The sequence below is a fragment of the Leuresthes tenuis genome, unplaced genomic scaffold (genome assembly GCF_036924035.1).
Source record: "Leuresthes tenuis unplaced genomic scaffold, fLeuTen1.0.hap1 SCAF_21, whole genome shotgun sequence".
In the NCBI taxonomy this organism is placed as follows: domain Eukaryota; kingdom Metazoa; phylum Chordata; class Actinopteri; order Atheriniformes; family Atherinopsidae; genus Leuresthes; species Leuresthes tenuis.
The window spans coordinates 14,659,406-14,731,494 of record NW_027325375.1 but is presented as its reverse complement, the minus strand read 5'-3'; the positions used below and the strand labels follow the sequence as shown (position 1 = coordinate 14,731,494).

At 42.2% G+C, this 72,089-nt stretch overlaps 9 non-coding genes and 1 pseudogene across 9 annotated transcripts; 6 read left to right on the top strand and 4 right to left on the bottom strand.

Moving 5' to 3' along the window:
- Positions 1-18,790: 18,790 nt before the first annotated feature.
- LOC140280565 (U2 spliceosomal RNA) lies at positions 18,791-18,967 on the bottom strand (annotated as a pseudogene).
- A 23,474-nt stretch (positions 18,968-42,441) lies between these two features.
- Positions 42,442-42,632, top strand: LOC140280458 (U2 spliceosomal RNA). The gene has a single exon (XR_011909424.1). It is a non-coding gene; the product is annotated as a U2 spliceosomal RNA (small nuclear RNA).
- A 410-nt stretch (positions 42,633-43,042) lies between these two features.
- LOC140280755 (U5 spliceosomal RNA) lies at positions 43,043-43,156 on the top strand. The gene has a single exon (XR_011909683.1). It is a non-coding gene; the product is annotated as a U5 spliceosomal RNA (small nuclear RNA).
- A 275-nt stretch (positions 43,157-43,431) lies between these two features.
- Positions 43,432-43,617, top strand: LOC140280550 (U2 spliceosomal RNA). The gene has a single exon (XR_011909503.1). It is a non-coding gene; the product is annotated as a U2 spliceosomal RNA (small nuclear RNA).
- A 2,644-nt stretch (positions 43,618-46,261) lies between these two features.
- LOC140280440 (U2 spliceosomal RNA) lies at positions 46,262-46,449 on the bottom strand. The gene has a single exon (XR_011909408.1). It is a non-coding gene; the product is annotated as a U2 spliceosomal RNA (small nuclear RNA).
- Positions 46,450-46,724: 275 nt separating this feature from the next.
- On the bottom strand, positions 46,725-46,839 carry LOC140280762 (U5 spliceosomal RNA). Its single transcript, XR_011909690.1, has one exon. It is a non-coding gene; the product is annotated as a U5 spliceosomal RNA (small nuclear RNA).
- Positions 46,840-47,249: 410 nt separating this feature from the next.
- LOC140280653 (U2 spliceosomal RNA) lies at positions 47,250-47,440 on the bottom strand. The gene has a single exon (XR_011909590.1). It is a non-coding gene; the product is annotated as a U2 spliceosomal RNA (small nuclear RNA).
- Positions 47,441-66,543: 19,103 nt separating this feature from the next.
- LOC140280684 (U2 spliceosomal RNA) lies at positions 66,544-66,734 on the top strand. The gene has a single exon (XR_011909618.1). It is a non-coding gene; the product is annotated as a U2 spliceosomal RNA (small nuclear RNA).
- A 410-nt stretch (positions 66,735-67,144) lies between these two features.
- LOC140280742 (U5 spliceosomal RNA) lies at positions 67,145-67,258 on the top strand. Its single transcript, XR_011909672.1, has one exon. It is a non-coding gene; the product is annotated as a U5 spliceosomal RNA (small nuclear RNA).
- A 275-nt stretch (positions 67,259-67,533) lies between these two features.
- LOC140280560 (U2 spliceosomal RNA) lies at positions 67,534-67,719 on the top strand. Its single transcript, XR_011909512.1, has one exon. It is a non-coding gene; the product is annotated as a U2 spliceosomal RNA (small nuclear RNA).
- Positions 67,720-72,089: the final 4,370 nt, after the last annotated feature.

Genomic DNA, 72,089 nt, shown 5'->3' with positions numbered 1-72,089 from the left:
GATTGGCTCTTTCTTTTACTGCAAAGTACAACGTTGTTTTTTTGTTTAAATCTATCGAGACATTGATAAATATGAAGGTAAAAGCCGTTTTAACATAGTTTGAGTGAAGGAATTGATTTTATAGATAAAATCCCAAATCATGCAGAACGTATGAAAAGAAGCTTATTCTCGGATTCCTGATCCTTCAGTTTTGCTCTTTCTTCTACTGCAAAATACAATGTTGTTCTTTGTTGAAGTCGATCTAGACATTGATAAATATGAAGGACAAAGCAGTGTTAACTTAGTTTGCGTGAAGAAATTCATTTTATACATAAAATCCGAAATCGTGCAGAACTCATGAAAATAAGCTTATTCTCGGATTCCTAAAACTTTTGATTTGCACTTTCTTTTACTGCAAAGTACAACGTTGTTTTTTGTTGAAATCTATCTAGACATTGATAAATACCAGCCGAAACTCTGCTGCCGCTTTTGATAATTTATGGTTTGGCATTCTTACCTTTTCTTACCCGCTTTTTACAAATTATGATCTTACATTCACACCTACTTGCAGTCGAACACCTTCTCATCCACTTATGATCATGTGCGGTTGGGCTTTCGCACCTTTTCTTACCCATTTTTCAGTAATTATGGGTGGACATTCAGACCTTCTTGCAGCCGAAAACCTCCGCTCCTCTTTTGATCATACATTGTCGGGCAATAGTACCTTTTCTTACCCGTTTGTGAGTAATTATGGCTGGACATTCACACCTTCTTGCAGCCGAACACAACCTCTCCCGCTTTTGATGATATATGGTCCGGCATTTTTACCTTTTCTAACACATTTTTCAGCAATTATGGTCGGACATTCACACCTACTCACAGACGAACACCTCCGCTCCCACATTTGATAGTGTATAGTCGGGCATTCTCACCCTTTCTCATCAGCTTTTTGCAAATTATGATCTGATATTCACACCTACTCGAAGTCGAACAGCTCTGCTCCCACTTTTGATTATGTTTGGTTGGATATTCGAACATTTTCTTAATGCTTTTTACAAACTTTGGTTGGACGTTCACACCGTCTTGCAGCCGAACACCTCCGCTTCCGCTTTTGATGGTGTATAGTCGGGCATTCGAGCCTTTTCTTACCCACCTATTACTTACTATGGTTGAACATTCAAACCTTCTTTTAGCCGAACACATCCGCTCCTGCTTTTGATGATGTATGATTTGGCATTCGCACCTTTTCTTACCCATTTTTCAGTAATTATTGGTCGGACATTCAGACCTTCTTGCACCTGAACACCTCTGCTCCCGCTTTTGATGGTGTATGTTCGGGCATTCGAACCTTTTCTTACCCGCTTTTTACAAACCAGGGTCGGACTTTCACACCTTTTAGTAGCCGAACAACTCCGCTCCCGCTATTGATTGTGTACAGTCGGGTATTTTAACCTTTTCTTACCCGCTTTTTACCAACTATGGTCGGACATTCACACCGTCTTACAGCGGAACACCTCCTCTCCCGCTTATGATCATGTACGGTTTGATATTCGAAAATTTACTTTCTTGTTTTAAAGCAATTATTGATGGACATTCAAACCTTCTTTTTGATGGTGTATAGTCGGGCTTTCGAGCCTTTTCTTCCCGCTTTTTACAAACCATGGTCGGACTTTCACACCTTCTTGTAGCCGAACAACTCCGCTCCCGCTATTGATTGTGTACAGTCGGGTATTTTAACCTTTTCTTACCCGCTTTTTACCAACTATGGTCGGACATTCACACCGTCTTACAGCGGAACACCTCTGCTCCCGCTTTTGATGGTGTATAGTCGGGCATTCGAACCTTTTCTTACCCGCTTTTTACAAACTATGGTGGGACATTCAAACCTTCTTGTATCCGAAAACCTCCGCTCTCTCTTTTGATCATACATTGTCGGACATTCGCACCTTTTCTTACCCGCTTTTTACAAACCATGGTCGGACTTTCACACCTTCTTGTAGCCGAACACATCCGCTCCCGCTATTGATTGTGTACAGTCGGGTATTTTAACCTTTTCTTACCCGCTTTTTACCAACTATGGTCGGACATTCACACCTTCGTACAGCGGAACAACTCCGCTCCCTCTTTTGATGGTGTATGTTCGGGTATTCAAACCTTTTCTTACCCGCTTTTTCCAAACTATGGTCGGCTATTCACAGCTTCCTCTCCACCATACTTGTATGGTTGGATATTCACACCCACTTGCATCCGAAGACCTCTGCCCCAAATTTTGTTGATATTTAGTCGGACATTCGCACCTTACCCGCTTTTGGCAAACTATGGCCTTCTTGCAGCCAAACACCTCTGATCTCGCTTTTGATGATGTAAGGTTTGGCATTCAGACCTTGCTTCACCTGCTTTTCACCAAATATAGTCGGACATTCACACCTTCTTGCAGCCGAACACTTCCGCTCCACCTTTTAGTGTTCTATCACACCTTTTTTTCACCGAATTTTATACATTATGGTCGGAAATTTTCAACCACTCTCATCCGAAGACCTCTCCTCCCACTTTCTTTAATATATTTGAACTTTAGTCGGACATTCAAACCTTCTTGCAGCTGAACCACCTCCGCTCCCTGTTTTGATCATATATGGTCTGGCAATACTACCTTTTCTTACCCGTTTGTGAGTAATTATGGCTGGACATTCACACCTACTTGCAGCCGAACACCACCTCTCTCGCTTTTGATGATGTATGGACCGGCATTCTTACCTTTTCTAACACATTTTTCAGCAATTATGGTCGGAGATTCACACCTACTCACAGCCGAACAACTCCGCTCCCGCATTTGATGGTGTATAGTCGGGCATTCTCACCCTTTCTCATCAGCTTTTTGCAAATTATGATCTGATATTCACACCTACTTGCAGTCGAACAGCTCTGCTCCCGCTTTTGATTATGTATGGTTGGATATTCAAACCTTTTCTTAACTGCTTTTTACATATTTTGGTTGGACGTTCACACCTTCTTGTAGCCGAACACATGCACTCCTGCTTTTGATGATGTATGGTTGGGCATTCGCACCTTTTTTTTACCCATTTTTCAGGTATTATTTCATTCACACCTTCTTACAGCTGAACACCTCCTCTCCCACTTATGATCATGTGTGGTTTGATTGTCGAAAATTTTCTTTCATGTTTTCTAGCAATTATTGATGGACATTTAGACCTTCTTGCAGCTGAACACCACCTCTCCCGATTTTGATTATGTATGGACCGGCATTTTTACCTTTTCTAACACATTTTTCAGCAATTATGGTTGGAGATTCACACCTACTCACAGCCGAACAACTCCGCTACCGCATTTGATGGTGTATAGTCGGGCATTCTCACCCTTTCTCATCAGCTTTTTGCAAATTATGATCTGACATTCACACCTACTTCCAGTCGAACAGCTCTGCTCCCGCTTTTGATTATGTTTGGTTAGATATTCGAACCTTTTCTTAACTGCTTTTTACAAACTTTGGTCGGACGTTCACAATATCTTGCAGCCGAACACCTCCGCTTCCGCTTTTGATGGTGTATATTCGGGCATACGAACCTTTTCTTACCCGCTTTTTACAAACCAAGGTCGGACTTTCACACCTTCTCTTAGCTGAACAACTCCGCTCCCTCTTTTGATTGTGTACAGTCGGGTAATTTAACCTTTTCTTACCCGCTTTTTACCATCTATGGTCGGACATTCACACCGTCTTACAGCGGAACACCTCCGCTCCCTCTTTTGATGATGTATGGTTAGGCATTCGCACCTTTTCTTACCCATTTTTCAGTAATTATGGGTAGACATTCACACCTTCTTGCAGCTGAACACCTCCTCTCCCGCTTATGATCATGTGCAGTTTGATATTCGAAAATTTTCTTTAATGTTTTCTAGCAATTATTGATGGACATTCAGACCGTCTTGCAGCTGAACACCTCCGCTCCCACTTTTGATGGTGTATAGTCGGGCTTTCGAGCCTTTTCTTCCCCGGTTTTTACAAATTATGGTTGGACATTCAGACCTTCTTGCAGCCGAAAACCTCCACTCCCTCTTTTGATCATACATTGTCGGGCATTCGCACCTTTTCTTACCCGCTTTTTACAAACCATGGTCGGACTTTCACACCTTTTAGTAGCCGAACAACTCCGCTCCCGCTATTGATTGTGTACAGTCGGGTATTTTAACCTTTTCTTACCCGCTTTTTACCAACTATGGTTGGACATTCACACCTTCTTACAGCAGAACACCTCCGCTCCCTGTTTTGATTATGTATGGTTTGACATTCGCACCTTCTCTCACCTGCCTTTTACTATGGTCGGCCATTCACAGCTTCCTCTCCACCATACTTGTATGGTGGGATATTCAAACCCACTTGCATCCGAAGACCTCCGCCCCCACTTTTGTTGTTATTTAGTCGGTCATTCGCACCTCACCCGCTTTTGGCAAACTATGGCCTTCTTGCAGCCAAACACCTCTGATCTCGCTTTTGATGATGTAAGGTTGGGCATTCAGACCTTGCTTCACCTGCTTTTAACCAAATATAGTCGGACATTCACACCCACTTGCATCCGAAGACCTCCGCCCCAAATTTTGTTGATATTTAGTCGGACATTCGCACCTTACCCGCTTTTGGCAAACTATGGCCTTCTTGCAGCCAAACACCTCTGATCTCGCTTTTGATGATGTAAGGTTGGGCATTCAGACCTTGCTTCACCTGCTTTTCACCAAATATAGTTGGACATTCACACCTTCTTGCAGCCGAACACTTCCGCTCCACCTTTTAGTGTTCTATCACACCTTTTTTTCACCGCATTTTATACATTATGGTTGGAAATTTTCAACCACTCTCATCCGAAGACCTCTCCTCCCGCTTTTGTTAATATATTTGAACTTTAGTCGGACATTCAAACCTTCTTGCAGCTGAACCACCTCCGCTCCCTGTTTTGATCATATATGGTCTGGCAATACTACCTTTTCTTACCCGTTTGTGAGTAATTATGGCTGGACATTCACACCTACTTGCAGCCGAACACAACCTCTCTCGCTTTTGATGATGTATGGACCGGCATTCTTACCTTTTCTAACACATTTTTCAGCAATTATGGTCGGAGATTCACACCTACTCACAGCCGAACAACTCCGCTCCCGCATTTGATGGTGTATAGTCGGGCATTCTCACCCTTTCTCATCAGCTTTTTGCAAATTATGATCTGATATTCACACCTACTCGAAGTCGAACAGCTCTGCTCCCGCTTTTGATGGTATATATTCGGGTATTCGAACCTTCTCTTACCCGCTTTTTACAAACCATGGTTGGACTTTCATACCTTCTTGTAGCTGAACAACTCCACTCCTGCTTTTGATGATTTATGGTTGGACATTCGAATCTTTTCCTACCCATTTTTCAGTAATTATATGTGGATATTCACATCTTCTTGCAGCTGAACACCTCCTCTCCCGCTAATGATCATGTAAGGTTTGATATTCGAAAATTTTCTTTCATGTTTTAAAGCAATTATTAATGGACATTCACACCTACTTGCAGCCGAACACCACCTCTCCCGCTTTTGATGATGTATGGACCGGCATTCTTACCTTTTCTAACACATTTTTCAGCAATTATGGTTGGAGAATCACACCTACTCACAGCCGAACAACTCCGCTACCGCATTTGATGGTGTATAGTCGGGATTTCTCACCCTTTCTCATCAGCTTTTTGCAAATTATTCTCTGACATTCACACCTAATTGCAGTCGAACAGCTCTGCTCCCGCTTTTGATTATGTTTGGTTAGATATTCGAACCTTTTCTTAACTGCTTTTTTACAAACTTTGGTCGGACGTTCACACCTTCTTGCAGCCGAACACCTACACTTCCGGTTTTGATAGTGTATATTCGGGCATACGAACCTTTTCTTACCCGCTTTTTACAAACCATGGTCGGACTTTCACACCTTCTCTTAGCTGAACAACTCCGCTCCCTCTTTTGATTGTGTACAGTCGGGTATTTTAACCTTTTCTTACCCGCTTTTTACCAACTATGATCGGACATTCACACCGTCTTACAGCGGAACACCTCCGCTCCCTCTTTTGATGGTGTATGTTCGGGCATTCGAACCTTTTCTTACCCGCTTTTTACAAACCAGGGTTTGACTTTCACACCTTTTAGTAGCCGAACAACTCCGCTCCCGCTATTGATTGTGTACAGTCGGGTATTTTAACCTTTTCTTACCCGCTTTTTACCAACTATGGTCGGACATTCACACCGTCTTACAGCGGAACACCTCCTCTCCCGCTTATGATCATGTACGGTTTGATATTCGAAAATTTACTTTCTTGTTTTAAAGCAATTATTGATGGACATTCAAACCTTCTTTTTGATGGTGTATATTCGGGCTTTCGAGCCTTTTCTTCCCGGTTTTTACAAACCATGGTCGGACTTTCACACCTTCTTGTAGCCGAACAACTCCGCTCCTGCTATTGATTGTGTACAGTCGGGTATTTTAACCTTTTCTTACCCGCTTTTTACCAACTATGGTCGGACATTCACACCGTCTTACAGCGGAACACCTCTGCTCCCGCTTTTGATGGTGTATAGTCGGGCATTCGAACCTTTTCTTACCCGCTTTTTACAAACTATGGTGGGACATTCAAACCTTCTTGTATCCGAAAACCTCCGCTCTCTCTTTTGATCATACATTGTCGGACATTCGCACCTTTTCTTACCCGCTTTTTACAAACCATGGTTGGACTTTCACACCTTCTTGTAGCCGAACACATCCGCTCCCGCTATTGATTGTGTACAGTCGGGTATTTTAACCTTTTCTTACCCGCTTTTTACCAACTATGGTCGGACATTCACACCTTCGTACAGCGGAACACCTCCGCTCCCTCTTTTGATGGTGTATGTTCGGGTATTCAAACCTTTTCTTACCCGCTTTTTCCAAACTATGGTCGGCTATTCACAGCTTCCTCTCCACCATACTTGTATGGTTGGATATTCACACCCACTTGCATCCGAAGACCTCTGCCCCAAATTTTTTTGATATTTAGTCGGACATTCGCACCTTACCCGCTTTTGGCAAACTATGGCCTTCTTGCAGCCAAACACCTCTGATCTCGCATTTGATGATGTAAGGTTTGGCATTCAGACCTTGCTTCACCTGCTTTTCACCAAATATAGTCGGACATTCACACCTTCTTGCAGCCGAACACTTCCGCTCCACCTTTTAGTGTTCTATCACACCTTTTTTTCACCGCATTTTATACATTATGGTCGGAAATTTTCAACCACTGTCATCCGAAGACCTCTCCTCCCGCTTTCTTTAATATATTTGAACTTTAGTCGGACATTCAAACCTTCTTGCAGCTGAACCACCTCCGCTCCCTGTTTTGATCATATATGTTCTGGCAATACTACCTTTTCTTACCCGTTTGTGAGTAATTATGGCTGGACATTCACACCTACTTGCAGCCGAACACAACCCCTCTCGCTTTTGATGATGTATGGACCGGCATTTTTACCTTTTCTAACACATTTTTCAGCAATTATGGTCGGAGATTCACACCTACTCACAGCCGAACAACTCCGCTCCCGCATTTGATGATGTATAGTCGGGCATTCTCACCCTTTCTCATCAGCTTTTTGCAAATTATGATCTGACATTCACACCTACTTGCAGTCGAAAAGCTCTGCTCCCGCTTTTGATTATGTTTGGTTGGATATTTGAACCTTTTCTTAACTACTTTTTACATATTTTGGTTGGACGTTCACACCTTCTTGTAGCCGAACACTTCCACTCCTGCTTTTGATGATGTATGGTTGGGCATTCACACCTTTTTTTTGCCCATTTTTCAGGAATTATGGGTGGACATTCACACCTTGCAGCTGAACACCTCCTATCCGACTTATGATCATGTGCGGTTTGATTTTCGAAAAGTTTCTTTCATGTTTTCTAGCAATTATTGATGGACATGTAGACCTTCTTGCAGCTGAACACCTCCGCTCCCGCTTTTGATCATACATTGTCAGGCATTCGCACCTTGTCTTACCCACTTTTTACAAACTTTAGTCGAACAGTCACACCTACTTGCAGCCGAACACAACCTCTCTCGCTTTTGATGATGTATGGACCGGCATTCTTACCTTTTCTAACACATTTTTCAGCAATTATGGTCGGAGATTCACACCTACTCACAGCCGAACAACTCCGCTCCCGCATTTGATGGTGTATAGTCGGGCATTCTCACCCTTTCTCATCAGCTTTTTGCAAATTATGATCTGACATTCACACCTACTTGCAGTCGAACAGCTCTGCTCCTGCTTTTGATTATGTTTGGTTGGATATTCGAACCTTTTCTTAACTGCTTTTTACAAACTTTGGTTGGACGTTCACACCTTCTTGTAGCCGAACACATGCACTCCTGCTTTTGATGATGTATGGTTGGGCATTCGCACCTTTTTTTTACCCATTTTTCAGGTATTATGGGTGGACATTCACACCTTCTTGCAGCTGAACACCTCCTCTCCCACTTATGATCATGTGTGGTTTGATTTTCGAAAATTTTCTTTCATGTTTTCTAGCAATTATTGATGGACATTTAGACCTTCTTGCAGCTGAACACCACCTCTCCCGATTTTGATGATGTATGGACCGGCATTTTTACCTTTTCTAACACATTTTTCAGCAATTATGGTCGGAGATTCACACCTACTCACAGCCGAACAACTCCGCTCCCGCATTTGATGGTGTATAGTCGGGCATTCTCACCCTTTCTCATCAGCTTTTTGCAAATTATGATCTGACATTCACACCTACTTGCAGTCGAACAGCTCTGCTCCTGCTTTTGATTATGTTTGGTTGGATATTCGAACCTTTTCTTAACTGCTTTTTACAAACTTTGGTCGGACGTTCACACCTTCTTGTAGCCGAACACATGCACTCCTGCTTTTGATGATGTATGGTTGGGCATTCGCACCTTTTTTTTACCCATTTTTCAGGTATTATGGGTGGACATTCACACCTTCTTGCAGCTGAACACCTCCTCTCCCACATATGATCATGTGTGGTTTGATTTTCGAAAATTTTCTTTCATGTTTTCTAGCAATTATTGATGGACATTTAGACCTTCTTGCAGCTGAACACCACCTCTCCCGATTTTGATGATGTATGGACCGGCATTTTTACCTTTTCTAACACATTTTTCAGCAATTATGGTTGGAGATTCACACCTACTCACAGCCGAACAACTAGGCTACCGCATTTGATGGTGTATAGTCGGGCATTCTCACCCTTTCTCATCAGCTTTTTGCAAATTATGATCTGACATTCACACCTACTTGCAGTCGAACAGCTCTGCTCCTGCTTTTGATTATGTTTGGTTGGATATTCGAACCTTTTCTTAACTGCTTTTTACAAACTTTGGTTGGACGTTCACACCTTCTTGTAGCCGAACACATGCACTCCTGCTTTTGATGATGTATGGTTGGGCATTCACACCTTTTTTTTACCCATTTTTCAGGTATTATGGGTGGACATTCACACCTTCTTGCAGCTGAACACCTCCTCTCCCACTTATGATCATGTGTGGTTTGATTTTCGAAAATTTTCTTTCATGTTTTCTAGCAATTATTGATGGACATTTAGACCTTCTTGCAGCTGAACACCACCTCTCCCGATTTTGATGATGTATGGACCGGCATTTTTACCTTTTCTAACACATTTTTCAGCAATTATGGTCGGAGATTCACACCTACTCACAGCCGAACAACTCCGCTCCCGCATTTGATGGTGTATAGTCGGGCATTCTCACCCTTTCTCATCAGCTTTTTGCAAATTATGATCTGACATTCACACCTACTTGCAGTCGAACAGCTCTGCTCCTGCTTTTGATTATGTTTGGTTGGATATTCGAACCTTTTCTTAACTGCTTTTTACAAACTTTGGTTGGACGTTCACACCTTCTTGTAGCCGAACACATGCACTCCTGCTTTTGATGATGTATGGTTGGGCATTCGCACCTTTTTTTTACCCATTTTTCAGGTATCATGGGTGGACATTCACACCTTCTTGCAGCTGAACACCTCCTCTCCCACTTATGATCATGTGTGGTTTGATTTTTGAAAATTTTCTTTCATGTTTTCTAGCAATTATTGATGGACATTTAGACCTTCTTGCAGCTGAACACCACCTCTCCCGATTTTGATGATGTATGGACCGGCATTTTTACCTTTTCTAACACATTTTTCAACAATTATGGTTGGAGATTCACACCTACTCACAGCCGAACAACTAGGCTACCGCATTTGATGGTGTATGGTCGGGATTTCTCACCCTTTCTCATCAGCTTTTTGCAAATTATTCTCTGACATTCACACCTACTTGCAGTTGAACAGCTCTGCTCCCGCTTTTGATTATGTTTGGTTAGATATTCGAACCTTTTCTTAACTTCTTTTTTACAAACTTTGGTCGGACGTTCACACCTTCTCTTAGCTGAACAACTCCGCTCCCTCTTTTGATTGTGTACAGTCGGGTATTTTAAGCTTTTTTTACCCGCTTTTTACCAACTATGATCGGACATTCACACCGTCTTACAGCGGAACACCTCCGCTCCCTCTTTTGATGGTGTATGTTCGGGCATTCGAACCTTTTATTACCCGCTTTTTACAAACCAGGGTCGGACTTTCACACCTTTTAGTAGCCGAACAACTCCGCTCCCGCTATTGATTGTGTACAGTCGGGTATTTTAACCTTTTCTTACCCGCTTTTTACCAACTATGGTCGGACATTCACACCGTCTTACAGCGGAACACCTCCTCTCCCGCTTATGATCATGTACGGTTTGATATTCGAAAATTTACTTTCTTGTTTTAAAGCAATTATTGATGGACATTCAAACCTTCTTTTTGATGGTGTATAGTCGGGCTTTCGAGCCTTTTCTTCCCGGTTTTTACAAACCATGGTCGGACTTTCACACCTTCTTGTAGCCGAACAACTCCGCTCCTGCTATTGATTGTGTACAGTCGGGTATTTTAACCTTTTCTTACCCGCTTTTTACCAACTATGGTCGGACATTCACACCGTCTTACAGCGGAACACCTCTGCTCCCGCTTTTGATGGTGTATAGTCGGGCATTCGAACCTTTTCTTACCCGCTTTTTACAAACTATGGTGGGACATTCAAACCTTCTTGTATCCGAAAACCTCCGCTCTCTCTTTTGATCATACATTGTCGGACATTCGCACCTTTTCTTACCCGCTTTTTACAAACCATGGTCGGACTTTCACACCTTCTTGTAGCCGAACACATCCGCTCCCGCTATTGATTGTGTACAGTCGGGTATTTTAACCATTTCTTACCCGCTTTTTACCAACTATGGTCGGACATTCACACCTTCGTACAGCGGAACACCTCCGCTCCCTCTTTTGATGGTGTATGTTCGGGTATTCAAACCTTTTCTTACCCGCTTTTTCCAAACTATGGTCGGCTATTCACAGCTTCCTCTCCACCATACTTGTATGGTTGGATATTCACACCCACTTGCATCCGAAGACCTCTGCCCCAAATTTTTTTGATATTTAGTCGGACATTCGCACCTTACCCGCTTTTGGCAAACTATGGCCTTCTTGCAGCCAAACACCTCTGATCTCGCATTTGATGATGTAAGGTTTGGCATTCAGACCTTGCTTCACCTGCTTTTCACCAAATATAGTCGGACATTCACACCTTCTTGCAGCCGAACACTTCCGCTCCACCTTTTAGTGTTCTATCACACCTTTTTTTCACAGCATTTTATACATTATGGTCGGAAATTTTGACATCTGCCTTACATGTAACAGATTAGCGGTTTAGCAGTTTTAATTTAGTTTGAGTGAAGGAATTCATTTTATAGCAAAATCCGAAATCGTGAAGAACTCATGAAAGTAAGCTTATTCTCTGATTCCTGAAACTTTAGATTTGCTATTTCTTTTACTGCAAAGTACAACGTTGGTTTTTTTGTTTAAATCTTTCAAGACATGGTAAATATGATTTTTATATATATAATAAATATATTTATTTCTGTTTACAATATATGACATGTAATAGAACTGAACCGGACCGGGGGACAAGGAAAGAAGAAGAAGAAGAAGAGGAAAGAAGAGAAAAACAGAACATACATCGCATACAACACAGCTGTGGATATAGATGACCTGAGACGACATGATAATACATCAACTGCTTAGCGACCATGCTACTGGACTAATGAATGTGGTTGTGTGTGTGTGAGAACATGCAACACCCATGGCACAGGACCTACATGATAACCGTGCTTAGTTATGAGTGTATAAGCGTACAGGGCCACAATCCACAGCCCCCCCAAGCAATCAGAAGCAGGCAGAGAGGGCCACAAGACCCAGGCCACCAGCAGCCCCCACAGAGCACAGGACCCAGGAAGCCCACCGCAGGGGCAACCACGCATCCACCCAGAAGACTGCAGAGGAAGCCCCCGGAAAGAGCCCCCATAAGCATAGGGCAGAGGCCTTCCGGGAGCCAGGGGCAACAGCCCACCGACGTCGCCAGGCCCCAGCCACCCAAGACATGGGCCGTGCACTGGATCCGGGCCCCAGGAGCCCGAGCGCCCCCAAACCCCCCGGCAGAGGCCCCACCCAATACCCAGGAGGGCCAAGCGCCCCAGACAGCCACACAGTGGGTCAGTGCCTGCCCCAGCACCCCTGGCCAAGTGCCCTGGGAGTCAAGACGTGCCCACAAGTGGGTGAAGTCGCGAGCAGCGGAGAGAGGCCACGCCGTCCCCCCCATCGGGAGAAGCACAGGCAGGCCAGGCGACAGCAAGTCCAAGATCCAGGCCCAATCATTACCACACACACTTTCATGTCCCATACATCCACACGTCCTCCCTCCCTCGACTCCGCTGGGGTGTAGTGCAGCGGGCACACCAGGGGGCCAGCAGCCCCCCAGCCACCACAGACCCCAAACCAGCAGAACAATTAATTAATCCTCCTGGCCCCTCCCGCCCCGAGCAGCAACCAGGAAGCAGGGGTGTGCGAAGAAGACCCCTCCCCTCACCCTTCTGGCTCTTCAATATTTTCTAATAGTGAGCAATTAAAATTGAGGGGCAGCCAAACTTGTAGAACTGGGAGCGTGGCCCTCTGGGCAGCCTACATACCCAAAGAGCCCCGCCCACCAGATGCCACTCAGTGTAACCACCCCCCAAGACCTAATGTGTGTGTGTGAGTGTGTTTGATAAGTAGTAATGTCTAAGGTGTAATTAAAACAGGGGTGGGAACTGCAGAGGGCAACTACTGCAGAGTCCACTACACCCCACCGAACACACACGCCCCCAAAACCCTTCATGTGTGAGTGTGTGCTGTGTACAGGAGCCAGAAGGGAGAGGGGTATGGGGATATACACTGGGGGCAGCCAGGGACTGGCTGCAATAGGCATCCCCGCTACCAGGGAGCCAACACAGGACAGGAGGGCCTGATGTCCACCAGGCTCGGGGCCTGCAGTGACCATATTCTGGGAGCTACTGTACCCCCAGAAGGTACCCATCCCATCTTTCAAGCAATTCTCCCGGTTAGCCCACACTCGGCTCGCTCCCAGAGCCGTGTTAAAGTCTACTTCGCATTCACTCTCTTTTCTCAGCAGACTCTTGGGATTTTATCTATAAAATGAATTCCTTCACTCAAACTATGTTAAAACTGCTTTGTCCTTCATATTTACCATGTCTAGAAAGATTTAAACAAAAAAAAAAACAACATTGTACTTTGCAGTAAAAGAAAGAGCAAATCTAAAGTTTCAGGAATCCGAGAATAAGCTTACTTTCATGAGTTCTTCACGATTTCGGATTTTGCTATAAAATGAATTCCTTCACTCAAACTAAATTAAAACTGCTAAACCGCTAATCTGTTACATGTAAGGCAGATGTCAAATTCACCGAAATAGGATCTAAGGGTATTCGGCCAATCGAGCTGTAGCAGCTTTGGTAAAAGAGTATAAGTTGAAGAGTTTGTGAATAAAGGTGTGCGCACACATAGTGAGCTGTAGGAAAATAGGCAGGGAGCAATGCCGGCTGGGGTATATGTTCTTGTATGTTGTCTGACTGTTTGATTTGAATGTGTTGTGTAAGTGTCCTGTTGAATGTTACATGTTTGGGCTTTGACACTTCACTGTGGTTGTTAACTGTGTGGTGTGTCCTGAAATGTTATATGTTTGGGCTGTGTGACATGCTTAATGCTTGTCAGTAGCTACCCACTTATTCATATATAGCAACTGACAACATAAGAAGTCTGGACATACTTTGATAGTAGTTGTAGAAGTATCCTTATTGATAATAGATAAACTAATTCATAGTGATAGAACAGTAGATGAACAGGTGCCTGCACATGTCTCACGAAAATAAAATGGGTGTATGATTGCTGACGGCAGAGCAATACTGCCAAACTTATGAGTTCTTGTGGCAAACTTGATTCAGTGTCTTGACGTGTATACGCTGTTTCGCTGACTTGATTGTCACAAGAAACAAAGTGTGTTTGATAAGATCCGGCCATTTTATTACGGGAGGATCAGTATGTATGGATTCTGATGTGACTGATAAACCCATTCGTATCGTAAGCATAATCTAATACGTGAGACAACGCCCTGGCACACAATCAAAAAAAAAAAAGAGAGAGCGGTTTTGTGTCCCCACAGTCCATAATGTAGAAAAGAGAGAAAAAAGCCTTTCTGATTTGGTGTGTGTGCTCACAGTGCAGAGTGTAGAGAAAAGAGAGAAAAGAAAGCCGTTTTGGTGTCACGGGTGTTGTGACTTACACACACACATTTCTGAATTGAGAAAGGAAATTATTTTAGAGGAAGCACTAGAGTTTAGATCCCACATTTGTTGATAGGCATTCATTTAATTTTTCTTTTAATCAGTTTTAAAGTGAATACTAACTGAGAAATGAAAAAGGTGAAGAGTTTAGAAGCTTGGTTCAAGAGCAAAACTTGGTTTATGATCAGCTGAGTCTCTAAACAGAACAGCAAAGGGCTTCATCGAACATTTAAAAAAGATTCAGATTGTTAGAATATCCAGAATTTATAGGAATGGTGGTGATTACTCTTATTTTCTAGAATGGAAATAACTGCACCATGTCTGTTTTATGAATTTAAGGGGCTAAAAAGTTTTGTTCTCGTTTTTCTATGATTAACCGAATGTATGTGAGAGTCCAAACAGACAGAAGGGTTACGGCCGAGCGCTGGACCTTCCAAAAAAGATGAGACAGGCTGGACCCATGCCATACTAGTTAAGACCTGCCTGTGGATAACAGGTTCTTTAAACTCTCACACACACAAACTCACACACGTTCGCACACATACACCCATACACACACACATTCTTGAACTTGCTGCAAGATTAAACCTTTGCATTAACTGACTCCAGCAACTCTGAGTCTCATTGAGAGACTTTTCTCAACAATTGGGTCCTCAAACCAGATCTCAACGTTTTTTCCGCTGTCCAGGGTCGGAGCTGAAACCGTGCACGGGGGAGTCCAGTACTCCTAATGAAAGACCCCCTGCTGAATTGCGGTAATTAGGGGCCAGTGTCCACTGAAAGGGGGAAAAAGGGACGAGATCGTACTTTTGAATCAATGGCCAGAAGCCATTGGCAGTGCAGGCATCAACAATAATGGTGTTATTTCACCCATTAACACTTAAGGTACCTCATGCAGTGGCTGTGATATGGTTACTTAACAAAATATCTTTACCAGACATCTTTCCTACATAACAGTTCTTCTTTCACAGCCACACCTTGTTGTCGAGAGATGTGCTACACTTAATCCATCCACACTGCTACCTACCCCACAGATGGAAAGCCTCATGATTGCATGTCAGAAATAACCATCAGTGTTTTACCCAGGCCAGACTTAACTGATATACGTTATGAAAATGCAGAAATAACTATATTTATTCAACAGATCAAGGAAAAAAACCCTGATGGCACAAATGCTACAGGATTTGCAGTAGTAACAGAAACTGAAGTTTTCTTAAAACAACCACTACCAAAAAATTACTCTGTTCAAGCAGTCGAATTGGTAGCTTTAACTGAAGCTTGTAAATTAAATAACAAAAAGGTTGTTAACGTTTACACTGACAGTCAGTATGCCTTCTCAACTGTACATGTGTTAACACAGCATTGGAAAAACAGGTATGTTGACATCCACAGCTAAATGTATAAACTACAAATATTTTAGCATTATTAGATGTTATTCAATTGCCATCTACAATAGACTCGTATGAATGACCGGAAGGAAAACCATACTGCCAAAGAATTTGTTCAAATATGCTGCAGTATTGAGCCACGGACCATGTCATGTCTCAACAGGAGGGATGGAAGCAATAATGAACAAGGTTTTTACAGCATATGGTTTTACTAATTATTAAAAAAATATTTTTTAGAATAAATAAATGAATAAAGTTTTGTCTAGCAGGTCAAATATGTGCAAAATACATTCCACAGGGCAATCTAAGACCAAAACGAAGATAATTCCCTAAGCCAGTGTATCTTTTTCAACATATTTGTTTGTATTTCATTATTTCATTATTTTGTAGATTTCATTGAACTAAATTAATGTTAAGGGAAACGATTCTGCTCAGTGACAACAGAGGTTTTTACCAAATGGTCTGAAATATTTCCATGTGCACAAGCAGATGCACTCTCAGTAGCAAAATCACGCGTAAAATAACTCATTTCTAGATTTGAAATTCCTGAAAAGATCTTCAGTGATAATTTGACACACTTTGTAATCAATGTCATCTCACTGATGGCAAAGAACTTAAAATAGACCTTAGAAACCACTGTGATATAGAAGGTTGCGCTATCACATTGGAATTGTTTTACTATTTACATATGCATGTGCAGTGAAGAATTGCTTGCTGCGTATAAATGCAAAGAAGAACAGCTTACACATAAATGCTCACATATAGGCTGCTGAATGCAATGAAGACCTGCTTATCCAGTAAAGTTCAATGTCAATGTGTAATATTCAATTAGGATTTGCAAAACAGTGAAGTTAAACAATGAATGGGTCCATAGTCGGTATGAGAAGACTACAGGAATATTTACCTGGGTGTACGTTCAAACAGAGATGAGAAAATTGCGATAAATTATTGTTTGTTTGTTTGTTAGTATGTATATGAATGTTATGTGTATAAACTGTGTTGAGTTGTAGTTACTCAGTAGTGTCTCAGTGAAACAACCGACGGGGGAAGCCTTGCGGTGACAACAAAAGCAGTGTTTTACTGATCAGTCAAGTTGCTCCAGTGTACTCCATACAAACTGGTTGGCTACTGAAGGGATAGAAAATGGGGAATACTTGTTTTAAAGCAAACAAGGAATTAGATGGGAAAAATACATGTTTTAACGGGACCCAGACAATATTAAATACTCAGACAGATGGGAGAAGAAGTGTAGTTTTGTAGGAAATCACAAAATTATTACATAAAATTAGTGAAATCAATTGAAGAATGCCTTTCTGAAGAGCTGTTTACCACAGATGAGCAGCTTTGCGACCAAGCACATTGTAGATCGCTTTACTGCCAAAATGATCTAGTTTAATGGATTGGTTTAGACATGCATAACAGCATTTTAAGAACAAAGAGAGAAACAAAAAGGGACAACGCTTCATGGTGGAAGGTGATGTATAAATAACTGTGTATATGATGAAGGAGAGACCATTTGAGCAGCACAGCCATTTCGCAGCACAGGGACAGCAGTCCAAGTTAAAGGATCTCCCACGTGGTATCACCTGTCACACTGTGTCAAGGCATCAAAAAAAGAAAATATCACCAAACTCAAGGACAAAGAGACGAAGACTCCGGTGAACGAAGAGAGAGGACTTACAAACCAGAAATACAAAAGGATGCTCGATATCAAGATCCAGAAGAAGAGGCTAACACTTTTTACCAACTATGGTCGGACATTCACACCGTCTTACAACGGAACACCTCCGCTCCCTCTTTTGATGGTGTATGTTCGGGCATTCGAACCTTTTCTTACCCGCTTTTTACAAACTATGCTCGGATATTCAAACCTTCTTGTAGCCGAACACATCCACTCGTGCTTTTGATGATGTATGGTATGGCATTCGAACCTACTTGTTGCCCGCTTTTCATTAATTATGGGTGGACATTCACACCTTGTCGCAGCCAAACACCTCCGCTCCCTGGTTTGATCATGTATGGTTGGACATTCGCACCTTTTCTCACCCGCTTTTTGCAAACTATGGTCGGCCATTCACAGCTTCCTCTCCACCATACTTGTATGGTGGGATATTCACACCCACTTGCATCCGAAGACCTCCGCCCCCACTTTTGTTGATATTTAGTCGGTCATTCGCACCTTACCCGCTTTTGGCAAACTATGGCCTTCTTGCAGCCAAAAACCTCTGATCTCGCTTTTGATGATGTAAGGTTGGGCATTCAGACCTTGCTTCACCTGCTTTTCACCAAATATAGTCGGACATTCACACCTTCTTGCAGCCGAACACTTCCGCTCCACCTTTTAGTTTTCTATGGGGCATTCACACCTTTATTTTCACCGCATTTTATAAAAACACCACGGGAACACCGTATTGAGGCTTTGTTCTGACCGCTCATTCGGTGTCGCGTTTCTTTCAAGCATTTCTCCTGGTTAGCCCGCACTCGGCTCGCTCCCAGAGCCGTGTTAAAGTCTACTTCGCATTCACTCTCTTTTCTCAGCAGACTAAAAGAAACTTCCATCCTGCACCGCTGTTTGCTTTTTCACAACAGCAGAGGAGAGCGCACCGTTCCCAGCGGCACTGCAATACCGGGTCGATGCTTGGAGTGAACGGAGCAAGCTCCTTTTTCAACTCCTATTGATAAAAATCCATTTAATATGTAGTCCTTGCATAGACATATCACATATTAAACTGATAAGTACAGATGGATTATGTGCAATTATTAAAGAGAGTAGAGGACGATCTCTCTCGTTGGAAGTCCTTACCTATATCACTTATGGGGAGAGTTACAACCATTAAAATGATGATACTACCAAAAGTTAACTATTTGTTCTCAATGATCCCCATAAAACCACCTGCTACTTGGTTGGTCACTAGATTCATGCATCTCCAAATTTCTGTGGAAAAACAAACCACCACGTATTAGTTTAAAAACCCTACAGAAGACCAAGGACAGTGGTGGATTAGATTTACCTCATTTTCAGCACTATTCCTTAGCCAATAGGTTACAATATATATCAAAATGGTTTAAACCTTGTTGTTGTCACAGTTCCCAGAGACGTTGTAATCGTTGAGGATTCTATATTCACCCCCTCATTAGAGGCACGTGTTGCAGATTGATGACACTGAATCTTCTTCTCTGTTCATTGCTGGCATCATTCCCAGCATCGTAAGTGTTCGTGGCATTGTTAGCCTCTTCTTCTGGATCTTGATATCGAGCATCCTTTTGTATTTCTGGTTTGTAAGTCCTCTCTCTTCGTTCACCGGAGTCTTCGTCTCTTTGTCCTTGAGTTTGGTGATATTTTCTTTTTTTGATGCCTTGACACAGTGTGACAGGTGATACCACGTGGGAGATCCTTTAACTTGGACTGCTGTCCCTGTGCTGCGAAATGGCTGTGCTGCTCAAATGGTCTCTCCTTCATCATATACACAGTTATTTATACATCACCTTCCACCATGAAGCGTTGTCCCTTTTTGTTTCTCTCTTTGTTCTTAAAATGCTGTTATGCATGTCTAAACCAATCCATTAAACTAGATCATTTTGGCAGTAAAGCGATCTACAATGTGCTTGGTCGCAAAGCTGCTCATCTGTGGTAAACAGCTCTTCAGAAAGGCATTCTTCAATTGATTTCACTAATTTTATGTAATAATTTTGTGATTTCCTACAAAACTACACTTCTTCTCCCATCTGTCTGAGTATTTAATATTGTCTGGGTCCCGTTAAAACATGTATTTTTCCCATCTAATTCCTTGTTTGCTTTAAAACAAGTATTCCCCATTTTCTATCCCTTCAGTAGCCAACCAGTTTGTATGGAGTACACTGGAGCAACTTGACTGATCAGTAAAACACTGCTTTTGTTGTCACCGCAAGGCTTCCCCCGTCGGTTGTTTCACTGAGACACTACTGAGTAACTACAACTCAACACAGTTTATACACATAACATTCATATACATACTAACAAACAAACAAACAATAATTTATCGCAATTTTCTCATCTCTGTTTGAACGTACACCCAGGTAAATATTCCTGTAGTCTTCTCATACCGACTATGGACCCATTCATTGTTTAACTTCACTGTTTTGCAAATCCTAATTGAATATTACACATTGACATTGAACTTTACTGGATAAGCAGGTCTTCATTGCATTCAGCAGCCTATATGTGAGCATTTATGTGTAAGCTGTTCTTCTTTGCATTTATACGCAGCAAGCAATTCTTCACTGCACATGCATATGTAAATAGTAAAACAATTCCAATGTGTTAGCGAAACCTTCTATATCACAGTGGTTTCTAAGGTCTATTTTAAGTTCTTTGCCATCAGTGAGATGACATTGATTACAAAGTGTGTCAAATTATCACTGAAGATCTTTTCAGGAATTTCAAATCTAGAAATGAGTTATTTTACGCGTGATTTTGCTACTGAGAGTGCATCTGCTTGTGCACATGGAAATATTTCAGACCATTTGGTAAAAACCTCTGTTGTCACTGAGCAGAATCGTTTCCCTTAACATTAATTTAGTTCAATGAAATCTACAAAATAATGAAATAATGAAATCCAAACAAATATGTTGAAAAAGATACACTGGCTTAGGGAATTATCTTCGTTTTGGTCTTAGATTGCCCTGTGGAATGTATTTTGCACATATTTGACCTGCTAGACAAAACTTTATTCATTTATTTATTCTAAAAAATATTTTTTTAATAATTAGTAAAACCATATGCTGTAAAAACCTTGTTCATTATTGCTTCCATCCCTCCTGTTGAGACATGACATGGTCCGTGGCTCAATACTGCAGCATATTTGAACAAATTCTTTGGCAGTATGGTTTTCCTTCCGGTCATTCATACGAGTCTATTGTAGATGGCAATTGAATAACATCTAATAATGCTAAAATATTTGTAGTTTATACATTTAGCTGTGGATGTCAACATACCTGTTTTTCCAATGCTGTGTTAACACATGTACAGTTGAGAAGGCATACTGACTGTCAGTGTAAACGTTAACAACCTTTTTGTTATTTAATTTACAAGCTTCAGTTAAAGCTACCAATTCGACTGCTTGAACAGAGTAATTTTTTGGTAGTGGTTGTTTTAAGAAAACTTCAGTTTCTGTTACTACTGCAAATCCTGTAGCATTTGTGCCATCAGGGTTTTTTTCCTTGATCTGTTGAATAAATATAGTTATTTCTGCATTTTCATAACGTATATCAGTTAAGTCTGGCCTGGGTAAAACACTGATGGTTATTTCTGACATGCAATCATGAGGCTTTCCATCTGTGGGGTAGGTAGCAGTGTGGATGGATTAAGTGTAGCACATCTCTCGACAACAAGGTGTGGCTGTGAAAGAAGAACTGTTATGTAGGAAAGATGTCTGGTAAAGATATTTTGTTAAGTAACCATATCACAGCCACTGCATGAGGTACCTTAAGTGTTAATGGGTGAAATAACACCATTATTGTTGATGCCTGCACTGCCAATGGCTTCTGGCCATTGATTCAAAAGTACGATCTCGTCCCTTTTTCCCCCTTTCAGTGGACACTGGCCCCTAATTACCGCAATTCAGCAGGGGGTCTTTCATTAGGAGTACTGGACTCCCCCGTGCACGGTTTCAGCTCCGACCCTGGACAGCGGAAAAAACGTTGAGATCTGGTTTGAGGACCCAATTGTTGAGAAAAGTCTCTCAATGAGACTCAGAGTTGCTGGAGTCAGTTAATGCAAAGGTTTAATCTTGCAGCAAGTTCAAGAATGTGTGTGTGTATGGGTGTATGTGTGCGAACGTGTGTGAGTTTGTGTGTGTGAGAGTTTAAAGAACCTGTTATCCACAGGCAGGTCTTAACTAGTATGGCATGGGTCCAGCCTGTCTCATCTTTTTTGGAAGGTCCAGCGCTCGGCCGTAACCCTTCTGTCTGTTTGGACTCTCACATACATTCGGTTAATCATAGAAAAACGAGAACAAAACTTTTTAGCCCCTTAAATTCATAAAACAGACATGGTGCAGTTATTTCCATTCTAGAAAATAAGAGTAATCACCACCATTCCTATAAATTCTGGATATTCTAACAATCTGAATCTTTTTTAAATGTTCGATGAAGCCCTTTGCTCTTCTGTTTAGAGACTCAGCTGATCATAAACCAAGTTTTGCTCTTGAACCAAGCTTCTAAACTCTTCACCTTTTTCATTTCTCAGTTAGTATTCACTTTAAAACTGATTAAAAGAAAAATTAAATGAATGCCTATCAACAAATGTGGGATCTAAACTCTAGTGCTTCCTCTAAAATAATTTCCTTTCTCAATTCAGAAATGTGTGTGTGTAAGTCACAACACCCGTGACACCAAAACGGCTTTCTTTTCTCTCTTTTCTCTACACTCTGCACTGTGAGCACACACAACAAATCAGAAAGGCTTTTTTCTCTCTTTTCTACATTATGGACTGTGGGGACACAAAACCGCTCTCTCTTTTTTTTTTTTGATTGTGTGCCAGGGCGTTGTCTCACGTATTAGATTATGCTTAAGATACGAATGGGTTTATCAGTCACATCAGAATCCATACATACTGATCCTCCCGTAATAAAATGGTCGGATCTTATCAAACACACTTTGTTTCTTGTGACAAGTCAGCCAAACAGTGTATACACGTCAAGACACTGAATCAAGTTTGCCACAAGAACTCATAAGTTTGGCAGTATTGCTCTGCCGTCAGCAATCATACACCCATTTTATTTTCATGAGACATGTGCAGGCACCTGTTCATCTACTGTTCTATCACTATGAATTAGTTTATCTATTATCAATAAGGATACTTCTACAACTACTATCAAAGTATGTCCGGACTTCTTATGTTGTCAGTTGCTATATATGAATAAGTGGGTTGCTACTGAAAAGCATTAAGCATGTCACACAGCCCAAACATATAACATTTCAGGACACACCACACAGTTAACAACCACAGTGAAGCATGTCAAAGCCCAAACATGTAACATTCAACAGGACACTTACACAACACATTCAAATCAAACAGTCAGACAACATACAAGAACCTATACCCCAGCCGGCATTGCTCCCTGCCTATTTTCCTACAACTCACTATGTGTGCGCACACCTTTATTCACAAACTCTTCAACTTATACTCTTTTACCGAAGCTGCTACAGCTCGATTGGCCAAATACCCTTAGATCCTATTTCGGTGAATTTGACATCTGCCTTGTATGTAACAGATTAGCGGTTTAGCAGTTTTAATTTAGTTTGAGTGAAGGAATTCATTTTATAGCAAAATCCGAAATCGTGAAGAACTCATGGAAGTAAGCTTATTCTCGGATTCCTGAATCTTTAGATTTGCTCTTTCTTTTACTGCAAAGTACAATGTTGAGCAGCACTAATGAGTTGTTTCTATTTTTGGCAGGCTTTACCTTTGCGGATGAAGCCCTTTCTGTCTGTGCAAAAGAAATCTTGTTACTGTGCAGAGTGACTTCTCTGAGTAGAGTCGCATTACTTGTTGCGACTGTGCCGATGTTCGAAGCTGGAGTGCAAAGTTGTTGCTTGAATGGTGCTCGCTGGAGCGTGCGGTAGTGTAAAGTTATACCATTTAAAAGGGCTGAAGAGTGCTCAGTGCAGCGGGTGGGCGGAGGTGCGGAATGCGAAGTAGACTTTCACACCTTCTTTTAGCCGAACAACTCCGCTCCCGCTATTGATTGTGTAGAGTCGGGTATTTTAACCTTTTCTTACCCGCGTTTTACCAACTATGGTCGGACATTCACACCTTCTTACAGCGGAACACCTCCGCTCCCTCTTTTGATGGTGTATGTTCTGGCATTCGAACCTTTTCTTACCCACTTTTTACAAACTATGCTCGGACATTCACACCTTGCAGCGAAACACCTCCGCTCCCTCTTTTGATTGTGTATGTTCGGGCATTCGAACCTTTTCTTACCCGCCTTTTACAAACTATGGTCGGACATTCAAACCTTCTTGTGGCCGAACACATCCACTTCTGCTTTTTATGATGTATAGTTGGGCATTCACACCTTTTCTTACCCATTTTTCAGTAATTATTGGTGGACATTCAGACCTTCTTGCAGCTGAACACCTCTGCTCCCGCTTTTGATGGTGTATAGTCGGGCTTTCGAGGCTTTTCTTCAACGGTGTTTACAAATTATGGTTGGAAATTCAGACCTTGCAGCCGAACACCTCCGCTCCCTCTTTTGATCATACATTGTCGGGCATTCGCACCTTGTCTTACCCGCGTTTTACAAACCATGGTCGGACTTTCACACCTTCTTGTAGCCGAACAACTCCGCTCCCGCTATTGATTGTGTACAGTCGGGTATTTTAACCTTTTCTTACCCGCTTTTTACCAATTATGGTCGGACATTCACACCTTCTTACAGCGGAACACCTCCGCTCCCTCTTTTGATGGTGTATGTTCTGGCATTCGAACCTTTTCTTACCCACTTTTTACAAACTATGCTCGGACATTCACACCTTGCAGCGAAACACCTCCGCTCCCTCTTTTGATTGTGTATGTTCGGGCATTCGAACCTTTTCTTACCCGCCTTTTACAAACTATGGTCGGACATTCAAACCTTCTTGTGGCCGAACACATCCACTTCTGCTTTTTATGATGTATAGTTGGGCATTCACACCTTTTCTTACCCATTTTTCAGTAATTATTGGTGGACATTCAGACCTTCTTGCAGCTGAACACCTCTGCTCCCGCTTTTGATGGTGTATAGTCGGGCTTTCGAGGCTTTTCTTCAACGGTGTTTACAAATTATGGTTGGAAATTCAGACCTTGCAGCCGAACACCTCCGCTCCCTCTTTTGATCATACATTGTCGGGCATTCGCACCTTGTCTTACCCGCGTTTTACAAACCATGGTCGGACTTTCACACCTTCTTGTAGCCGAACAACTCCGCTCCCGCTATTGATTGTGTACAGTCGGGTATTTTAACCTTTTCTTACCCGCTTTTTACCAATTATGGTGGGACATTCACACCGTCTTACAGCGGAACACCTCCGCTCCCTCTTTTGATGGTGTATGTTCGGGCATTCGAACTTTTTCTTACCCACTTTTTACAAACTATGGTCGGACATTCAAACCTTCTTGTAGCAGAACACATCCACTTCTTCTTTTGATGATGTATGGTTGGGTATTCGCACCTTTTCTTACCCATTTTTCAGGAATTATGGGTGGACATTCACACCTACTTGCAGTTGAACAGCTCTGCTCCCACTTTTGATTATGTTTGGTTGGATATTCGAAACTTTTCTTAACTGCTTTTTACAAACTTTGGTCGGACGTTCACACCTTCTTGCAGCCGAACACCTCCGCTTCCGCTTTTGATGGTATATATTCGGGCATTCGAACCTTTTCTTACCCGCTTTTTACCAACTATGGTCGGACATTCACACCGTCTTTCAGCGGAACACCTCCGCTCCCTCTTTTGATGGTGTATGTTCGGGCATTCGCACCTTTTCTTACCTGCTTTTTACAAACTTTGGTCGGACGTTCACACCTTCTTGCAGCCGAACACCTCCGCTTCCGCTTTTGATGGTATGTATTCGGGCATTTGAACCTTTTCTTACCCGCTTTTTACCAACTATGGTCGGACATTCGCACCATCTTACAGCCGAACACCTCTTCTCCCGCTTTTGATGATGAATGGTCCGGCATTCTTACCTTTTCTAACACATTTTTCAGCAATTATTGTCGATCATTCACACCTTTCTCATCAGCTTTTTGCAAATTATGATCTGACATTCACACCTACGTGCAGCCGAACACCTCGGCTTCCGCTTTTGATGGTGTATATTTTGGCATTCGAACCTTTTCTTACCCGCTTTTTACAAACCATGGTAGGACTTTCACACCTTCTTTTAGCCGAACAACTCCGCTCCCGCTATTGATTGTGTAGAGTCGGGTATTTTAACCTTTTCTTACCCGCTTTTTACCAACTATGGTCGGACATTCACACCTTCAACATGCCCTTCTATGTCCACAATTTTGGCGTCACGAACAGGATCCCTCGACTGGTGTCTCTGGACCGGACCGCAGTGCATGGCCAGCCTGGACTGAAGTAGCTGTTCCAGCCTCATACCTCCGAGGCCTTTTCTGAGAGAGAGGACTGGCAGGTCCTTTTCCTGAATACCAGCGCTGGGATCATTTTTTAAATATGATAGTCTGAGATGATAGGACTGCTTTTTAGTTTTTATTTGAATAAAAGAGGGTTTCCCAGTTGTGTCATTAGTGAGACAGAGATTTCATGGGTAAGGGAAACTTTTGAAGCAGTCCGAAGAAGTGTGAGTACAGATTAAGGTCCTCATTGGAGACGTCCTTTGAGTGAAGGAATATATTTCCCCATTCCAAGTCTGAGAATGGGAAACAGTAGGTCTCAGACTTTTGACCCTACCGGGGGACCTAAGCATGTTGAAATGAAAAAGAAATATGGTCCAGAGGTTTTCCACCTGAAGGTTCTTTTAGTATGTTAGAAATAAGAAAATTAGAAGAAAAGTTTTGCAAATATGAGAAAGAGATGAAGCAAAAAAAAAGAAAATTAAGTTTAAATAAGAAGTAAGAAAGGTATAGAATGTTGGAAAAAATAAAGTGTATTAAGAGAAAGAAAGGAAAATGTTAAACAAATGCCATGACGGAATGATGATAATAATTTAGTATGTGGACGAAAAGATAATTCAGCTCTGATTAAGACTGAATCTTCTTTTAAACCACCACCATATTGCACTGATAACACTTTTTCTCCTTCTGCACCTCTTTACCCCACCCTGAACGCTCTCGCTGTGCCGGATCCAGACCTGGACTCCTGCCCTCCACGACGCCTGCAACAACAACAGCCAGCCCTGCCACAAGCCTCTGGCTCTCGGGAAGAAGGGACTTCTTCCATCCTCCCTCGGGAAGAAATTCCATCATTCTCACAACATCAGTTACATAGGTCTGATGATGAGGAAAAGGAAGACATTTGGTTCTCCAGCGTACCTGCCCAAGAACTTTTAACGCAAGTGACAAAAATCCTTTACCCACAATCTGGACTTCAGAGATCTAAACGTGAGAAAAAACAAAACCAGATTCAAACCATGCCTATGGTTAAAGTTGCAGTTCCCACTGGACCATTACTGGTTTATCGACCCTGGACTGAGACTGACATCATGGAAGCATAACAATGCTTACCAGATCCAGAGATTTCTGGACCCCATTTTGCTGACGAGTTGCGAGATTTCTGCGCACAATTCTGCCCGACCGGGGTTGAATTGCGTCGCATATTGGCAAAAAAGTTCAAACTGACCGACCTCTGCAAAATAGAGGCCAGTATGCTACAACTGGATTTGCGACCTACCAACAGTGAACGAGGACATAATGATAACGCTCAATATGAAGCAGCCATCCAAAGACTGTGTCAAGCCATCACCACTCAATTTCCAACCAAAATCAATATGTCCCACATTTACACCTGCAAACAGAAACCCGGTGAAGGGACTGATGATTTTGTACACCATATCCTTGAGGAAGTCACCAAGCACAGCGGTCATCAGAGACCAAGGGATTTGGGTAATGAATCAGGACCATGGGAGAGTATTGCATGCAATGCAATAATTAAAGGCCTCATGCCAGATGTCGCCACTGAAGTAAAGAACATTTACGTGGGATGGTGTGAGGGTCCTCGTTTGGCTGACGTTCGCCGATATGCTCGCCATGCGGAGAACCAAGTTGAGACGCGTAAGATATAGGACAAGTGTGAAAAGGAGCTGCATTTGGCAGCCATGACCATGTATTACGCAGTTGGTGTAAACAGAGGACGAGGCCGAAGTCGAAGACGTGGACGTGTGGGAGAGGAGGTCGAAATGGGCCACGCCAGAGCTATGATCCGAATATTTGTTTTTACTGTGGCTGTGTCCACAGCTGAAAAGTGATGAAATTGGGCAAAAGGCTGACTGAGGGTGGGAGGCAGGTTCTGGACGTTACGCGGCAGCGGAGCCTCCACTAATGGGTGATAGCACAAACACACTCACACATTTTTCCTGCTCTGTGTAGTGAAGAAACGCTTGCCGACTGTGATTCACGTAGTAAAGTTTTGCATGCTATTTCCGTCCTAGAGCAAAGATATTTCTCTCAGAATATAGGAACTTATGTTCATCAGTAGTGACGTCAGGGGAGTTTGATTGTCCTCCAAAGTTAAGTGGAAACCACGTTTACTCTATGTCTGCATCAGGCCAGGTTGTGAAGGAGAAAATGACATCGCCCATTGCGTGTGTCACTCCAGATGGGCTCTCCTTCAAACACTCATTTTTGTTATCAGAGTTGTGTCCCATTAACCTGATGGGCTGTGATCTCATGTGTAAATTAGGCATTATTTTAACTTCTACACCAGAGGGTGTTAACGTTATGTTACAGCCTGACAAAGTTTTCACAGCAGTGCAGTTTGATTCATCTGCACTTACATATGCTTATGAGTGGAAACTTCCCAGCTCTCCTTTTTCACAACAACTAGTGGAAGAAGCAAAAGCGTTAGTTTCACCCCTTTCTGATGTCATGCAACCTGCTGATTTGCACTGCACATCACACATTTCTTTGGGGCCTGACAATGACTATGAGAAGAAGTGAAAAAATATGTGCGCCTACTTTATTGACTCCAGAGCACTTCGATTTTTTTAATGTTTGTGGTACTCGCCCTCACATTTCCTTGGCCAAACGTACACACTGGCAGTGACAAGGTGTGGGAGAGTTTGTTGCTACATGTCAGAAAGAAATGGAGTGGACTGTTTCACCTGCTGATCCAAATTTGATGTTTTCTGAACGATTGTCAGCATACAAAAAAACATTTTTGAGTACAATGCATTGTCAAAGAACTGTGGACTTAATTCCTACCACAGAATCACATTTTGAAGCATGTTTTTTATCTGAAACAGATTTGTCTTCGATACCCATGTTGGCTGAAGTGCCCAATGATCTTTGGGCTAAGAGCAAATATGATGTGGGGTTGATAAAAGGCTGTGAACCAGTAATTGTCACCCCTAAATCAGACTTTTGTCCATGTAAAAAACAATACCCTTTTAAGCCTGAAGCAATTAAAGGGATTAAACCTGTTTTTCAATCTTTTCAGAAAACAGGCGTTATTGTTCCTTTTGAAAATTCACCTGTGCTTACTCCATTGTTTCCTGTTAAAAAGATTAAAGATGCTGGCCAGCCAGATGAATGGCGTTTTGTACAGGACCTCCAAGCGGTGAATGCTGCAGTTCAGCCACATGCTCCTACTGTGCCCAACCCACACACTATTTTGTCTCAAATTACATCAGATGCACAGTTTTTCTCAGTGGTTGACTTGTCGCCAGTGCACCCTGATAGCCCATTTTGGTTTGCTTTTTAGTTTGAAGGGAGATCTTGGACTTTTACCCGGTTATGCCAGGGGTACTGTGAAAGTCCCACTATTTACAATGCTGCCCTCAAAGCTAGTCTGGATTAACTTCAATCAACCACAGGCTCTGCTCTTTTGCAGTATGTGGATGACATCCTTTTATGTGGTCCATCTAAACAACAGTGTGAAAAAGACAGTGAATCTGTTGAAACATCTTCCTTCTTATGGCCATAAAGCCAGCCTTTCTAAGTTACAGTTTGTACAGGACGAAGTCACCTTTTTGGGTCATGTGATTTTTAAGGATGGGCGCTCACTTTCTCCTAAACGTGTTGCTGCAGTTCAGATCATTCCTAAACCGGTTACTAAAAAACAGCTTATGTCATTCTTAGGTATAACATCTTACTGCAGGAACTTTATTCCTAACTACTCTTTTCTCGAAGCTCTCTTAGATGCTCTTATCCATGGTAAAGGCAGCTGCAGTTCTGACATGCAGCTCCAGCCTTTAGTCAGCTTAAGCTGGCTCTTCAAACAGCACCAACACTTGGCATTCCAGATCCTCATAAACCTTTCATACAGGCAGTTGATGAGAAGCATGGTTGTATGACATCTGTTCTTATGCAGGAACATGGGGCAGGCAAAGGCCAGTGGCTCATTTCTCAGCAAAACTGGACTCTGTGACTGCAGGCCTGCCTGGTTGTCTTCGTGCTGTTGCAGCTGCAGAGAAAGCTGTCCTGGCCTCCCAAGATATTGTGGGCTACGCTAATTTGACTGTTTTGGTTCCTCATGCTGTTGCCTTTATTCTTCTCGAGCAGAAAACTTCACATCTTTCAACTGCTCGTTGGCTCAGATACACCTCTGTGATATGCCAAATGTCACTGTTAAACGTTGTACTGTTCTGAATCCTGCTACTTTGCTTCCGACTCCTGAGGATGGGGAGCCTCATGACTGTGAAGCTGTTTTGGAACAAGTTTGTACACCCCGACCTGATCTTTTAGAGACTCCTCTTCCAAACTCTGACATGATTCTTTTTGTAGATGGATCAGCTTTGCGTGATCCAGCCACAGGTACTAACTGTGTTTGGTTTGCAGTATGTTCTTCACATGACACTTTGTTGTCTGGTTCTCTTCCTAAACATTTCTCTGCTCAAACTACTGAGCTTATTGCACTTACTGAAGCTTGTAAGTTGGCAGCTGGTAAGTCTGTCACTATTTACACAGATTCCAGATATGCTTTTGGTGTTGTTCATGACTTTGGTGCGCTGTGGAAACACAGGCATTTCCTTAAATCAGATGGTAAAACTATTCTGAACTCCAAGCAGGTTTCTGATCTTCTTGATGCGATCCTTTTGCCTACAGCAATCTCGGTCTGTAAGTGTGCGGCTCACACTAACTCAGACGATCCTGTTGCTTGTGGCAATGCCAGAGCTGATGCTGCAGCTAAGCAAGCAGCTAATTTTTTTCCTGTTTTCGCTTCCCTCTCTTTGCAGGCAGAAGACTCCCTCACAGATCTCCATGCTTTGCAAACTTTTGCCTCTGCAGATGAAATTTGGTCCTCTGGACGCATTTGGTCCTCTGTGGGTGCAACTCATATGGATGGTGTTTGGATGTGACCTGATGGTAAACCCTGTCTACCTAAACACTTTTTTCCTCATTTTTCAAAATTGACACATGGGTTGGACCATGTGTCAAAAGGGGGGATGCTGAATGCACTCACTGCTCAGTGGTTCACAAAAGGGTTCAGTTCATATGCGCAAAAATACTGTCAGTCATGTATGGTTTGTGCCACACATAATGTAGGAAAGGCATTACACACATCGCAAGTTGCACACCCTCCACCAGAGAAACCTTTTGAACATTTGATGATGGATTTTGTTGAACTCACACCAGCTGAAGGAAAGAAATATGCACTAGTAATAGTGGACGTGTTTAGTAAATGGGTTGAAGTTTTCCCTGCAAAACATGCAAACAGTAATGCAGTGACTAAAGCACTGCTAAACAGAAATCATTCCTAGATGGGGCATTCCAGAGAAGATCAGCAGTGATAATGGCACACATTTTGTAAACACTGCATTGACTGAGGTTGGTAAATTCCTGGGAATAACCTTGCGCACACATTGTGCTTATCATCCACAGAGTGGAGGTGCTGTGGAAAGAGAAAATGGTACATTAAAGTCCAAGTTAGCCAAATGTTGTGAAGAAACAGGTCTGCCATGGACAAAAGTATTACCTATTGTGCTTACCTACATGAGAATGAGAATCAGAGCTCAAGTGAATCTCAGCCCATTTGAAATTTTATTTGGCAGACCTCCTAACCTGGGATTGGGACCTGTAACCAGACCCCTCCCTTCCACAACTGTTTGTGATGATGCTATGTTGTCTTACTGTCGAAACCTTTCCACTGTTCTATCTCAAGTTTCACAGACAGTAAAAGCAGCCCTTCCAGCCACAGAAAACACACCACTCCAACCAGATGACAGGTGGTGAAGGAACTTCGCAGGAAACATTGGAAGTCCAAACGTTGGCAAGGCCCGTTCCAGGTGCTACTGGTCACTCATACAGCTGTTAAAGTTGCAGAGAGAGCAACCTGGATTCATGCCAGTCACTGTAAGAAGGTACCAGAACCAGTAGATGACTTCCACCCTGACATACATCAGCCTAACCAACACGCCCGGAAGGACAAAGATAAGAGTCAGCAGTAAAAGCTGTACTCCACCGGTGTGTTAAGTGCTAGTAACCTCTGACACCGAAGATTGAAACATCCTTACTGAGACCTGCGATGAAGATGATCATACACATGCTGTGAACCATGGAAGAAACTGTTTGTTGTTTGTATTTTCTTATTTGTAACCAGCATGTGCACATTGTATCTTGATTTCACAGGAAGCAATAATACAGGGCTGCTGTATTTTTCCCTGTGTGAAAGGCCTCATTGTATGTATCTCACCAAATGATTCAAATGACTCAAAGAACTTTTTTGCTTTCAAAATTTTTCCTCTAGTGACGCTGACTTAGAGAGGGATGAAGATAATCATATTTAATTGTTCATGTTTTGATTGTTTATCATTGGACCCTTTATCACTATGATGCCTGCATTTTAAACTCACGTTGTGTGCAAATGCAGGCTGATGTTTTACAGATAAAGTTATTATTTTCCTTGTTTCTTTTGGGTTGATTAATATAATGGTATTATTATAATCAAAAGGGAGGAATGTAATGGAAAATAATTCTTATATGCATTGTATTGAGTGTTACTGTGTATAACCTGCAAATGACCGAGCTGCAAGGTACCACCCTGCCCTGTTTTCTTAAATTCCTCTTTACAATGGTGGGCTTGTTATTATGAGATAGCTGCACTTTAGGGGGGACAGGGTTAGGCTGGTATTTACGAGTGTGTCTGGGTAACCTCAACTAATGGTTGGGGAGGAAAGTTAGAAGAACAATCAATTATACCCAAAAACAGATGACGTGATGAGTGGGCAATATAACTGTGTGTTTTTGCTTCAGTGGTCAGAGCAACTCTGTATTCTGTACTGTGTTGTTCTCTCTTGCAAGATATTATTATTAAAGCCTCTTATCTCCTCAAAAGAAAATAACTGACTCCCCAAGTGCAAGTGTCAGGACAAATGATCAAACTTCTCCAAGCTTCAGTCTGCAGAGAGGTACAAGACAGGGTTGCCCACTTTCGCCCTCACTTTTTGCTATTTTCATCGAACCTTTAGCAGCTGCTATCAGACAAGATAGAAATATTAAAGGCATCCAACCCCAAAATATTGAGCATAAAATAAGTCTTTATGCTGATGATGTATTACTTTTCCTTCAGAACTCACAGACGTCTCTCACTCACACGATCACACTCATAAATAAATTCTCAGCACTTTCTGACTACTCTATCAATTGGTCAAAGACCACAGTTCTGCCCATTAACTATAGGGACCAGAATATACCTGCGATCACTTTACAGTCAGGAAATATTAGATATTTAGGCATAAACATTTCCTCCAGGCTCTCAGGGCTAACAAAGCTAAATTATGTGCAATTATTAAAGACAGTAGAGGACGATCTCTCTCGTTTGAAGTCCTTACCTATATCACTTATGGGGAGAGTTACAACCATTAAAATGATGATACTACCAAAAGTTAACTATTTGTTCTCAATGATCCCCATAAAACCATCTGCTACTTGGTTTAAGTCACTAGGTTCATGCATCTCCAAATTTCTGTGGAAAAACAAACCACCACGTATTAGTTTAAAAACCCTACAGAAGACCAAGGACAGTGGTGGATTAGATTTACCTAATTTTCAGCACTATTCCTTAGCCAATAGGTTACAGTATATATCAAAATGGTTTAAACCTAGCCCAATAGATGAACCATGGATAAATATAGAACAAGCATTGTGTGATAATCTGGAAATCTCTGACCTGCCACTTATTAGTCAAAACGTAAAAAATCACAAATGTTTCAAAAGCATTAACATCAGCACCTCTCTGACAGCCTGGTAGGAATTTCTTAAAATAACAAAGTCTTCACTTGTCCTGTGTAAGCTTACACCCATCTGGAACAATCCTGACATCCTGCAAAACAAAAAAATGCTAAACTTTACTCTCTGGAAGATCAAAGGAATCAAACATCTGGAACATATAATCCAAAATGGACATTTTATTTCATTTGATGAGCTCATATCACAACATGAGATAGGCAGCAATAAATTCCTAGAATATCAACAACTTAAGTCTATAATAACAAAGAAATATATCCTCCACCAACCAGACTTACAACTCCCGATTAGGGTAGTAGAATTTCTAAGCATCTGCACCCCAAAACTACTATCAAAAATATATAAATTATTGTCTAAGATAGATGACACAATGTCTCTACCGTCCTCAAAATGGGAGGCAGATTTATCCATCAGTTCTAGTCATAGCTTCTGGCCACATATATGTTTGAACACCTTCAGAATGACTCAAAATCCTAATTTACAGCTCATACAATACAAAATTCTTCATAGAACACACTATACAGGACAAAGGATGTTCAGGATGGGTCTAACACACTCAAACATCTGCTCACATTGCACAGATAACACACCTGATGATTATGCACACGCTTTGTGGTTTTGTGCGCCTGTCCAGAGGTTCTGGCTTGAAGTCTTTGCGGACCTATCAACATGACTAAAGTGTAGCATTCCTGCATGCCCCACACTGTGCATACTGGGTGACTTAGACAACATCAATGTGGAATTTAGCTTAGCACACATGATCCTCACAGTGTTATGTATAGCAAAGAAAACTATTCTCATGAACTGGAAAGCGAAGAACAATCTGTGTATTAACCAGTTTAGAAATTTTCTTTTAGATTATATTAGCATGGAAACAATGTTTGCTTCCTCAAAACATCAATTGGCTGAATTTAATTCTCTCTGGTCCCTTCTGATTAGCTTGATCACATAGTGGTGGTGGTGGGTTGCTGTCCCGTCGCTCTGGGCGGTTGGGTGTGTGCTGGGGGGGGCTGTGTGGCTTCGGGCGTCTGGTGGTCTCTCGGGTCGTGGGGAAATACAGCAGCCCTGTATTATTGCTTCCTGTGAAATCAAGATACAATGTGCACATGCTGGTTACAAATAAGAAAATACAAACAACAAACAGTTTCTTCCATGGTTCACAGCATGTGTATGATCATCTTCATCGCTGGTCTCAGTAAGGATGTTTCAATCTTCGGTGTCAGAGGTTACTAGCACTTAACACACCGGTGGAGTACAGCTTTTACTGCTGACTCTTATCTTTGTCCTTCCGGGCGTGTTGGTTAGGCTGATGTATGTCAGGGTGGAAGTCATCTACTGGTTCTGGTACCTTCTTACAGTGACTGGCATGAATCCAGGTTGCTCTCTCTGCAACTTTAACAGCTGTGTGAGTGACCAGTAGCACCTGGAACGGTAGATAAGCACAATAGGTAATGCTTTTGTCCATGGCAGACCTGTTTCTTCACAACATTTGGCTAACTTGGACTTTAATGTACCATTTTCTCTTTCCACAGCACCTCCACTCTGTGGATGATAAGCACAATGTGTGCGCAAGGTTATTCCCAGGAATTTACCAACCTCAGTCAATGCAGTGTTTACAAAATGTGTGCCATTATCACTGCTGATCTTCTCTGGAATGCCCCATCTAGGAATGATTTCTGTTTAGCAGTGCTTTAGTCACTGCATTACTGTTTGCATGTTTTGCAGGGAAAACTTCAACCCATTTACTAAACACGTCCACTATTACTAGTGCATATTTCTTTCCTTCAGCTGGTGTGAGTTCAACAAAATCCATCATCAAATGTTCAAAAGGTTTCTCTGGTGGAGGGTGTGCAACTTGCGATGTGTGTAATGCCTTTCCTACATTATGTGTGGCACAAACCATACATGACTGACAGTATTTTTGCGCATATGAACTGAACCCTTTTGTGAACCACTGAGCAGTGAGTGCATTCAGCATCCCCCCTTTTGACACATGGTTCAACCCATGTGTCAATTTTGAAAAATGAGGAAAAAAATGTTTAGGTAGACAGGGTTTACCATCAGGTCCCATCCAAACACCATCCGTATGAGTTGCACCCACAGAGGACCAAATGCGTCCAGAGGACCAAATTTCATCTGCAGAGGCAAAAGTTTGCAAAGCATGGAGATCTGTGAGGGAGTCTTCTGCCTGCAAAGAGAGGGAAGCGAAAACAGGAAAAAAATTAGCTGCTTGCTTAGCTGCAGCATCAGCTCTGGCATTGCCACAAGCAACAGGATCGTCTGAGTTAGTGTGAGCCGTACACTTACAGACCGAGATTGCTGTAGGCAAAAGGATCGCATCAAGAAGATCAGAAACCTGCTTGGAGTTCAGAATAGTTTTACCATCTGATTTAAGGAAATGCCTGTGTTTCCACAGCGCACCAAAGTCATGAACAACACCAAAAGCATATCTGGAATCTGTGTAAATAGTGACAGACTTACCAGCTGCCAACTTACAAGCTTCAGTAAGTGCAATAAGCTCAGTAGTTTGAGCAGAGAAATGTTTAGGAAGAGAACCAGACAACAAAGTGTCATGTGAAGAACATACTGCAAACCAAACACAGTTAGTACCTGTGGCTGGATCACGCAAAGCTGATCCATCTACAAAAAGAATCATGTCAGAGTTTGGAAGAGGAGTCTCTAAAAGATCAGGTCGGGGTGTACAAACTTGTTCCAAAACAGCTTCACAGTCATGAGGCTCCCCATCCTCAGGAGTCGGAAGCAAAGTAGCAGGATTCAGAACAGTACAACGTTTAACAGTGACATTTGGCATATCACGGAGCACAGAGGTGTATCTGAGCCAACAAGCAGTTGAAAGATGTGAAGTTTTCTGCTCGAGAAGAATAATGGCAACAGCATGAGGAACCAAAACAGTCAAATTAGCGTTTTAGGGGTGACAATTACTGGTTCACAGCCTTTTATCAACCCCACATCATATTTGCTCTTAGCCCAAAGATCATTGGGCACTTCAGCCAACATGGGTATCGAAGACAAATCTGTTTCAGATAAAAAACATGCTTCAAAATGTGATTCTGTGGTAGGAATTAAGTCCACAGTTCTTTGACAATGCATTGTACTCAAAAATGTTTTTTTGTATGCTGACAATCGTTCAGAAAACATCAAATTTGGATCAGCAGGTGAAACAGTCCACTCCATTTCTTTTTGACATGTAGCAACAAACTCTCCCACACCTTGTCACTGCCAGTGTGTACGTTTGGCCAAGGAAATGTGAGGGCGAGTACCACAAACACTAAAAAAATCAAAGTGCTCTGGAGTCAATAAAGTAGGCGCACATATTTTTTCACTTCTTCTCATAGTCATTGTCAGGCCCCAAAGAAATGTGTGATGTGCAGTGCAAATCAGTAGGTTGCATGAAATCAGAAAGGGGTGAAACTAACGCTTTTGCTTCTTCCACTAGTTGTTGTGAAAAAGGAGAGCTGGGAAGTTTCCACTCATAAGCATATGTAAGTGCCGATGAATCAAACTGCACTGCTGTGAAAAAAGGCTGTAACATAACCTTAACACCCTCTGGTGTAGAAGTTAAAATAATGCCTAATTTACACATGAGATCACAGCCCATCAGGTTAATGGGACACAACTCTGATAACAAAAATGAGTGTTTGAAGGAGAGCTCATCGGGAGTGACAACACGCAATGGGCATTGTCATTTTCTCCTTCACAACCTGGCCTGATGCAGACATACAGTAAACGTGGTTTCCACTTAACTTTGGAGGACAATCAAACTCCCCTGACGTCACTACTGATGAACATAAGTTCCTATATTCTGAGAGAAATATCTTTGCTCTAGGACGGAAATAGCATGCAAAACTTTACTACGTGAATCACAGTCGGCAAGCGTTGCTTCACTACACAGAGCAGGAAGAATGTGTGAGTGTGTTTGTGCTATCACCCATTAGTGGAGGCTCCGCTGCCGCGTGACGTCCAGAACCTGCCTCCCACCCTCAGTCAGCCTTTTGCCCAATTTCATCACTTTTTAGCTGTGGACAGTCCTTCTTCCAGTGTCCAGTCTGGCCACAGTAAAAACAAATATTCGGATCATAGCTCTGGCGTGGCCCATTTCGACCTCCTCTCCCACACGTCCACGTCTTCGACTTCGGCCTCGTCCTCTGTTTACACCAACTGCGTAATACATGGTCATGGTTGCCAAATGCAGCTCCTTTTCACACTTGTCCCTTTGGGTTGTCTTACGCGTCTCAACTTGGTTCTGAGCATGGCGAGCATATCGGCGAACGTCAGCCAAACGAGGACCCTCACACCATCCCACGTAAATGTTCTTTACTTCAGTGGCGACATCTATATAATATTGTCTGGGTCCCGTTAAAACATCTATTTTTCCCATCTAATTCCTTGTTTGCTTTAAAAAGAGTATTCCCCATTTTCTATCCCTTCAGTAGCCAACCAGTTTGTATGGAGTACACTGGAGCAACTTGACTGATCAGTAAAACACTGCTTTTGTTGTCACCGCAAGGCTTCCCCCGTCGGTTGTTTCACTGAGACACTACTGAGTAACTACAACTCAACACAGTTTATACACATAACATTCATATACATACTAACAAACAAACAAACAATAATTTATCGCAATTTTCTCATCTCTGTTTGAACGTACACCCAGGTAAATATTCCTGTAGTCTTCTCATACCGACTATGGACCCATTCATTGTTTAACTTCACTGTTTTGCAAATCCTAATTGAATATTACACATTGACATTGAACTTTACTGGATAAGCAGGTCTTCATTGCATTCAGCAGCCTATATGTGAGCATCTATGTGTAAGCTGTTCTTCTTTGCATTTATCAGCAGCAAGCAATTCTTCACTGCACATGCATATGTAAATAGTAAAACAATTCCAACGTGTTAGCGAAACCTTCTATATCACAGTGGTTTCTAAGATCTATTTTAAGTTCTTTGCCATCAGTGAGATGACATTGTTTACAAAGTGTGTCAAATTATCACTGAAGATCTTTTCAGGAATTTCAAATCTAGAAATGAGTTATTTTACGCGTGATTTTGCTACTGAGAGTGCATCTGCTTGTGCACATGGAAATATTTCAGACCATTTGGTAAAAACCTCTGTTGTCACTGAGCAGAATCGTTTCCCTTAACATTAATTTAGTTCAATGAAATCTACACAATAATGAAATAATGAAATACAAACAAATATGTTGAAAAAGATACACTGGCTTAGGGAATTATCTTCGTTTTGGTCTTAGATTGCCCTGTGGAATGTATTTTGCACATATTTGACCTGCTAGACAAAACTTTATTAATTTATTTATTCTAAAAAAAAAATTCAATAATTAGTAAAACCATATGCTGTAAAAACCTTGTTCATTATTGCTTCCATCCCTCCTGTTGAGACATGACATGGTCCGTGGCTCAATACTGCAGCATATTTAAACAAATTCTTTGGCAGTATGGTTTTCCTTCCGGTCATTCATACGAGTCTATTGTAGATGGCAATTGAATAACATCTAATAATGCTAAAATATTTGTAGTTTATACATTTAGCTGTGGATGTCAACATACCTGTTTTTCCAATGCTGTGTTAACACATGTACAGTTGAGAAGGCATACTGACTGTCAGTGTAAACGTTAACAACCTTTTTGTTATTTAATTTACAAGCTTCAGTTAAAGCTACCCATTCGACTGCTTGAACAGAGTAATTTTTTGGTAGTGGTTGTTTTAAGAAAACTTCAGTTTCTGTTACTACTGCAAATCCTGTAGCATTTGTGCCATCAGGGTTTTTTGCTTGACCTGTTGAATAAATATAGTTATTTCTGCATTTTCATAACGTATATCAGTTAAGTCTGGCCTGGGTAAAACACTGATGGTTATTTCTGACATGCAATCATGAGGCTTTCCATCTGTGGGGTAGGTAGCAGTGTGGATGGATTAAGTGTAGCACATCTCTCGACAACAAGGTGTGGCTGTGAAAGAAGAACTGTTATGTAGGAGAGATGTCTGGTAAAGATATTTTGTTAAGTAACCATATCACAGCCACTGCATGAGGTACCTTAAGTGTTAATGGGTGAAATAACACCATTATTGTTGATGCCTGCACTGCCAATGGCTTCTGGCCATTGATTCAAAAGTACGATCTCGTCCCTTTTTCCCCCTTTCAGTGGACACTGGCCCCTAATTACCGCAATTCAGCAGGGGGTCTTTCATTAGGAGTACTGGACTCCCCCGTGCACGGTTTCAGCTCCGACCCTGGAAAGCGGAAAAAACGTTGAAATCTGGTTTGAGGACCCAATTGTTGAGAAAAGTCTCTCAATGAGACTCAGAGTTGCTGGAGTCAGTTAATGCAAATGTTTAATCTTGCAGCAAGTTCAAGAATGTGTGTGTGTATGGGTGTATGTGTGCGAACGTGTGTGAGTTTGTGTGTGTGAGAGTTTAAAGAACCTGTTATCCACAGGCAGGTCTTAACTAGTATGGCACAGGTCCAGCCTGTCTCATCTTTTTTGGAAGGTCCAGCGCTCGGCCGTAACCCTTCTGTCTGTTTGGACTCTCACATACATTCGGTTAATCATAGAAAAACGAGAACAAAACTTTTTAGCCCCTTAAATTCATAAAACAGACATGGTGCAGTTATTTCCATTCTAGAAAATAAGAGTAATCACCACCATTCCTATAAATTCTGGATATTCTAACAATCTGAATCTTTTTTAAATGTTCGATGAAGCCCTTTGCTGTTCTGTTTAGAGACTCAGCTGATCATAAACCAAGTTTTGCTCTTGAACCAAGCTTCTAAACTCTTCACCTTTTTCATTTCTCAGTTAGTATTCACTTTAAAACTGATTAAAAGAAAAATTAAATGAATGCCTATCAACAAATGTGGGATCTAAACTCTAGTGCTTTCTCTAAAATAATTTCCTTTCTCAATTCAGAAATGTGTGTGTGTAAGTCACAACACCCGTGACACCAAAACGGCTTTCTTTTCTCTCTTTTCTCTACACTCTGCACTGTGAGCACACACACCAAATCAGAAGGGCTTTTTTCTCTCTTTTCTACATTATGGACTGTGGGGACAGTCCATAATGTGTGCCAGGGCGTTGTCTCACGTATTAGATTATGCTTAAGATACGAATGGGTTTATCAGTCACATCAGAATCCATACATACTGATCCTCCCGTAATAAAATGGTCGGATCTTATCAAACACACTTTGTTTCTTGTGACAAGTCAGCGAAACAGCGTATACACGTCAAGACACTGAATCAAGTTTGCCACAAGAACTCATAAGTTTGGCAGTATTGCTCTGCCGTCAGCAATCATACACCCATTTTATTTTCATGAGACATGTGCAGGCACCTGTTCATCTACTGTTCTATCACTATGAATTAGTTTATCTATTATCAATAAGGATACTTCTACAACTACTATCAAAGTATGTCCGGACTTCTTATGTTGTCAGTTGCTATATATGAATAAGTGGGTTGCTACTGAAAAGCATTAAGCATGTCACACAGCCCAAACATATAACATTTCAGGACACACCACACAGTTAACAACCACAGTGAAGCGTGTCAAAGCCCAAACATGTAACATTCAACAGGACACTTACACAACACATTCAAATCAAACAGTCAGACAACATACAAGAACATATACCCCAGCCGGCATTGCTCCCTGCCTATTTTCCTACAACTCACTATGTGTGCGCACACCTTTATTCACAAACTCTTCAACTTATACTCTTTTACCGAAGCTGCTACAGCTCGATTGGCCAAATACCCTTAGATCCTATTTCGGTGAATTTGACATCTGCCTTGTATGTAACAGATTAGCGGTTTAGCAGTTTTAATTTAGTTTGAGTGAAGGAATTCATTTTATAGCAAAATCCGAAATCGTGAAGAACTCATGAAAGTAAGCTTATTCTCGGATTCCTGAAACTTTAGATTTGCTCTTTCTTTTACTGCAAAGTACAACGTTGAGCAGCACTAATGAGTTGTTTCTATTTTTGGCAGGCTTTACCTTTGCGGATGAAGCCCTTTCTGTCTGTGCAAAAGAAATCTTGTTACTGTGCAGAGTGACTTCTCTGAGTAGAGTCGCCTTACTTGTTGCGACTGTGCCGATGTTCGAAGCTGGAGTGCAAAGTTGTTGCTTGAATGGTGCTCGCTGGAGCGTGTGGTAGTGTAAAGTTATACCATTTAAAAGGGCTGAAGAGTGCTCAGTGCAGCGGGTGGGCGGAGGTGCAAAGTGACACTATGGCCATAAAAAGAACACCGCTACAAGTGCGCATTGTGCCAGGAAGGGCCCTCGGACGTGAACCAGTGGACAGTTATCGCTTCTCGGCCTTTTGGCTAAGATCAAGTGTAGTATCTGTTCTTATCAGTTTAATGTCTGATATGTTCTCTATGCGAGGACTACATATTAAATGGATTTTTATCAATAGGAGTTGAAAAAGGAGCTTGCTCCGTTCACTCCAAGCATCGACCCGGTACTGCAGTGCAGCTGGGAACGGTGCGCTCTCCTCTGCTCTTGTGAAAAAGCAAACAGCGGTGCAGGATGGAAGTTTCAGGGAGCCTAAGATGAAACTTTCTTTTAATCTGCTGAGAAAAGAGAGTGAATGCGAAGCAGACTTTAACACGGCTCTGGGAGCGAGCCGAGTGCGGGCTAACCGGGACAATTGCTTGAAAGAAACGCGACACCGAATGAGCAGTCAGAACAAAGCCTCAATACGGTGTTCCTGTGTTGTTTGTGGCTGCCTTGTCTTTTGCACAGAGTAAAAGACAAGGCAGCCATCGAATAGGGCCCGATTGTTCCTACTTGGTCAGCCGAAGAGCAAGGGGGGGAGCAAGCGTCTCAACCAAGCAAAGCTCACCATGGGGAAGGTGGCTATGCCAACTAGCCTGATGCCCTGCTCCCGCAGTGATGGATAATCGTACACTGGTTTCTCATCATAATGTACAAGTCTTTCGCCTTTTACTAAAGACTTCCGTGGAGAGCAGCACTAATGAATTGTTTCTATTTTTGGCAGGCTTTACCTTTGCGGGTGAAGCCCTTTCTGTCTGTGCAAAAGAAATCTTGTTACTGTGCAGAGTGACTTCTCTGAGTAGAGTCGCCTTACTTGTTGCGACTGTGCCGATGTTGCTTGAATGGTGCTCGCTGGAGCGTGCGGTAGTGTAAAGTTATACCATTTAAAAGGGTTGAAGAGTGCTCAGTGCAGCGGGTGGGCGGAGGTGCAAAGTGACACTATGGCCATAAAACGAACACCGCTACAAGTGCGCATTGTGCCAGGAAGGGCCCTCGGACGTGAACCAGTGGACAGATATCGCTTCTCGGCCTTTTGGCTAAGATCAAGTGTAGTATCTGTACTTATCAGTTTAATATGTGATATGTCTATGCAAGGACTACATATTAAATGGATTTTTATCAATAGGATTTGAAAATGGAACGGTGCGCTCTCCTCTGCTCTTGTGAAAAAGCAAACAGCGGTGCAGGATGGAAGTTTCTTTTAATCTGCTGAGAAAAGAGAGTGAATGCGAAGCAGACTTTAACACGGCTCTGGTAGCGAGCCGAGTGCGGGCTAACCAGGAGAATTGCTTGAAAGATACGCGACACCGAATGAGCGGTCAGAACAAAATCTCAATACGGTGTTCTTGTGGTGTTTTTATAAAATGCGGTGTAAAAAAAGGTGTGAATGCCCCATAGAAAACTAAAAGGTGGAGCGGAAGTGTTCGGCTGCAAGAAGGTGTGAATGTCCGACTATATTTGGTGAAAAGCAGGTGAAGCAAGGTCTGAATGCCCAACCTTACATCATCAAAAGCGAGATAAGAGGTTTTTGGCTGCAAGAAGGCCATAGTTTGCCAAAAGCGGGTAAGGTGCGAATGATCGGCTAAATATCAACAAAAGTGGGGGCGGAGGTCTTCGGATGCAAATGGGTGTGAATATCCCACCATACAAGTATGGTGGAGAGGAAGCTGTGAATGGCCGACCATAGTTTGCAAAAAGCGGGTGAGAAAAGGTGCGAATGTCCAACCATACATGATCAAAACAGGGAGCGGAGGTGTTTTGCTGCGACAAGGTGTGAATGTCCACCCATAATTAATGAAAAGCGGGCAACAAGTAGGTTCGAATGCCCAACCATACATCATCAAAAGCAGGAGTGGATGTGTTCGGCTACAAGAAGGTTTGAATGTCCGAGCATAGTTTGTAAAAAGCGGGTAAGAAAAGGTTCGAATGCCCGAACATACACCATCAAAAGAGGGAGCGGAGGTGTTCCGCTGAAAGACGGTGTGAATGTCCGACCATAGTTGGTAAAAAGCGGGTAAGAAAAGGTGCGAATGCCCGAATATATACCATCAAAAGCGGAAGCGGAGGTGTTCGGCTGTAAGAAGTTGTGAACGTCCGACCAAAGTTTGTAAAAAGCAGTTAAGAAAAGGTTCGAATATCCGACCAAACATAATCAAAAGTGGGAGCAGAGCTGTTCGACTGCAAGTAGGTGTGAATGTCCACCCATAATTCCTGAAAAATGGGTAAGAAAAGGTGCGAATGCCCAACCATACATCATCAAAAGAAAAGTGGATGTGTTCTGCTACAAGAAGGTTTGAATGTCCGACCATAGTTTGTAAAAAGTGGGTAAGAAAAAGTTCGAATGCCCGAACATACATCATCAAAAGAGGGAGCGGAGGTGTTCCGCTGTAAGATGCTGCGAATGTCCGACCATAGTTGGTAAAAAGCGGGTAAGAAAAGGTTAAAAAACCCGACTGTACACAATCAATAGCGGAAGCGGAGTTGTTTGGCTACAAGAAGGTGTGAAAGTCCACCAATAATTACTGAAAAATGGGTAAGAAAAGGTGTGAATGCCCAACTATACATCATCAAAAGCAGAAGTGGATGTGTTCGGCCACAAGAAGGTTTGAATGTCCGACCATAGTTTGTAAAAGGCGGGTAAGAAAAGGTTCGAATGCCCGTACATACACAATCAAAAGAGGGAGCGGAATTATGGGTGGACATTCACACCTACTTGCAGTCGAACAGCTCTGCTCCCACTTTTGATTATGTTTGGTTGGATATTCGAACCTTTTCTTAACTGCTTTTTACAAACTTTGGTCGGACGTTCACAACTTCTTACAGCCGAACACCTCCGCTTCCGCTTTTGATGGTATATATTCGGGCATTCGAACCTTTTCTTACCCGCTTTTTACCAACTATGGTCGGACATTCACACCGTCTTTCAGCGGAACACCTCCGCTCCCTCTTTTGATGGTGTATGTTCGGGCATTCGCACCTTTTCTTACCCGCTTTTTACAAACTATGGTCGTACATTCAAACCTTCTTGTAGCCGAAAACCTCCACTCCCTCTTTTGATCATACTTTGTCGGGCATTCGCACCTTTTCTTACCCGTCTTTTACAAACTATGCTCGGACATTCAAACCTTCGTGTAGCCAAACACATCCACTCCTGCTTTTGTTGATGTATGGTTGGGCATTCGAACCTACTTGTTGCCCGCTTTTCATTAATTATGGGTGGACATTCACACCTTGTCGCAGCCAAACACCTCCGCTCCCTGGTTTGATCATGTATGGTTGGACATTCGCACCTTTTCTCACCCGCTTTTTGCAAACTATGGTCGGCCATTCACAGCTTCCTCTCCACCATACTTGTATGGTGGGATATTCACACCCACTTGCATCCGAAGACCTCCGCCCCCACTTTTGTTGATATTTAGCCGATCATTCGCACCTTACCCGCTTTTGGCAAACTATGGCCTTCTTGCAGCCAAAAACCTCTGATCTCGCTTTTGATGATGTAAGGTTGGGCATTCAGACCTTGCTTCACCTGCTTTTCACCAAATATAGTCGGACATTCACACCTTCTTGCAGCCGAACACTTCCGCTCCACCTTTTAGTTTTCTATGGGGCATTCACACCTTTTTTTACACCGCATTTTATAAAAACACCACAGGAACACCGTATTGAGGCTTTGTTCTGACCGCTCATTCGGTGTCGCGTTTCTTTCAAGCAATTCTCCTGGTTAGCCCGCACTCGGCTCGCTCCCAGAGCCGTGTTAAAGTCTGCTTCGCATTCACTCTCTTTTCTCAGCAGATTAAAAGAAACTTCCATCCTGCACCGCTGTTTGCTTTTTCACAAGAGCAGAGGAGAGCGCACCGTTCCCAGCGGCACTGCAGTACCGGGTCGATGCTTGGAGTGAACGGAGCAAGCTCCTTTTTCAACTCCTATTGATAAAAATCCATTTAATATGTAGTCCCCGCATAGACATATCACATATTAAACTGATAAGTACAGATACTACACTTGATCTTAGCCAAAAGGCCGAGAAGCGATATCTGTCCACTGGTTCACGTCCGAGGGCCCTTCCTGGCACAATGCGCACTTGTAGCGGTGTTCTTTTTATGGCCATAGTGTCACTTTGCACCTCCGCCCACCCGCTGCACTGAGCACTCTTCAACCCTTTTAAATGGTATAACTTTACACTACCGCACGCTCCAGCGAGCACCATTCAAGCAACATCGGCACAGTCGCAACAAGTAAGGCGACTCTACTCAGAGAAGTCACTCTGCACAGTAACAAGATTTCTTTTGCACAGACAGAAAGGGCTTCACCCGCAAAGGTAAAGCCTGCCAAAAATAGAAACAATTCATTAGTGCTGCTCTCCACGGAAGTCTTTAGTAAAAAGGCGAAAGACTTGTACATTATGAAGAGAAACCAGTGTACGATTATCCATCACTGCGGGAGCAGGGCATCAGGCTAGTTGGCATAGCCACCTTCCCCATGGTGAGCTTTGCTTGGTTGAGACGCTTGCTCCCCCCCTTGCTCTTCGGCTGACCAAGTAGGAACAATCGGGCCCTATTCGATGGCTGCCTTGTCTTTTACTCTGTGCAAAAGACAAGGCAGCCACAAACAACACGGGAACACCGTATTGAGGCTTTGTTCTGACTGCTCATTCGGTGTCGCGTTTCTTTCAAGCAATTGTCCCGGTTAGCCCGCACTCGGCTCGCTCCCAGAGCCGTGTTAAAGTCTGCTTCGCATTCACTCTTTTTTCTCAGCAGATTAAAAGAAAGTTTCATCTTAGGCTCCCTGAAACTTCCATCCTGCACCGCTGTTTGCTTTTTCACAAGAGCAGAGGAGAGCGCACCATTCCCAGCAGCACTGCAGTACCGGGTCGATGCTTGGAGTGAACGGAGCAAGCTCCTTTTTCAACTCCTATTGATAAAAATCCATTTAATATGTAGTCATCGCAAAGAGGACATATCAGACATTAAACTGATAAGAACAGATACTACACTTGATCTTAGCCAAAAGGCCGAGAAGCGATAACTGTCCACTGGTTCACGTCCGAGGGCCCTTCCTGGCACAATGCGCACTTGTAGCGGTGTTCTTTTTATGGCCATAGTGTCACTTTGCACCTCCGCCCACCCGCTGCACTGAGCACTCTTCAGCCCTTTTAAATGGTATAACTTTACACTACCACACGCTCCAGCGAGCACCATTCAAGCAACAACTTTGCACTCCAGCTTCGAACATCGGCACAGTCGCAACAAGTAAGGCGACTCTACTCAGAGAAGTCACTCTGCACAGTAACAAGATTTCTTTTGCACAGACAGAAAGGGCTTCATCCGCAAAGGTAAAGCCTGCCAAAAATAGAAACAACTCATTAGTGCTGCTCAACGTTGTACTTTGCAGTAAAAGAAAGAGCAAATCTAAAGTTTCAGGAATCCGAGAATAAGCTTACTTTCATGAGTTCTTCACGATTTCGGATTTTGCTATAAAATGAATTCCTTCACTCAAACTAAATTAAAACTGCTAAACCGCTAATCTGTTACATACAAGGCAGATGTCAAATTCACCGAAATAGGATCTAAGGGTATTTGGCCAATCGAGCTGTAGCAGCTTCGGTAAAAGAGTATAAGTTGAAGAGTTTGTGAATAAAGGTGTGCGCACACATAGTGAGTTGTTGGAAAATAGGCAGGGAGCAATGCCGGCTGGGGTATATGTTCTTGTATGTTGTCTGACTGTTTGATTTGAATGTGTTGTGTAAGTGTCCTGTTGAATGTTACATGTTTGGGCTTTGACACGCTTCACTGTGGTTGTTAACTGTGTGGTGTGTCCTGAAATGTTATATGTTTGGGCTGTGTGACATGCTTAATGCTTTTCAGTAGCAACCCACTTATTCATATATAGCAACTGACAACATAAGAAGTCCGGACATACTTTGATAGTAGTTGTAGAAGTATCCTTATTGATAATAGATAAACTAATTCATAGTGATAGAACAGTGGATGAACAGGTGCCTGCACATGTCTCATGAAAATAAAATGGGTGTATGATTGCTGACGGCAGAGCAATACTGCCAAACTTATGAGTTCTTGTGGCAAACTTGATTCAGTGTCTTGACGTGTATACGCTGTTTCGCTGACTTGATTGTCACAAGAAACAAAGTGTGTTTGATAAGATCCGACCATTTTATTACGGGAGGATCAGTATGTATGGATTCTGATGTGACTGATAAACCCATTCGTATCTTAAGCATAATCTAATACGTGAGACAACGCCCTGGCACACAATCAAAAAAAAAAAGAGAGAGAGCGGTTTTGTGTCCCCACAGTCCATAATGTAGAAAAGAGAGAAAAAAGCCTTTCTGATTTGGTGTGTGTGCTCACAGTGCAGAGTGTAGAGAAAAGAGAGAAAAGAAAGCCGTTTTGGTGTCACGGGTGTTGTGACTTACACACACACATTTCTGAATTGAGAAAGGAAATTATTTTAGAGAAAGCACTAGAGTTTAGATCCCACATTTGTTGATAGGCATTCATTTAATTTTTCTTTTAATCAGTTTTAAAGTGAATACTAACTGAGAAATGAAAAAGGTGAAGAGTTTAGAAGCTTGGTTCAAGAGCAAAACTTGGTTTATGATCAGCTGAGTCTCTAAACAGAACAGCAAAGGGCTTCATCGAACATTTAAAAAAGATTCAGATTGTTAGAATATCCAGAATTTATAGGAATGGTGGTGATTACTCTTATTTTCTAGAATGGAAATAACTGCACCATGTCTGTTTTATGAATTTAAGGGGCTAAAAAGTTTTGTTCTCGTTTTTCTATGATTAACCGAATGTATGTGAGAGTCCAAACAGACAGAAGGGTTACGGCCGAGCGCTGGACCTTCCAAAAAAGATGAGACAGGCTGGACCTGTGCCATACTAGTTAAGACCTGCCTGTGGATAACAGGTTCTTTAAACTCTCACACACACAAACTCACACACGTTCGCACACATACACCCATACACACACATTCTTTAACTTGCTGCAAGATTAAACATTTGCATTAACTGACTCCAGCAACTCTGAGTCTCATTGAGAGACTTTTCTCAACAATTGGGTCCTCAAACCAGATCTCAACGTTTTTTCCGCTTTCCAGGGTCGGAGCTGAAACCGTGCACAGGGGAGTCCAGTACTCCTAATGAAAGACCCCCTGCTGAATTGCGGTAATTAGGGGCCAGTGTCCACTGAAAGGGGGAAAAAGGGACGAGATCGTACTTTTGAATCAATGGCCAGAAGCCATTGGCAGTGCAGGCATCAACAATAATGGTGTTATTTCACCCATTAACACTTAAGGTACCTCATGCAGTGGCTGTGATATGGTTACTTAACAAAATATCTTTACCAGACATCTCTCCTACATAACAGTTCTTCTTTCACAGCCACACCTTGTTGTCGAGAGATGTGCTACACTTAATCCATCCACACTGCACAGATGGAAAGCCTCATGATTGCATGTCAGAAATAACCATCAGTGTTTTACCCAGGCCAGACTTAACTGATATACGTTATGAAAATGCAGAAATAACTATATTTATTCAACAGGTCAAGCAAAAAACCCTGATGGCACAAATGCTACAGGATTTGCAGTAGTAACAGAAACTGAAGTTTTCTTAAAACAACCACTACCAAAAAATTACTCTGTTCAAGCAGTCGAATTGGTAGCTTTAACTGAAGCTTGTAAATTAAATAACAAAAAGGTTGTTAACGTTTACACTGACAGTCAGTATGCCTTCTCAACTGTACATGTGTTAACACAGCATTGGAAAAACAGGTATGTTGACATCCACAGCTAAATGTATAAACTACAAATATTTTAGCATTATTAGATGTTATTCAATTGCCATCTACAATAGACTCGTATGAATGACCGGAAGGAAAACCATACTGCCAAAGAATTTGTTTAAATATGCTGCAGTATTGAGCCACGGACCATGTCATGTCTCAACAGGAGGGATGGAAGCAATAATGAACAAGGTTTTTACAGCATATGGTTTTACTAATTATTGAATTTTTTTTTTTAGAATAAATAAATGAATAAAGTTTTGTCTAGCAGGTCAAATATGTGCAAAATACATTCCACAGGGCAATCTAAGACCAAAACGAAGATAATTCCCTAAGCCAGTGTATCTTTTTCAACATATTTGTTTGGATTTCATTATTTCATTATTTTGTAGATTTCATTGAACTAAATTAATGTTAAGGGAAACGATTCTGCTCAGTGACAACAGAGGTTTTTACCAAATGGTCTGAAATATTTCCATGTGCACAAGCAGATGCACTCTCAGTAGCAAAATCACGCGTAAAATAACTCATTTCTAGATTTCAAATACCTGAAAAGATCTTCAGTGATAATTTGACACACTTTGTAAACTATGTCATCTCACTGATGGCAAAGAACTTAAAATAGATCTTAGAAACCACTGTGATATAGAAGGTTTCGCTAACACATTGGAATTGTTTTACTATTTACATATGCATGTGCAGTGAAGAATTGCTTGCTGCTGATAAATGCAAAGAAGAACAGCTTACACATAGATGCTCACATATAGGCTGCTGAATGCAATGAAGACCTGCTTTACCACTAAATTTCAATGTCAATGTGTAATATTCAATTAGGATTTGCAAAACAGTGAAGTTAAACAATGAATGGGTCCATAGTCGGTATGAGAAGACTACAGGAATATTTACCTGGGTGTACGTTCAAACAGAGATGAGAAAATTGCGATAAATTATTGTTTGTTTGTTTGTTAGTATGTATATGAATGTTATGTGTATAAACTGTGTTGAGTTGTAGTTACTCAGTAGTGTCTCAGTGAAACAACCGACGGGGGAAGCCTTGCGGTGACAACAAAAGCAGTGTTTTACTGATCAGTCAAGTTGCTCCAGTGTACTCCATACAAACTGGTTGGCTACTGAAGGGATAGAAAATGGGGAATACTTGTTTTAAAGCAAAAAAGGAATTAGATGGGAAAAATACATGTTTTAACGGGACCCAGACAATATTATATAGATGTCGCCACTGAAGTAAAGAACATTTACGTGGGATGGTGTGAGGGTCCTCGTTTGGCTGACGTTCGCCGATATGCTCGCCATGCTCAGAACCAAGTTGAGACGCGTAAGACAACCAAAAGGGACAAGTGTGAAAAGGAGCTGCATTTGGCAACCATGACCATGTATTACGCAGTGGGTGTAAACAGAGGACGAGGCCGAAGTCGAAGACGTGGACGTGTGGGAGAGGAGGTCGAAATGGGCCACGCCAGAGCTATGATCCAAATATTTGTTTTTACTGTGGCCAGACTGGACACTGGAAGAAGGACTGTCCACAGCTAAAAAGTGATGAAATTGGGCAAAAGGCTGACTGAGGGTGGGAGGCAGGTTCTGGACGTCACGCGGCAGCGGAGCCTCCACTAATGGGTGATAGCACAAACACACTCACACATTTTTCCTGCTCTGTGTAGTGAAGCAACGCTTGCCGACTGTGATTCACGTAGTAAAGTTTTGCATGCTATTTCAGTCCTGGAGCAAAGATATTTCTCTCAGAATATAGGAACTTATGTTCATCAGTAGAGACGTCAGGGGAGTTTGATTGTCCTCCAAAGTTAAGTGGAAACCACGTTTACTGTATGTCTGCATCAGGCCAGGTTGTGAAGGAGAAAATGACAATGCCCATTGCGTGTTGTCACTCCCGATGAGCTCTCCTTCAAACACTCATTTTTGTTATCAGAGTTGTGTCCCATTAACCTGATGGGCTGTGATCTCATGTGTAAATTAGGCATTATTTTAACTTCTACACCAGAGGGTGTTAAGGTTATGTTACAGCCTGACAAAGTTTTCACAGCAGTGCAGTTTGATTCATCGGCACACTTATGAGTGGAAACTTCCCAGCAAAAGCGTTAGTTTCACCCCTTTCTGATTTCATGCAACCTACTGATTTGCACTGCACATCACACATTTCTTTGGGGCCTGACAATGACTATGAGAAGAAGTGAAAAAATATGTGCGCCTACTTTATTGGCTGTGTCGCTCACTCCAGAGCACTTCGATTTTTTTAATGTTTGTGGTACTCGCCCTCACATTTCCTTGGCCAAACGTACACACTGGCAGTGACAAGGTGTGGGAGAGTTTGTTGCTACATGTCAGAAAGAAATGGAGTGGACTGTTTCACCTGCTGATCCAAATTTGATGTTTTCTGAACGATTGTCAGCATACAAAAAAACATTTTTGAGTACAATGCATTGTCAAAGAACTGTGGACTTAATTCCTACCACAGAATCACATTTTGAAGCATGTTTTTTATCTGAAACAGATTTGTCTTCGATACCCATGTTGGCTGAAGTGCCCAATGATCTTTGGGCTAAGAGCAAATATGATGTGGGGTTGATAAAAGGCTGTGAACCAGTAATTGTCACCCCTAAATCAGACTTTTGTCCATGTAAAAAACAATACCCTTTTAAGCCTGAAGCAATTAAAGGGATTAAACCTGTTTATCAATCTTTTCAGAAAACAGGCGTTATTGTTCCTTTTGAAAATTCACCTGTGCTTACTCCATTGTTTCCTGTTAAAAAGATTAAAGATGCTGGCCAGCCAGATGAATGGCGTTTTGTACAGGACCTCCAAGCGGTGAATGCTGCAGTTCAGCCACATGCTCCTACTGTGCCCAACCCACACACTATTTTGTCTCAAATTACATCAGATGCACAGTTTTTCTCAGTGGTTGACTTGTCGCCAGTGCACCCTGATAGCCCATTTTGGTTTGCTTTTTAGTTTGAAGGGAGATCTTGGACTTTTACCCGGTTATGCCAGGGGTACTGTGAAAGTCCCACTATTTACAATGCTGCCCTCAAAGCTAGTCTGGATTAACTTCAATCAACCACAGGCTCTGCTCTTTTGCAGTATGTGGATGACATCCTTTTATGTAGTCCATCTAAACAACAGTGTGAAAAAGACCAAATGACTCAAATAACTTTCTTGCTTTCAAAATTTTTCCTCTAGTGACGCTGACTTAGAGAGGGATGAAGATAATCATGTTTAATTGTTCATGTTTTGATTGTTTATCATTGGACCCTTTATTACTATGATGCCTGCATTTTAAACTCACGTTGTGTGCAAATGCAGGCTGATGTTTTACAGATAAAGTTATTATTTTCCTTGTTTCTTTTGGGTTGATTAATATAATGGTATTATTATAATCAAAAGGGAGGAATGTAATGGAAAATAATTCTTATATGCATTGTATTGAGTGTTACTGTGTATAACCTGCAAATGACCGAGCTGCAAGGTACCACCCTGCCCTGTTTTCTTAAATTCCTCTTTACAATGGTGGGCTTGTTATAATGAGATAGCTGCACTTTAGGGGGGACAGGGTTAGGCTGGTATTTACGAGTGTGTCTGGGTAACCTCAACTGATGGTTGGGGAGGAAAGTTAGAAGAACAATCAATTATACCCAAAAACAGATGACGTGATGAGCGGGCAATATAACTGTGTGTTTTTGCTTCAGTGGTCAGAGCAACTCTGTATTCTGTACTGTGTTGTTCTCTCTTGCAAGATATTATTATTAAAGCCTCTTATCTCCTCACAAGAAAATAACTGACTCCCCAAATGCAAGTGTCAGGACAAATGATCAAACTTCTCCAAGCTTCAGTCTGCAGAGAGGTACAAGACAGGGTTGCTCACTTTCTCCCTCACTTTTTGCTATTTTCATCAAACCTTTAGCAGCTGCTATCAGACAAGATAGAAATATTAAAGACATCCAACCCCAAAATATTGAGCATAAAATAAGTCTTTATGCTGATGATGTATTACTTTTCCTTCAGAACTCACAGGCGTCTCTCACTCACACGATCACACTCATAAATAAATTCTCAGCACTTTCTGACTACTCTATCAATTTGTCTAAGACCACAGTTCTGCCCATTATCTGTAGGGTCCAGAATATACCTGCGATCACTTTACAGTCAGGAAATATTAGATATTTAGGCATAAACATTTCCTCCAGGCTCTCAGAGCTAACAAAGCTAATTTATGTGCAATTATTAATGACAGTAGAGGACAATCTTTCTCGTTGGAAGTCCTTACCTATATCACTTATGGGGAGAGTTACAACCATTAAAATGATGATACTACCAAAAGTTAACTATTTGTTCTCAATGATCCCCATAAAACCATCTGCTACTTGGTTTAAGTCACTAGGTTCATGCATCTCCAAATTTCTGTGGAAAAACAAACCACCACGTATTAGTTTAAAAACCCTACAGAAGACCAAGGACAGTGGTGGATTAGATTTACCTAATTTTCAGCACTATTCCTTAGCCAATAGGTTACAGTATATATCAAAATGGTTTAAATGGTAGTAGAATTTCTAAGCATCTGCACCCCAAAACTACTATCAAAAATATATAAATTATTGTCTAAGATAGATGACACAATGTCTCTACCGTCCTCAAAATGGGAGGCAGATTTATCCATCAGTTCTAGTCATAGCTTCTGGCCACATATATGTTTGAACACCTTCAGAATGACTCAAAATCCTAATTTAGAGCTCATACAATACAAAATTCTTCATAGAACACACTATACAGGACAAAGGATGTTCAGGATGGGTCTAACACACTCAAACATCTGCTCACATTGCACAGATAACACACCTGATGATTATGCACACGTTTGTGGTTTCGTGCGCCTGTCCAGAGGTTCTGGCTTGAAGTCTGTGCGGACCTATCAACATGACTAAAGTGTAGCATTCCTGCATGCCCCACACTGTGCATACTGGGTGACTTAGACAACATCAATGTGGAATTCAGCTTAGCACACATGATCCTCACAGTGTTATGTATAGCAAAGAAAACTATTCTCATGAACTGGAAAGCGAAGAACAATCTGTGTATTAACCAGTTTAGAAATTTTCTTTTAGATTATATTAGCATGGAAACAATGTCTGCTTCCTCAAAACATCAATTGGCTGAATTTAATTCTCTCTGGTCCCTTCTGATTAGCTTGATCACATAGTGGTGGTGGTGGGTTGCTGTCCCGTCGCTCTGGGCGGTTGGGTGTGTGCTGGGGGGGGCTGTGTGGCTTCGGGCGTCTGGTGGTCTCTCGGGTCGTGGGGAAATACAGCAGCCCTGTATTATTGCTTCCTGTGAAATCAAGATACAATGTGCACATGCTGGTTACAAATAAGAAAATACAAACAACAAACAGTTTCTTCCATGGTTCACAGCATGTGTATGATCATCTTCATCGCTGGTCCCAGTAAGGATGTTTCAATCTTCGGTGTCAGAGGTTACTAGCACTTAACACACCGTTGGAGTACAGCTTTTACTGCTGACTCTTATCTTTGTCCTTCCGGGCGTGTTGGTTAGGCTGATGTATTTCAGGGTGGAAGTCATCTACTGGTTCTGGTACCTTCTTACAGTGACTGGCATGAATCCAGGTTGCTCTCTCTGCAACTTTAACAGCTGTGTGAGTGACCAGTAGCACCTGGAACGGGCCTTGCCAACGTTTGGACTTCCAATGTTTCCTGCGAAGTTCCTTCACCACCTGTCATCTGGTTGGAGTGGTGTGTTTTCTGTGGCTGGAAGGGCTGCTTTTACTGTCTGTGAAACTTGAGATAGAACAGTGGAAAGGTTTCGACAGTAAGACAACATAGCATCATCACAAACAGTTGTGGAAGGGAGGGGTCTGGTTACAGGTCCCAATCCCAGGTTAGGAGGTCTGCCAAATAAAATTTCAAATGGGCTGAGATTCACTTGAGCTCTGATTCTCATTCTCATGTAGGTAAGCACAATAGGTAATGCTTTTGTCCATGGCAGACCTGTTTCTTCACAACATTTGGCTAACTTTAATGTACCATTTTCTCTTTCCACAGCACCTCCACTCTGTGGATGATAAGCACAATGTGTGCGCAAGGTTATTCCCAGGAATTTACCAACCTCAGTCAATGCAGTGTTTACAAAATGTGTGCCATTATCACTGCTGATCTTCTCTGGAATGCCCCATCTAGGAATGATTTCTGTTTAGCAGTGCTTTAGTCACTGCATTACTGTTTGCATGTTTTGCAGGGAAAACTTCAACCCATTTACTAAACACGTCCACTATTACTAGTGCATATTTCTTTCCTTCAGCTGGTGTGAGTTCAACAAAATCCATCATCAAATGTTCAAAAGGTTTCTCTGGTGGAGGGTGTGCAACTTGCGATGTGTGTAATGCCTTTCCTACATTATGTGTGGCACAAACCATACATGACTGACAGTGTTTTTGCGCATATGAACTGAACCCTTTTGTGAACCACTGAGCAGTGAGTGCATTCAGCATCCCCCCTTTTGACACATGGTTCAACCCATGTGTCAATTTTGAAAAATGAGGAAAAAAATGTTTAGGTAGACAGGGTTTACCATCAGGTCCCATCCAAACACCATCCGTATGAGTTGCACCCACAGAGGACCAAATGCGTCCAGAGGACCAAATTTCATCTGCAGAGGCAAAAGTTTGCAAAGCATGGAGATCTGTGAGGGAGTCTTCTGCCTGCAAAGAGAGGGAAGCGAAAACAGGAAAAAAATTAGCTGCTTGCTTAGCTGCAGCATCAGCTCTGGCATTGCCACAAGCAACAGGATCGTCTGAGTTAGTGTGAGCCGCACACTTACAGACCGAGATTGCTGTAGGCAAAAGGATCGCATCAAGAAGATCAGAAACCTGCTTGGAGTTCAGAATAGTTTTACCATCTGATTTAAGGAAATGCCTGTGTTTCCACAGCGCACCAAAGTCATGAACAACACCAAAAGCATATCTGGAATCTGTGTAAATAGTGACAGACTTACCAGCTGCCAACTTACAAGCTTCAGTAAGTGCAATAAGCTCAGTAGTTTGAGCAGAGAAATGTTTAGGAAGAGAACCAGACAACAAAGTGTCATGTGAAGAACATACTGCAAACCAAACACAGTTAGTACCTGTGGCTGGATCACGCAAAGCTGATCCATCTACAAAAAGAATCATGTCAGAGTTTGGAAGAGGAGTCTCTAAAAGATCAGGTCGGGGTGTACAAACTTGTTCCAAAACAGCTTCACAGTCATGAGGCTCCCCATCCTCAGGAGTCGGAAGCAAAGTAGCAGGATTCAGAACAGTACAACGTTTAACAGTGACATTTGGCATATCACGGAGCACAGAGGTGTATCTGAGCCAACAAGCAGTTGAAAGATGTGAAGTTTTCTGCTCGAGAAGAATAATGGCAACAGCATGAGGAACCAAAACAGTCAAATTAGCGTAGCCCACAATATCTTGGGAGGCCAGGACAGCTTTCTCTGCAGCTGCAACAGCACGAAGACAACCAGGCAGGCCTGCAGCCACAGAGTCCAGTTTTGCTGAGAAATGAGCCACTGGCCTTTGCCTGCCCCATGTTCCTGCATAAGAACAGATGTCATACAACCATGCTTCTCATCAACTGCCTGTATGAAAGGTTTATGAGGATCTGGAATGCCAAGTGTTGGTGCTGTTTGAAGAGCCAGCTTAAGCTGACTAAAGGCTGATTCAGCCTCAGGAGTCCATGGAACACGATCAGCTGACTGGAGCTGCATGTCAGAACTGCAGCTGCCTTTACCATGGATAAGAGCACCTAAGAGAGCTTCGAGAAAAGAGTAGTTAGGAATAAAGTTCCTGCAGTAAGATGTTATACCTAAGAATGACATAAGCTGTTTTTTAGTAACCGGTTTAGGAATGATCTGAACTGCAGCAACATGTTTAGGAGAAAGTGAGTGCCCATCCTTAGAAATCACATGACCCAAAAAGGTGACTTCGTCCTGTACAAACTGTAACTTAGAAAGGCTGGCTTTATGGCCATAAGAAGGAAGATGTTTCAACAGATTCACTGTCTTTTTCACACTGTTGTTTAGATGGACCACATAAAAGGATGTCATCCACATACTGCAAAAGAGCAGAGCCTGTGGTTGATTGAAGTTAATCCAGACTAGCTTTGAGGGCAGCATTGTAAATAGTGGGACTTTCACAGTACCCCTGGCATAACCGGGTAAAAGTCCAAGATCTCCCTTCAAACTAAAAAGCAAACCAAAATGGGCTATCAGGGTGCACTTGCGACAAGTGCAGTGATGTGCAGTGCAAATCAGTAGGTTGCATGAAATCAGAAAGGGGTGAAACTAACGCTTTTGCTCCTTCCACTAGTTGTTGTGAAAAAGGAGAGCTGGGAAGTTTCCACTCATAAGCATATGTAAGTGCCGATGAATCAAACTGCACTGCTGTGAAAAAAGGCTGTAACATAACCTTAACACCCTCTGGTGTAGAAGTTAAAATAATGCCTAATTTACACATGAGATCACAGCCCATCAGGTTAATGGGACACAACTCTGATAACAAAAATGAGTGTTTGAAGGAGAGCTCATCGGGAGTGACAACACGCAATGGGCATTGTCATTTTCTCCTTCACAACCTGGCCTGATGCAGACATACAGTAAACGTGGTTTCCACTTAACTTTGGAGGACAATCAAACTCCCCTGACGTCACTACTGATGAACATAAGTTCCTATATTCTGAGAGAAATATCTTTGCTCTAGGACGGAAATAGCATGCAAAACTTTACTACGTGAATCACAGTCGGCAAGCGTTGCTTCACTACACAGAGCAGGAAGAATGTGTGAGTGTGTTTGTGCTATCACCCATTAGTGGAGGCTCCGCTGCCGCGTGACGTCCAGAACCTGCCTCCCACCCTCAGTCAGCCTTTTGCCCAATTTCATCACTTTTTAGCTGTGGACAGTCCTTCTTCCAGTGTCCAGTCTGGCCACAGTAAAAACAAATATTCGGATCATAGCTCTGGCGTGGCCCATTTCGACCTCCTCTCCCACACGTCCACGTCTTCGACTTCGGCCTCGTCCTCTGTTTACACCAACTGCGTAATACATGGTCATGGTTGCCAAATGCAGCTCCTTTTCACACTTGTCCCTTTTGGTTGTCTTACGCGTCTCAACTTGGTTCTGAGCATGGCGAGCATATCGGCGAACGTCAGCCAAACGAGGACCCTCACACCATCCCACGTAAATGTTCTTTACTTCAGTGGCGACATCTATATAATATTGTCTGGGTCCCGTTAAAACATGTATTTTTCCCATCTAATTCCTTGTTTGCTTTAAAACAAGTATTCCCCATTTTCTATCCCTTCAGTATGGGTGTAAGCTTACACGGGACAAGTGAAGACTTTGTTATTTTAAGAAATTCCCACCAGGCTGTCAGAGAGGTGCTGATGTTAATGCTTTTGAAACATTTGTGATTTTTTACGTTTTGACTAATAAGTGGCAGGTCAGAGATTTCCAGATTATCACACAATGCTTGTTCTATATTTATCCATGTTCATCTATTGGGCTAGGTTTAAACAATTTTGATATATACCGTAACCTATTGGCTAAGGAATAGTGCTGAAAATTAGGTAAATCTAATCCACCACTGTCCTTGGTCTTCTGTAGGGTTTTTAAACTAATACGTGGTGGTTTGTTTTTCCACAGAAATTTGGAGATGCATGAATCTAGTGACTTAAACCAAGTAGCAGGTTGGTTTTATGGGGATCATTGAGAACAAATAGTTAACTTTTGGTAGTATCATCATTTTAATGGTTGTAACTCTCTCCATAAGTGATATAGGTAAGGACTTCTAACGAGAGAGATTGTCCTCTACTGTCTTTAATAATTGCACATAAATTAGCTTTGTTAGCTCTGAGAGCCTGGAGGAAATGTTTATGCCTAAATATCTAATATTTCCTGACTGTAAAGTGATCGCAGGTATATTCTGGACCCTACAGTTAATGGGCAGAACTGTGGTCTTAGACCAATTGATAGAGTAGTCAGAAAGTGCTGAGAATTTATTTATGAGTGTGATCGTGTGAGTGAGAGACGTCTGTGAGTTCTGAAGGAAAAGTAATACATCATCAGCATAAAGACTTATTTTATGCCCAATATTTTGGGGTTGGATGTCTTTAATATTTCTATCTTGTCTGATAGCAGCTGCTAAAGGTTTGATGAAAATAGCAAAAAAGTGAGGGAGAAAGTGAGCAACCCTGTCTTGTACTTCTCTGCAGACTGAAGCTTGGAGAAGTTTGATCATTTGTCCTGACACTTGCATTTGGGGAGTCAGTTATTTTCTTGTGAGGAGATAAGAGGCTTTAATAATAATATCTTGCAAGAGAGAACAACACAGTACAGAATACAGAGTTGCTCTGACCACTGAAGCAAAAACACACAGTTATATTGCCCGCTCATCACGTCATCTGTTTTTGGGTATAATTGATTGTTCTTCTAACTTTCCTCCCCAACCATCAGTTGAGGTTACCCAGACACACTCGTAAATACCAGCCTAACCCTGTCCCCCCTAAAGTGCAGCTATCTCATTATAACAAGCCCACCATTGTAAAGAGGAATTTAAGAAAACAGGGCAGGGTGGTACCTTGCAGCTCGGTCATTTGCAGGTTATACACAGTAACACTCAATACAATGCATATAAGAATTATTTTCCATTACATTCCTCCCTTTTGATTATAATAATACCATTATATTAATCAACCCAAAAGAAACAAGGAAAATAATAACTTTATCTGTAAAACATCAGCCTGCATTTGCACACAACGTGAGTTTAAAATGCAGGCATCATAGTAATAAAGGGTCCAATGATAAACAATCAAAACATGAACAATTAAACATGATTATCTTCATCCCTCTCTAAGTCAGCGTCACTAGAGGAAAAATTTTGAAAGCAAGAAAGTTATTTGAGTCATTTGGTCTTTTTCACACTGTTGTTTAGATGGACTACATAAAAGGATGTCATCCATATACTGCAAAAGAGCAGAGCCTGTGGTTGATTGAAGTTAATCCAGACTAGCTTTGAGGGCAGCATTGTAAATAGTGGGACTTTCACAGTACCCCTGGCATAACCGGGTAAAAGTCCAAGATCTCCCTTCAAACTAAAAAGCAAACCAAAATGGGCTATCAGGGTGCACTGGCGACAAGTCAACCACTGAGAAAAACTGTGCATCTGATGTAATTTGAGACAAAATAGTGTGTGGGTTGGGCACAGTAGGAGCATGTGGCTGAACTGCAGCATTCACCGCTTGGAGGTCCTGTACAAAACTGTACACATCATATTTGCTCTTAGCCCAAAGATCATTGGGCACTTCAGCCAACATGGGTATCGAAGACAAATCTGTTTCAGATAAAAAACATGCTTCAAAATGTGATTCTGTGGTAGGAATTAAGTCCACAGTTCTTTGACAATGCATTGTACTCAAAAATGTTTTTTTGTATGCTGACAATCGTTCAGAAAACATCAAATTTGGATCAGCAGGTGAAACAGTCCACTCCATTTCTTTCTGACATGTAGCAACAAACTCTCCCACACCTTGTCACTGCCAGTGTGTACGTTTGGCCAAGGAAATGTGAGGGCGAGTACCACAAACATTAAAAAAATCGAAGTGCTCTGGAGTGAGCGACACAGCCAATAAAGTAGGCGCACATATTTTTTCACTTCTTCTCATAGTCATTGTCAGGCCCCAAAGAAATGTGTGATGTGCAGTGCAAATCAGTAGGTTGCATGAAATCAGAAAGGGGTGAAACTAACACTTTTGCTTCTTCCACTAGTTGTTGTAAAAAAGGAGAGCTGGGAAGTTTCCACTCATAAGCATATGTAAGTGCCGATGAATCAAACTGCACTGCTGTGAACTCACCCATTAGTGGAGGCTCCGCTGCCGCGTGACGTCCAGAACCTGCCTCCCACATTCAGTCAGCCTTTTGCCCAATTTCATCACTTTTTAGCTGTGGACAGTCCTTCTTCCAGTGTCCAGTCTGGCCACAGTAAAAACAAATATTCGGATCATAGCTCTGGCGTGGCCCATTTCGACCTCCTCTCCCACACGTCCACGTCTTCGACTTCGGCCTCGTCCTCTGTTTACACCAACTGCGTAATACATGGTCATGGTTGCCAAATGCAGCTCCTTTTCACACTTGTCCCTTTTGGTTGTCTTACGCGTCTCAACTTGGTTCTGAGCATGGCGAGCATATCGGCGAACGTCAGCCAAACGAGGACCCTCACACCATCCCACGTAAATGTTCTTTACTTCAGTGGCGACATCTATATAATATTGTCTGGGTCCCGTTAAAACATGTATTTTTCCCATCTAATTCCTTGTTTGCTTTAAAACAAGTATTCCCCATTTTCTATCCCTTCAGTAGCCAACCAGTTTGTATGGAGTACACTGGAGCAACTTGACTGATCAGTAAAACACTGCTTTTGTTGTCACCGCAAGGCTTCCCCCGTCGGTTGTTTCACTGAGACACTACTGAGTAACTACAACTCAACACAGTTTATACACATAACATTCATATACATACTAACAAACAAACAAACAATAATTTATCGCAATTTTCTCATCTCTGTTTGACACCCAGGTAAATATTCCTGTAGTCTTCTCATATCGACTATGGACCCATTCATTGTTTAACTTCACTGTTTTGCAAATCCTAATTGAATATTACACATTGACATTGAACTTTACTGGATAAGCAGGTCTTCATTGCATTCAGCAGCCTATATGTGAGCATCTATGTGTAAGCTGTTCTTCTTTGCATTTATCAGCAGCAAGCAATTCTTCACTGCACATGCATATGTAAATAGTAAAACAATTCCAATGTGATAGCGAAACCTTCTATATCACAGTGGTTTCTAAGATCTATTTTAAGTTCTTTGCCATCAGTGAGATGACATAGTTTACAAAGTGTGTCAAATTATCACTGAAGATCTTTTCAGGAATTTCAAATCTAGAAATGAGTTATTTTACGCGTGATTTTGCTACTGAGAGTGCATCTGCTTGTGCACATGGAAATATTTCAGACCATTTGGTAAAAACCTCTGTTGTCACTGAGCAGAATCGTTTCCCTTAACATTAATTTAGTTCAATGAAATCTACACAATAATGAAATAATGAAATCCAAACAAATATGTTGAAAAAGATACACTGGCTTAGGGAATTATCTTCGTTTTGGTCTTAGATTGCCCTGTGGAATGTATTTTGCACATATTTGACCTGCTAGACAAAACTTTATTAATTTATTTATTCTAAAAAAAAAAATTCAATAATTAGTAAAACCATATGCTGTAAAAACCTTGTTCATTATTGCTTCCATCCCTCCTGTTGAGACATGACATGGTCCGTGGCTCAATACTGCAGCATATTTAAACAAATTCTTTGGCAGTATGGTTTTCCTTCCGGTCATTCATACGAGTCTATTGTAGATGGCAATTGAATAACATCTAATAATGCTAAAATATTTGTAGTTTATACATTTAGCTGTGGATGTCAACATACCTGTTTTTCCAATGCTGTGTTAACACATGTACAGTTGAGAAGGCATACTGACTGTCAGTGTAAACGTTAACAACCTTTTTGTTATTTAATTTACAAGCTTCAGTTAAAGCTACCAATTCGACTGCTTGAACAGAGTAATTTTTTGGTAGTGGTTGTTTTAAGAAAACTTCAGTTTCTGTTACTACTGCAAATCCTGTAGCATTTGTGCCATCAGGGTTTTTTGCTTGACCTGTTGAATAAATATAGTTATTTCTGCATTTTCATAACGTATATCAGTTAAGTCTGGCCTGGGTAAAACACTGATGGTTATTTCTGACATGCAATCATGAGGCTTTCCATCTGTGGGGTAGGTAGCAGTGTGGATGGATTAAGTGTAGCACATCTCTCGACAACAAGGTGTGGCTGTGAAAGAAGAACTGTTATGTAGGAGAGATGTCTGGTAAAGATATTTTGTTAAGTAACCATATCACAGCCACTGCATGAGGTACCTTAAGTGTTAATGGGTGAAATAACACCATTATTGTTGATGCCTACACTGCCAATGGCTTCTGGCCATTGATTCAAAAGTACGATCTCGTCCCTGTTTCCCCCTTTCAGTGGACACTGGCCCCTAATTACCGCAATTCAGCAGGGGGTCTTTCATTAGGAGTACTGGACTCCCCCGTGCACGGTTTCAGCTCCGACCCTGGAAAGCGGAAAAAACGTTGAGATCTGGTTTGAGGACCCAATTGTTGAGAAAAGTCTCTCAATGAGACTCAGAGTTGCTGGAGTCAGTTAATGCAAATGTTTAATCTTGCAGCAAGTTCAAGAATGTGTGTGTGTATGGGTGTATGTGTGCGAACGTGTGTGAGTTTGTGTGTGTGAGAGTTTAAAGAACCTGTTATCCACAGGCAGGTCTTAACTAGTATGGCACAGGTCCAGCCTGTCTCATCTTTTTTGGAAGGTCCAGCGCTCGGCCGTAACCCTTCTGTCTGTTTGGACTCTCACATACATTCGGTTAATCATAGAAAAACGAGAACAAAACTTTTTAGCCCCTTAAATTCATAAAACAGACATGGTGCAGTTATTTCCATTCTAGAAAATAAGAGTAATCACCACCATTCCTATAAATTCTGGATATTCTAACAATCTGAATCTTTTTTAAATGTTCGATGAAGCCCTTTGCTGTTCTGTTTAGAGACTCAGCTGATCATAAACCAAGTTTTGCTCTTGAACCAAGCTTCTAAACTCTTCACCTTTTTCATTTCTGAGTTAGTATTCACTTTAAAACTGATTAAAAGAAAAATTAAATGAATGCCTATCAACAAATGTGGGATCTAAACTCTAGTGCTTTCTCTAAAATAATTTCCTTTCTCAATTCAGAAATGTGTGTGTGTAAGTCACAACACCCGTGACACCAAAACGGCTTTCTTTTCTCTCTTTTCTCTACACTCTGCACTGTGAGCACACACACCAAATCAGAAAGGCTTTTTTCTCTCTTTTCTACATTATGGACTGTGGGGACAGTCCATAATGTGTGCCAGGGCGTTGTCTCACGTATTAGATTATGCTTAAGATACGAATGGGTTTATCAGTCACATCAGAATCCATACATACTGATCCTCCCGTAATAAAATGGTCGGATCTTATCAAACACACTTTGTTTCTTGTGACAAGTCAGCGAAACAGCGTATACACGTCAAGACACTGAATCAAGTTTGCCACAAGAACTCATAAGTTTGGCAGTATTGCTCTGCCGTCAGCAATCATACACCCATTTTATTTTCATGAGACATGTGCAGGCACCTGTTCATCTACTGTTCTATCACTATGAATTAGTTTATCTATTATCAATAAGGATACTTCTACAACTACTATCAAAGTATGTCCGGACTTCTTATGTTGTCAGTTGCTATATATGAATAAGTGGGTTGCTACTGAAAAGCATTAAGCATGTCACACAGCCCAAACATATAACATTTCAGGACACACCACACAGTTAACAACCACAGTGAAGCGTGTCAAAGCCCAAACATGTAACATTCAACAGGACACTTACACAACACATTCAAATCAAACAGTCAGACAACATACAAGAACATATACCCCAGCCGGCATTGCTCCCTGCCTATTTTCCTACAACTCACTATGTGTGCGCACACCTTTATTCACAAACTCTTCAACTTATACTCTTTTACCGAAGCTGCTACAGCTCGATAAGCCAAATACCCTTAGATCCTATTTCGGTGAATTTGACATCTGCCTTGTATGTAACAGATTAGCGGTTTAGCAGTTTTAATTTAGTTTGAGTGAAGGAATTCATTTTATAGCAAAATCCGAAATCGTGAAGAACTCATGAAAGTAAGCTTATTCTCGGATTCCTGAAACTTTAGATTTGCTCTTTCTTTTACTGCAAAGTACAACGTTGAGCAGCACTAATGAGTTGTTTCTATTTTTGGCAGGCTTTACCTTTGCGGATGAAGCCCTTTCTGTCTGTGCAAAAGAAATCTTGTTACTGTGCAGAGTGACTTCTCTGAGTAGAGTCGCCTTACTTGTTGCGACTGTGCCGATGTTCGAAGCTGGAGTGCAAAGTTGTTGCTTGAATGGTGCTCGCTGGAGCGTGTGGTAGTGTAAAGTTATACCATTTAAAAGGGCTGAAGAGTGCTCAGTGCAGCGGGTGGGCGGAGGTGCAAAGTGACACTATGGCCATAAAAAGAACACCGCTACAAGTGCGCATTGTGCCAGGAAGGGCCCTCGGACGTGAACCAGTGGACAGTTATCGCTTCTCGGCCTTTTGGCTAAGATCAAGTGTAGTATCTGTTCTTATCAGTTTAATGTCTGATATGTCCTCTATGCGAGGACTACATATTAAATGGATTTTTATCAATAGGAGTTGAAAAAGGAGCTTGCTCCGTTCACTCCAAGCATCGACCCGGTACTGCAGTGCAGCTGGGAACGGTGCGCTCTCCTCTGCTCTTGTGAAAAAGCAAACAGCGGTGCAGGATGGAAGTTTCAGGGAGCCTAAGATGAAACTTTCTTTTAATCTGCTGAGAAAAGAGAGTGAATGCGAAGCAGACTTTAACACGGCTCTGGGAGCGAGCCGAGTGCGGGCTAACCGGGACAATTGCTTGAAAGAAACGCGACACCGAATGAGCAGTCAGAACAAAGCCTCAATACGGTGTTCCTGTGTTGTTTGTGGCTGCCTTGTCTTTTGCACAGAGTAAAAGACAAGGCAGCCATCGAATAGGGCCCGATTGTTCCTACTTGGTCAGCCGAGGAGCAAGGGGGGGAGCAAGCGTCTCAACCAAGCAAAGCTCACCATGGGGAAGGTGGCTATGCCAACTAGCCTGATGCCCTGCTCCCGCAGTGATGGATAATCGTACACTGGTTTCTCTTCATAATGTACAAGTCTTTCGCCTTTTACTAAAGACTTCCGTGGAGAGCAGCACTATTGAATTGTTTCTATTTTTGGCAGGCTTTACCTTTGCGGGTGAAGCCCTTTCTGTCTGTGCAAAAGAAATCTTGTTACTGTGCAGAGTGACTTCTCTGAGTAGAGTCGCCTTACTTGTTGCAACTGTGCCGATGTTGCTTGAATGGTGCTCGCTGGAGCGTGCGGTAGTGTAAAGTTATACCATTTAAAAGGGTTGAAGAGTGCTCAGTGCAGCGGGTGGGCGGAGGTGCAAAGTGACACTATGGCCATAAAACGAACACCGCTACAAGTGCGCATTGTGCCAGGAAGGGCCCTCGGACGTGAACCAGTGGACAGATATCGCTTCTCGGCCTTTTGGCTAAGATCAAGTGTAGTATCTGTACTTATCAGTTTAATATGTGATATGTCTATGCAAGGAGTACATATTAAATGGATTTTTATCAATAGGATTTGAAAAAGGAACGGTGCGCTCTCCTCTGCTCTTGTGAAAAAGCAAACAGCGGTGCAGGATGGAAGTTTCTTTTAATCTGCTGAGAAAAGAGAGTGAATGCGAAGCAGACTTTAACACGGCTCTGGTAGCGAGCCGAGTGCGGGCTAACCAGGAGAATTGCTTGAAAGATACGCGACACCGAATGAGCGGTCAGAACAAAATCTCAATACGGTGTTCTTGTGGTGTTTTTATAAAATGCGGTGTAAAAAAAGGTGTGAATGCCCCATAGAAAACTAAAAGGTGGAGCGGAAGTGTTCGGCTGCAAGAAGGTGTGAATGTCCGACTATATTTGGTGAAAAGCAGGTGAAGCAAGGTCTGAATGCCCAACCTTACATCATCAAAAGCGAGATAAGAGGTTTTTGGCTGCAAGAAGGCCATAGTTTGCCAAAAGCGGGTAAGATGCGAATGATCGGCTAAATATCAACAAAAGTGGGGGCGGAGGTCTTCGGATGCAAATGGGTGTGAATATCCCACCATACAAGTATGGTGGAGAGGAAGCTGTGAATGGCCGACCATAGTTTGCAAAAAGCGGGTGAGAAAAGGTGCGAATGTCCAACCATACATGATCAAAACAGGGAGCGGAGGTGTTTTGCTGCGACAAGGTGTGAATGTCCACCCATAATTAATGAAAAGCGGGCAACAAGTAGGTTCGAATGCCCAACCATACCTCATCAAAAGCAGGAGTGGATGTGTTCGGCTACAAGAAGGTTTGAATGTCCGAGCATAGTTTGTAAAAAGCGGGTAAGAAAAGGTTCGAATGCCCGAACATACACCATCAAAAGAGGGAGCGGAGGTGTTCCGCTGAAAGACGGTGTGAATGTCCGACCATAGTTGGTAAAAAGCGGGTAAGAAAAGGTTCGAATGCCCGAATATATACCATCAAAACGGAAGCGGAGGTGTTCGGCTGTAAGAAGTTGTGAATGTCCGACCAAAGTTTGTAAAAAGCAGTTAAGAAAAGGTTCGAATATCCAACCAAACATAATCAAAAGTGGGAGCAGAGCTGTTCGACTGCAAGTAGGTGTGAATGTCCACCCATAATTCCTGAAAAATGGGTAAGAAAAGGTGCGAATGCCCAACCATACATCATCAAAAGAAGTGGATGTGTTCTGCTACAAGAAGGTTTGAATGTCCGACCATAGTTTGTAAAAAGTGGGTAAGAAAAAGTTCGAATGCCCGAACATACACCATCAAAAGAGGGAGCGGAGGTGTTCCGCTGTAAGATGCTGCGAATGTCCGACCATAGTTGGTAAAAAGCGGGTAAAAAAAGGTTCGAATGCCAGAACATACACCATCAAAAGAGGGAGCGGAGGTGTTCCGCTGTAAGAAGGTGTGAATGTCCGACCATAGTTGGTAAAAAGCGGGTAAGAAAAGGTTCGAATGCCAAAATATACACCATCAAAAGCGGAAGCCGAGGTGTTCGGCTGCAAGTAGGTGTGAATGTCAGATCATAATTTGCAAAAAGCTGATGAGAAAGGTGTGAATGACCGACAATAATTGCTGAAAAATGTGTTAGAAAAGGTAAGAATGCCGGACCATTCATCATCAAAAGCGGGAGAAGAGGTGTTCGGCTGCAAGAAGGTGTGAATGTCCAGCCATAATTACTCAAAAACGGGTAAGAAAAGGTAGTATTGCCAGACCATATATGATCAAAACAGGGAGCGGAGGTGTTCCGCTGTAAGATGCTGCGAATGTCCGACCATAGTTGGTAAAAAGCGGGTAATAAAAAATTTAAAAAACCCGACTGTACACAATCAATAGCGGAAGCGGAGTTGTTCGGCTACAAGAAGGTGTGAAAGTCCACCAATAATTACTGAAAAATGGGTAAGAAAAGGTGTGAATGCCCAACTATACATCATCAAAAGCAGAAGTGGATGTGTTCGGCCACAAGAAGGTTTGAATGTCCGACCATAGTTTGTGAAAAGTGGGTAAGAAAAAGTTCGAATGCCCGAACATACACCATCAAAAGAGGGAGCGGAGGTGTTCCGCTGTAAGATGCTGCGAATGTCCGACCATAGTTGGTAAAAAGCGGGTAAGAAAAGGTTAAAAAACCCGACTGTACACAATCAATAGCGGAAGCGGAGTTGTTCGGCTACAAGAAGGTGTGAAAGTCCACCAATAATTACTGAAAAATGGGTAAGAAAAGGTGTGAATGCCCAACTATACATCATCAAAAGCAGAAGTGGATGTGTTCGGCCACAAGAAGGTTTGAATGTCCGACCATAGTTTGTAAAAGGCGGGTAAGAAAAGGTTCGAATGCCCGTACATACACAATCAAAAGAGGGAGCGGAGGTGTTTCGCTGCAAGAAGGTGTGAATGTCCAGCCATAATTACTCAAAAACGGGTAAGAAAAGGTAGTATTGCCAGACCATAAATGATCAAAAAAGGGAGCGGAGGTTTTCCGCTGTAAGAAGGTGTGAATATCCGACCATAATTGGTAAAAAGCGGGTAAGAAAAGGTGCAAATGCCCGACAATGTATGATCAAAAGAGGGAACAGAGGTTTTCGGCTGCAAGAAGGTCTAAATGTCCAACCATAATTTGTAAAAACCGGGGAAGAAAAGGCTCGGAAGCCCAACTATACACCATCAAAAGCGGGAGCGGAGGTGTTCAGCTGCAAGAAGGTCTGAATGTCCATCAATAATTGCTAGAAAACATGAAAAAAATTTTTCGAATATCCAACCGCACATGATCATAAGTGGGAGAGGAGGTGTTCAGCTGCAAGAAGGTGTGAATGTCCACCCATAATTCCTCAAAAATGGGTAAAAAAAAAGGTGCGAATGCCCAACCATACATCATCAAAAGCAGGACTGGATGTGTTCGGCTACAAGAAGGTTTGAATGTCCGAGCATAGTTTGTAAAAAGCGGGTAAGAAAAGGTTCGAATGCCCGAACATACACCATCAAAAGAGGGAGCGGAGGTGTTCCGCCATAAGGTGTGAATGTCCGACCGTAGTTGGTTAAAATACCCGACTGTACACAATCAATAGCGGGAGCGAATGTGTTCGGCTACAAGAAGGTGTGAATGGCCGACCATTTTTTGTAAATAGCGGGTAAGAAAAGGTGCGAATGCCCGACAATGTATGATCAAAAGAGGGAGCGGAGGTTTTCGGCTAAAAGAAGGTCTGAATTTCCAACCATAATTTGTAAAAACCGGGGAAGAAAAGGCTCGAAAGCCCGACTATACACCATCAAAAGCGGGAGCAGAGGGGTTCAGCTGCAAGAAGGTGTGAATGTCCACCCATAATTTCTGAAAAATGGGTAAAAAAAGGTGCGAATGCCCAACCATACATCATCAAAAGCATGTGTGAATGTCAGATCATAATTTGCAAAAACCTGATTGTGTGCAGCCGAACACCTCCGCTCCCTCTTTTGATCATACATTGTCGGGCATTCGCACCTTGTCTTACCCGCGTTTTACAAACCATGGTCGGGCTTTCACACCTTCTTGTAGCTGAACAACTCCGCTCCCGCTATTGATTGTGTACAGTCGGGTATTTTAACCTTTTCTTACCCGCTTTTTACCAATTATGGTCGGACATTCACACCGTCTTACAGCGGAACACCTCCGCTCCCTCTTTTGATGGTGTATGTTCGGGCATTCAAACTTTTTCTTACCCACTTTTCACAAACTATGGTCGGACATTCAAACCTTCTTGTAGCAGAACACATCCACTTCTTCTTTTGATGATGTATGGTTGGGCATTCGCACCTTTTCTTACCCATTTTTCAGGAATTATGGGTGGACATTCACACCTACTTGCAGTCGAACAGCTCTGCTCCCACTTTTGATTATGTTTGGTTGGATATTCGCACCTTTTCTTAACTGCTTTTTACAAACTTTTGTCGGACGTTCACAACTTCTTACAGCCGAACACCTCCGCTTCCGCTTTTGATGGTATATATTCGGGCATTCGAACCTTTTCTTACCCGCTTTTTACCAACTATGGTCGGACATTCACACCGTCTTTCAGCGGAACACCTCCGCTCCCTCTTTTGATGGTGTATGTTCGGGCATTCGCACCTTTTATTACCCACTTTTTACAAACTATGGTCGTACATTCAAACCTTCTTGTAGCCGAAAACCTCCACTCCCTCTTTTAATCATACTTTGTCGGGCATTCGCACCTTTTCTTACCCGCTTTTTACAAACTATGCTCGGACATTCAAACCTTCTTGTAGCCAAACACATCCACTCCTGCTTTTGTTGATGTATGGTTGGGCATTCGAACCTACTTGTTGCCCGCTTTTCATTAATTATGGGTGGACATTCACACCTTGTCGCAGCCAAACACCTCCGCTCCCTGTTTTGATCATGTATGGTTGGACATTCGCACCTTTTCTCACCCGCTTTTTGCAAACTATGGTCGGCCATTCACAGCTTCCTCTCCACCATACTTGTATGGTGGG